Genomic DNA, 52,470 nt, shown 5'->3' on the forward strand with positions numbered 1-52,470 from the left:
GCAGCCTCCTTCTCTCCCCCCTGCCCTGTACCCCAAGCAGCATCGGGGCCTGGTGCTCTCCAGTGTGTTTAGCTTCGCTCTGTGTTTTGCCAGAGACTGTTATTAAGAAATAAGGCTCTGCCTTTTTATCATTCCTCTGAGCGTCTGTCTGATGTCATTCTGTCTGGCAACCAAGCGATCAAAAGCAGCTCCCCTGGGAGAAATTTCTCAAACAAACAGCCAGCAAGAAAAAAAATAATACCCCATTAAATATAATAAAATACAAGAAACCACGGCGTCTCCCTGATAAATGAAAAGGTGGTGTAACCCGGACTCCAAACACACCAACTCCCCTCGTCGAGGGCCGGGTCTCCCAGAGCAGGGATGCGGCATGCCCTGTGCCCATTACCTGTCTGATTATTCCTAATTAAAGCTGTGTCACAGTCTGAGATCACAAGGCTCAGGTCCAGGCTCTCCCAGCACACCCATTTTGGCCAGCAGCCCCCGGTGCCATCGCTCCCACCTGCGCAGAGCCCTCGTGTTTCACACCAGCAGTGCAGATCAAGCAGTTTTAGGTCTTCATGTTTTTCAGCAGATTGGTGGGGTTTTGCCCTTGTATGAGGCATGTGTGTGCCTGCAAAGCGAATCCTGGCTCTGCTCCTACCTATTCATTACATCCTGGAGGTTGCAGGGGTGACAAACACCCCGTTGCCAACACCTTCAAACCCCTGGGATGTGTGCAGGCTTCTAGTTTTGGCAGCTCCGCTTTCTCTTCCTCCCTTCTCCCTCTCCACATCGATTTTTGCAGTGCTGGCAGAGCCCTGGGGGACCTGCTCACAGAAATGGGCAAGGCTGAAGGAAGGCAATGCAATCTGCAAAGCTTCTTTCCCCGCTCCCAGGTGGGGGAAGGAGCGCCCTAAATGCCAAAATATTTCACGGCCACGTTTTCAAAGCGAAAAGGACAAAACAGCGACTTGAATCGGGATGTGGAAAACAAAGATAGGAGGGAATTTTTTTTTTTTATGTCAGAACAGAGTGTCTGAAGAGGAGCTGTCATGGAACAGAGCGTGTGCACCGATGAAAAGCCGCCCATTTGAGCTGGATCCCAGCTGAATTATCTTGGACCCGTCGCTCACACATCTGTAGCTGCGATCCTCCTTTCCAAGCTGCTTCTCCTCGGAGCACTTTGCAGAGGTCATTCCTCTTTGCAAGCTTCATTCCCTCTTGCCTTGCAAATTTCCCTGCCATTTTCTTCTCTCCTGCTGGGAGGTTTTTGGGGCCGGTGCTCACACTCAATACCTTCAGCAGAGCCTGTCCTCCTTTTCCCTGTGCTCTTTGCTCGGCTTTGCTGGGAAACATCCCCCAGACAGCTCTGCCCAGCAGCAGCCATACAAGCAAGGCCCATTTTTCCCAGCTATTTTCCTTGCAGGGACCGAAGCCGCAGCAGGGCTGCCACTTGCTGACAGCCCAAGCCCACGGCAAGCATCCCACAGCTCCAAAATGAGGCGTTGGTGGTTTCTCCACCACTTCGCAGGGTCACCGCTGCACAGCTCAGATGAAATCCAAAGAACCTCCATCCCAGCAGGCATTCACCAAATGCAGCCAGATTGTACCCAAACCAAGCTGTCTCCCTGCGGGATCCCAACCCCAGTCCAGGGCTCTCACTCTGGGGCTGGGGTCTCCACCTCTTGTGGGATCTTGCAGCACAAGGGGTTGCAGCAGTCGCAGGGTGTGTGCGCACACGTGCACCGTTTCCATTTCTTTCCCAGGGTGGGAAAATTTGGGGAAATTCCTGGGAGATTTCTCTTTCTTCCTGCTGCCTGGGGCCAGCTTCCTTCCTCGCAGATTGCAGGGTCCCAGGCACCAAAACCAGCAGCCTCCCAGCCAGAACAGCCTGCCCTCCTCATCCTTCTGCCATTTCACAGGGGCTGAGCTGCCCCTCGCTGCATCACACCAAGGCAGCACCGCGTGCCCCCTGCCATCAGCTCTTCCCTTTGTAGTGCGAGGACACTTCTGCTGCGCTCTGATCACTTGTATCTGCCTCAGTTTCCCCTTGAATAGGGATTTTTTTCTGTCTTATTCTGTGAGATCCTACACAAATTTCCGTGTCCAGCCCTCGTGGGTGTGATGCTCACCCCAAGTCCCACGGTCAAACCCCTGTGGGTCTGCAGACTTTGTAGGGTCACAGGTCCCTGCCTCTTCCCCTCCTCACTCTGGATGTGGGATTTTCAGCTCCTGTTGCGAAGGGCTGGTATGGTATATCTCACGGTTGGCTCAGGGAGCTGAAAGGTTTTTCAATCATCTGCTAATGATAGGAAAGCAAACTTTCATTCCCTCTCTCCCCCAGTCTTGGCAGGGAAGGTGGAATGCGGAGCGCGAGAGGAGCAGCCACCTTTCAGGCCAGCAGCTGCTTTGGGGGATGGGGCAAATAAATGTGCAGGATTTCCAATCAGCCCTACACATCCCGGCCAGAAGACTTCACCGGAGCACGGTGTGGGGGAATAGCTGACTGATAACGCCGCGTTCATCTCAGGAGATCCCCAAGAGCCTGGAGACCCCCGGCTCTGCCTGTGCCGACGGAGGGGACGGTGGCGGACCCCGAACCAAGCACAAGGACACCGCTGGGCAGGATGCGAAGGAGATGGTAGAGAGAAAACCAGGTCAGCTTGCTTTGGAAAGAGCTGGAAGGCAGAGGGATCTCCCCGTGGGAGGAACCAGCCCTGCTTCGAAGCACTTGCAGGCCAGGCAGCGCCGAGGTGTGTTTTTCCCCCTGCTTTGTGAAGGGGGCGCGGGGATGCGGCAGGGCTGCGGCCCCAGCTCGCGCAGGGAGGATGTGGCAGGCTCAGGAATTAAATTTTCTGAGCACGGGGCAGAGGCTCAGCGTTTCTGCCCTCCCACCAACCCATCGCTGCTACCTGCCTGCTCCTTCCAGAGGTGGCAATGGGATGCAGGGGCAGCCGAGGGGACACCCCACTGTCTGCGGGGCGGCGAGGCGTGGGACGAGCAGGAAAATGCGTCGGTGGAAAGGAGATGCCAGATGAGGATTCACAGCTGTCAGCTCACCGTGGGCAGGCTGGAGAGGAGCCACGTCCCTGGACAGGCTGTTGTCCCCATGGGGCCACCTCCGGAGGACTCACAGCCACCAGCTGTGCCACCGGGGGACCCGCTGAAGCGAGGTGTTATGGCTCGGGGGGCAGAAACCCCCCCACAGAGAGGAGGTTGTGTGGGACATTTGCATTTTTTTCTTCTCCTCTCCCCTCTGGCAACCACCTCCCCAATTCCCACCCTCCCACCCCAGCCTCACGTGCAATGAGAAAGGAAAAAAACCCCAAAGGGGACTCGCCGGGCCCAATTCCCATCTGGGCACCGTGCAGCACAGCCCCGGGCTGGCCAGGCACGCTCTGGTCCCCCAGGCTCCAAAATCAAAGCAAGGCGAAAGCTGTCTCCCCTTCCTCCCAGTCGCCAAGGGATAGAAATCGCATCAGGACTCAAAGTGGATCATTCCACCGGGAGATTTATACCGGGGGAAGGAGCAGAATCGGTTATTTGATGATTGTTGTGCTTTTTTTTTTTTTATTTAATAAGTCCTCAATATCTCCCTTCCCTCCTTCACTGCACAGCACAAATCCCCTTTCCAACACATGCACGAGAGCAGAGCTGAACCGTCCGCGCAGAAAACAGGTGATAAATCACGGGGCGATTGATTCAAACCATTCCAGGGAATGGGAAACACATGGACGGGCTTTCTAATTAACTGTTTGATATGGCTGCGGTGAGTTTGGGTGTAGTTTCCAATGTTTTGCGTTTGGCTTGTCTCAGACCTCTCCATGGTAACTGCAGTTTACCGGAAAGTGAGAAAATCCTGCGTTCAAGAGAGCTAAAGTGACTTGTTACAGTTCAGCTCAACCACAATAAAACACCAAAAAAAAAAAAAAAAAAGGTAAATACAGTGTTTCCTCTGCAGGAACATTTCTCTTCTCTTTCTCTTTCCAGCTGGAAAAACAAAACAAAATCAAAGGTCCTTCTGCTTTGCCCGTCCACCTCCCGTGCGTAATTTCTGGTGGGTTGCAGAGCGCTCGGACCCATCGCCCTTGGAGGTGCAGGCTGAGGTTTGCAGGTCAGTGCAAGGGCTGAAGAGTGGGAAGGAGCCTTCCTCACCAACCAGCACACTCATCCTCCCTTCACACCCCTCAGCCAGCTCTCCCACCCATATACAAGCACCCACCAAGGTACCCGAACACCCCCTTTTTTCTTGTCAGTCAACCTGCCCACCAAAAAAACCCCATATAGTATTAGGCTGGGGACATGCCGAGACCTCTTTCCACCCAAACTGCTCAACACGTTGGGCTGTGTGTGTGCCTCGAGCAGAACACACCTGCAGGTTTCCCTTTATTCATGGGGTGGCATCGTGCCCCGAGGTGTCACCATCTGCCCAGGGTTGTGGTGTCACCCCTGCAGGGCAGCAGGGCGCAGGGTGTGCATTGCACTGAGCCCAGATTCATGCTGCTGAGTTAATCAGGCCTTTTAATTCACCATTAACTCACAGCAAGCTCGGGAATCAGAAGTGATGCAAGTCCCTGTGAAGGAACCCAAATGCTCCAGATCGCTTCCAAGAGGAGCAAACACAGCCTCCCAAGCTGCACAGAGGCACCAAAGCTGCCTGCTTGTCCCACGGTGGGCAGGTGTCTGCCACCGAGGTGCCTGCGGGGCACAGGGCACCAGGGCTGGGTGCTGTGACAGCCAGCAGGAGTGGTCTGCGAGCGGCAGGAGGGCAGGGAAGGGTGGGCAGGGGAGGACGGAGATCTTAGGGTCCTGGTTAGCAAGATGCCCTGGGGACGCTCACCCCAAATCTATCCGAGTCCTGCTGACATCTCCCGTTTCCACCAGCCGTGAGTAGCCAGCGCACTAAAATCTCATTTAAAAAGGAATAAAGGTTGGATCCATCTGTGTTTGAAAGCAGCTTTTTCCCATATCCTGCTTTTGGCACGTCCTCCCAGCTGGGGCATCGCACCTCGCGCCGTAACACGGGCACAGCTGCTGCGGCCGGGGAGGGGAGCGAGGCGCAGCCCCACCACGGGGATCCTGCGCAGCCACCAGGCACCGAGCTCCAAATGAAGCTGGGACGCTAATATTTTATTTTTTATTGGCTTTCTTTTTTTTTTTTTTTTTTCCTTTTTCCCCCCTGTTTTACCCTTTCTGCACCACGGCTCCCTGGGGCCCCAGTGGAACATCTGGCCAAGCCACTTCTGGTTCCATTTATTAGCAGATAATTTATTTGTGGATCAGGAGGGAAAGGTGACCCCACCATTTACTGGAGGTATATTGTTTGACCCCTCGGTGATGCCTCTTGAACACGGGTCCGTTAGGTGTTTGGGGCCTGATCCAGACCCGAGGAAGTCAGACGCAGATCTCCCCTTTAAGATCCAGGGCTGTCAGATCTTGCTCCAAAAACACGGGGGGAAATTAGTCAAATAAATGCTCTGTGAATATTATTACATATTATTCATTCTCTGGGAATATTTTGAAGTATTATTCACTCCTAGTGCATATTATTAGAGCAGCTCCCACTCAGGGAAGGAAATTAAATTTTATAAACCACCGTTTCTCTGTTTTCAGTCCTTTCATCTTTTATGCTCTTTTTGCCCACCGTCCCTTTCTTCCAGCCTTTATTTTCGGCAGTCTGTGAGCTCGGGAAAACAGCAGAAGCACCCCAGACCCCCAAAAATGAAAGCTTTAAATCAGGGATGGTCTTCTGGAGCCGTGTTTCGCAGCACCCATCGCTGTCCAAGCCTGCCTGTCACCCTCCCCGTTGCTTATTTGTATTGCAGCAGTGAGCTCAGCTCATTGCATGTGAAAGGTGTCAACAGGCTAATGCTCCCTTGTCAGCAGGCTCTTCGAAGCTCTCTTAAGCCCGTCCAATGGCCGTGGATCCTATTCAATTCCTGTTCCCCATGTTTGGCTAAAATTATCCAGCTTTCAAAAATAAAAACGATTTTCTTTTTTTCCTTGCACAATCAAAAACGTGGGTTTATTTTTCTTCAAATCGAAATCCAGAAGCTTTTTCCAGGGAGGCATTTTGGAAAAAAAAAAAATAATAATGAAAATTTCACAAATTTTGCAGCCAAAGGCAATCGACCCCTCTCCCCGGGGAGGAGTTTCGTTCACTTCTGGCATTGCCACGCATACCGGTGGTCAGCCCCACCGTACACGTGGCTGATCGCAGTGCGTAAAATGAAACGGGATTCTTTGCATTGACTTTTGGGATCAACAGCCTGAGCCCGTGCTGTGCAGGGAGCGCTTCCCTGCCAGGCACGCCAGCGCTCGAACGCCTTCGTACGTGTACGGTGCGAGGCAGTGCAGCATTGGACGGCTGAGAGGCTTCCCAGCACTTCCTAAACAACCTGAAAAAAGCCATTTTCCCCATTTCTGGGGGACTCGTCTTTTTATTTTTATGCCTCGGCCGGTGTGCCTGCGTCCTGGGCAGATTTGTAGAGGCTTTGCCAAGTCCAGAGTCACCGAATCATTTAGGTTGGAGGAGACCTCCAAGATCACCTAGTCCAACCTCTAAATTGTTAATTGTCCAACCTGCCAAATTGTTAGCAGCCTTCCCGGTGCTCAGTCAGCGTGTCCTCTCCTTTGGGAGCAGGGAACTTTGCTGGCTCGGAGGCAGAAATTCTTTTCCCCCCTGTGCCCCATGCAGATGGGACCATGGTGTTGAGAAACCGTGCTCCTGCTGGGCGCTGACATTCAAGGCACAAAGCCAAGGGTGAAGGTTTCCCCCCTCCTTCACTAACAGCCGAGCTGTTTGAAGTCTGTTAAGGCCCTACAGGAAGGCACAGCTGGATTTTAATCCACCTGCCACCACGGACCTGCACCCAGGGGACGCTCAGGCACCCGAGGAGCTGCCCACCTTTTCGGGCTCGCCACGGAGGTTCCCTTCCCACCCGCACCGCCCGACCGTGACATCAGATCTCACGGCTCGGCCTCTCGCGGGGCCCTTTCAGCTGTAATGAGATCAGCTTTTCCTGCTTGTGACCAAATCCAAACAATTAGAGAAAGAAAGCCAAGCCAGGAACTAAGTCACCAAATGCTCTCATAGCTTGGTAGGGTTTCAGGACGGGTTTCAGTCCTGCCTTCTGCTTTTGACAGCAGAGGAATCAGAGGGACAGTGCAATAAATGGGCTGTTTACAGAAAACAATTTATTTATCAGGCTTCTCTCCTTACTGATGGATGTTTGTTTGGAAAAGGGTTAGTCCTAAATGACGGCGGATGCTGACTTCTGCAGTCCCTTTGTGCTGATGAGCTTACTGGTCCCATTAAGGACTTATTCATGGTGAAACGGTTGGGATGTCTGGGTGACCCTGTGGGCTTTGGGAGCTCCTTCCCAGTGACCTTTCTGTGCTGTCTTTTCTACAAAGAAAAGCAGACACGTGGCACGGGTTTATATGGGAAACTCACTGGCTTTCAGGTCGGGGTGTTGGGACATTTCCTACCCACGGAGCCACCCACAGCTGGGGTCAGGGCAGGCTGCTGCTGGCTTCTGCCTCCCACTGCAGCCTTGGCTTTGTGGGCGACCTCGGTCGTGTCGTTTCGGCTCCCCTCAGCCCATAAAGGACATCCTGTGATGCTCGGCAGGATGCTGAGCCTTGCAGCACGACAGCCTGCAGAAAGCCACGGTCAGTTTTGTTACAGACAGTAGCTGCAATGGTGTTTTCTTCACAGGCTCCTTCCGCCTTTTCAAGTCCTTAACCCTTTTTATTTCTTGGGAAAGCATCTGGGTTTCAGCTTTGGGTCTCTCCAGTCTGTCATTTTACACAAACACCCAAACATCCTTTCTTGGGTGATGGATTGGGGCCGTGCTATGGCTGGGATCACACAGTCCAGACTGGCAGAGAGGCTTTGAAGTCATGAAAATTTCACATTCCTGGCCTGCCAGCAGAACAGCGCATGGGAGAGAAGTACACGCTGGGAAACACAGCCCCTGGCTCATTCACCCTGGCCCAACGTCATCCCATATAACGCTACACACCCCGTTAATGCACCTAAAAGGCATCGTTACCCTCAGCTTCCTCTGCAGTAAGAGGGAGCGGTTCAGATCCCACGTGGATTTACACACCCAGGCCATGCTCCTGGGCTTTCAGGGAGAGCCACAGCCCTGATGCTTAAACCCCTGCTTTAATATAACTCCACGGCTCCCTGCAAGTCCACCCTGCACTTCCAGAGCAGCGCAACGCCAGCTTGAGGCGGGCACAAATCGCCTCCACGGCAGAAAACACTCTCGACTTTTTTTCCCAACCTCTTCATCCCTTGCACCCTGGGGATTTGTTTTGGACCCAGGGCCCAGGCTGCGAGCAGCCCGCAGGTCGACTCCCGCAAGGAGCACGAGGGCTGTGGCGCTGGGTCCCAGGACCTTTTGCCTTGCATGTGAGAAGGCTCCGCTTGGAAAAATATTAGCAAGCACTGCGATGATTTTATGCTGATTTACTAGCTGAAGCCGTAAATCAGCACTTGTCAGAGGCTTGAGTTACTTGCCTGTGCCAGAGATTGATGGAGCCAGCTGCCAGGACAAATTACCAAGCGGCAAACCTGAGCCTGAAATCATTGTTTTAGGCCTCGGAGCGAGCTGAAAGCATCCAGGTGATTTATACAGGAGGAAACGGCTTTATGTCCTGTTCAACTGGAGCCCTGAGTGCTGCCAATAAAGACCTGCGAAATCTCCTGGTTTTAATCTTGCGCTCAGGAAGGACAACACCAATTTAACGAATTTAGGCTCTGAACATCAGGAACAGGCGTCAGGCTCTGAACATCAACAGGCGTCAGGATCAGTGATGATGGGTGAAGTCCTGCCCTCGGTGGAGCGAGTGGCATTTTGCCCTTGCCTTCCGCAGAGCAGAACCCAGCATGTTCTGCCCAAAGCTTCTGTCATCCCTCCCAGCCTTTTTCCCCTGGGTTTGGGGCACCACCCTTGTATAATGCCCATGGAAAGCCTCTGTGATGCCTCAACGATGGGTGCTGCGCCCATGAGCAGTCCTGGGTGGGCAGGGGTTATCCAGCAGCTCAATAACGCAGAGCTCGCTCAGTTAGCAAACAGTCCCATGCCACATCTCTAGCCACATAAAAATAAAGAGCGAGTTAATAAATAAGGTGCCAGCAGATGGTGCTCAATAATTTGCAGCATCCCCCCTGGGTTTTAGGAGCACAACAAAAAGTGGTCAAAGCAAAAACTTTCTCCTGCGTGGTGTGCTTCCCCACTCCAGGCCAAGAGAAGGATGACGTGCATGCTCACAGACTATTTATTACGGCACACAAACGGGATTAGCACTTCTTTGGGCTGCTCCGTTGTCAAAACATGAGAAAACTGGAGAGCAGCTTCCCGGGCAGAAAGCTGGTAGTGCCGTGCTGTGGTGGCTGCTTCACGTTGTTTGGAAAGAGGTTTAAGAAGAGTTTGTTGCACCAAAAGTGGCTCTGCGGATGCAGCAAGCTGCCCCGTGCAAGCTGTATGTCAAACTCCTCCCAGTGTCAGCGTGGAAAGCACCTTGGTGCACCTCAGCCCCTGCTCCTGCTGCTTGTTTGCACCGCCAGGGTTTTGTTTGTTCAGAAAACACAGGGGAGAAAAAGCAACAGGAAAAAGAAGAACGCAGTTCAGTTTCAGAAGGGTCTCTCGCACATCAGCAGCTGGATGTCCCGCTGCCTGGGACACCTGCACGCTGCTCCCTGCCTCCCCTAATCTCTGCTGCTTGCCCACCGCCCCCCAGATCCTAAGATCTATGCCCTAAGATCCTATGGGAGCTGCCCGTGGCACTGAATTTCTTCACTGCTGTGACCTCAGGTGAGCATTTCACAACCCGCAGGCACTGCAGCAATAACAAATCCTTTTCCTTTAAACCCAGACCCCTGCACAGGGGAGCAGGGACTGGGTACAGGGCATGGGGGCACCCAGTCCTTAAAAGATGCTCCAGCCTGCGTGAGATATAAAACACTGCAAACAGCTTGCAGCAGGAATGCACTTTTTGTACATTAATGCAAAGAGAGGGCAGCGTGGGGCCCCTGGACATCCTGGGGTACCCCATCCCTGGGGTACCACATCCCTGCGGTGCCACCATCCCCGGCCGTCAGCACGGCACGGGCAGCAGGTGCAGGGATGGAGGCAGGAAACTGTTTATAGGGCTTAGGAAAAGCTGAGGTTTCTGGCAGGTTCCTGAGACATTGGGTTTGGCCCAGGGCTCCGCTGTATAAATTGTGGGATTAGAGTCAAACATGAAACCGGAGCAAGAGGCCAAAGGCAGCGCTGGCAGCTGGCTGGAGGTATTTTTTTCTCCACGCAAGCGTGTCGAAGGCAGGCTTTTGGAGGAGAGAAAGGTGAGGAAGGGGGAAACAAAAGAAAGGGGAGCCCAGCAAAACAGGGGTGAAAGTAACCCCAAAAGTAAGAGGGATGGGGCAACAAGGAGTGGAGAAGGTAATACAGAAGCTGCATAGTGGGAAGCGTCCCCAAAACAGGCTGTGGAGGGGACGGGAGAAGCCACCACCGCCTCGGGGACCCTGTCCCAGGTGGGTGCCCCCAGACCTGGTGCCCACCCTCTCTGACTCCCGTCCCTTCCCCGCTCGCTCCCGGCTCCTGGCCCCGCTGCCGTGAGGGCAGGAGGGCGTTTGGCCACCGAGGGCCGTGATTATCGTCACCGGTGTTGCTCGAGAGGCAGCGCTGCTTTTCAAGATCCCGGCCGTGCACTGGGCTGACCTCCGCCTCTCAGTGCCGTTTGGTTTGGATTAGCTGACTCATTGTTTGTGGCGGGGTTTCACAGCTCTTTGGTGGGGCCAAGATTAAAAAAAATAACATCCATCCGTGCTGGGCACGGAGGGAGATTTTGTCCACAGAGCGCCGAGAGCAGGGTTTTCCTGGGGTCTTAGCAAAACCTGTGATTTTTCGTAGGGAATTGCCCATTTTGCTGCAGGTATTGCTCGGGACCAAGGGGATACACAGCACATTTCCAGCATCAGAAATCTTATCTCCATCCTCCCAACTTTTGTTTTCTCTAACCAGCCGTACAGACGTGCTGGGGATAGAAGTCAGATGTGGTCTGAATCGACGTGAGGAATTCAGGCTGGGAAAGCCATACCACGTGCCTGGAGCAGGAATTTGAGCGCAGAGCCGCTCGGTGCCGGTATTGCCTCCCGATTCTCGTGGGCACCCACTGAAGACCCCATCCTTTCATCAAACTCCCCCGGATGGTCCCTCAGCCCACCAGGAGATGCATGACCCTCCAAGATGGGTGCCAGGGCCTGGTTTGCTCCATGGCCCCGCCATGCAGGGCTCAGCCAGCTCTTGTCACCTTGGGTTGTGTCACCGGGTTCCTGGACAGGGAGGGCTTTGCTGACTCAGCCACACAGGCAGTCCCTCTCCACGAGGATATTTTAGGTGCATTCGTCTTGCAGAAAACTCAGCCACAGTCCAGGAGGTCAGCTCCTGGCCCAGATGTCCATGGAGCCCGTGGGCGTTCAGCTGGCAGATTCCTCCCAGCCCCAATCCCGGCCCGGTTAAAACTCGCGGGAGGTTCCCATTGACCTCACCGGGTTTGCAGAATGCCAAAGGATCCAACAAGCACAGCTGCTGTCACCAGATCCCCCCAAACCTGGTGGGACGAGGCTCTAACCAAGGGCAACTTACCTTGTGCTGCTCCCTCCCTGCCCTTTGTCTTTGCTCGTGCACGAACCCTATAACATTTGGCGAGTGCAGCCCCTGGAGCCCACGGTGCTGCCCCCAACACCAGACCCGTGCTCGGGATGGGGCACAGCACGGTCTCCTGCTGTTTTCCCCAGGTCTGGTTTGGATGGGACTTCAGCAGCGATTTCTCCCGCTTCTGTCTATTAAAAGAGCATCCCTGTGTGGTCATTGTCACAGGTGAAACCCTGTTCTGTTTACGAGCTCTCTCTCTAACCTCCCAAGCCAGGAGCTGGCTCTGGCTCCTTCATCCCCGGCACTGACAGTTCTGCAAGGGGCTGGGAGGCTCGGATATGCATACAGCCCCCAGGTCTCTAACCTTCCTTCTCTTTGTGATTGTTCCAGTCCCAGGTCTGGGTTTATCTCATGTCAGAAGCAAGGAAAAAGCAGCAAAATTCAGATCAGACCCAAATGTAGGCTCTGATTTGCAACGTGGTTGTTCCCAGTAACGTTCCTTCTTGCAAACCACAGTCCTCGTCCACAGCAGACGGGCTGGTAGCACTCCCAGATTCCTCGCGCACCACGTTGTGCTGGCATTTAAGCAAAATGTACAGAGCTAACGAGCACGAGGGAAGGGCACTCGGACCAGCTTTATGTCCTTGACCTCCGTGCCGCCGCTCCAAGCTGCTGTACGCCGCACTCTGCTCTCCGGGGACAATGCCCCATTGATTGCCCAAGGAGCTAAGGGCGCTGCAGAGGGCCGTGGGGACACTGCAGCACGGCCGGGTGCTGCCGTGCCCTTGGAAATGCCTCGCACAATGCTCACCCTGTGCGTGCTGGCACATCGCAGCACCAACACGATGTCACTGGGGGCCTGATGCTCAGCAGCACAAAAAGGGGCTTATGGCGCAGGGGCCCAGCCGTGCCTCTCTCAGCGTGACCAACGTCACTGATGTCTCCCCTTTTCTCTCTGGAAACAGAACGCCCTTTAAAAATAAACCAGAAGGGCTGCCCTGGCCGTGCGTTCGGTGTGAGCACCGCCAGTCCCCCCGCACCCCCCTCACCCTGTTGCAGACCCAGAGCTTGCCGTGGTGCAGCTGGAAAATCTGCGTGCTGCAGACCAGGAGCGAGGTCAGCCCTGGTGTACGTGGACTGCTGCGATGCTCTGCACCCAGAGAGGGGGGTCCTGGCCATGGGGGGGTTGCAGCCCAGCAGTGCTGGCACATCGCAGATTTTCGGTTCCAGATTCCAACAGTTTTTGGAAGCACGGGGAAAAGAAAGCCTTTTTTTAGCAGAGCAATAGCCCAGGTGGCAGGGAGTGATGTGCTCGACCCCATCCCATGGAGACCCCAGCCCCTTGCTCTGAGAGCATCCATCACTCAGGACCGCTTCCCACAGACGTTACCAAATTCTTGTTTTCCAGTCTGGCTTGGGGGAAAAAAGGGTTGAATCAGGAAACTCCTGGCCAGCTGCAATTTTCATTGCAGGGTAGGGAGGAGGCCTTGTGAAAGGCTCTGTGAAATGCTAAGGAGGGCTCAAAAACAGCATTGCCTGTCCATGGGATGTGAAATAGCTCTGAGGGCCCAGCTCTGGCCAGGGTCCCCATCACCAGCACCATCCCTGGGCTTGCAGAGGCTTTGCTCATCCCAGCTGCCTCATTCCACGCAGGGATGCCCTTTGGTTGCTTTTTATTTAACCTTTAATACCATGTTGTTTCTATATAAGCCTCTTTCCAGAACAAAGCCTATAAACTCTTCAAGCGATAACAGATTTCTGTCCCCCTATCTCTCCCCAAGGAAGTATTTTTAGCTCTCATAAACATGAGCCATTAAGGACTCGAGGGGGAACACCAGCACTCTGCATCCTGGGGGAGGCACCGCTGTGGGGGCAGCCCATCTTCCTTTCCATCCAGCCCAGCCTACAGCCCAACCCCAAATCACACCCTTGGTTTTGGGCTCGGGCCCCATTGCACAGCACTGCTCTGCAAAGCAGGTGCTAAAGTGGGATATTTTTAAGGGAAACCCAAAGGAACACGCTGTCCGGAGCTCAACGAGTTGCAGCTGTCTTTCCCCAAATGTCACGTAGCTTTGAAAACTCTCATCCCTGTTGCTCATGCTCCTAAATACTGCTCAGGAAATGCTGCACAGGAGATGCCCAGTGAGCACCAAAACGCACCTCTCCACCATCTGCTCCCAGCCTTGGTCACAGAATCACCGCAGTCCTCACCAAATTTTCCTAAAATTCATGAAAAATTCATTCTTTTTGTGTTTATTTTTCCTTCCTAATCAAAATTTGGACACTTGGGACAGTGTGAGCAGCTGCAGTGTTTCTCTCTGCTCAGCTGGATGCCAGCACACTGGTTTTGTACAAATGACACAAGGGACCACAGAATTCGTGAAGAACTTGCCTGGGTTGCAAGTCTTCGTGTTCGCCCCAGGTTGTGCAACAAGAGGGGCCAGGGATAAACCCAGTGGGCTGAGACCCTGCATCTGTGCTGCTGAGCACAAGATGTCCCCAGGAATGGGGACAAAAAAAAATAATAGCTGGAGGAAGCCACTAGTGCTGGGAAAGGAAAGCGGGAAGGTCTTTGATGAGAGCACAAATGGTGCTTGCTTGGATGCAGCAGTCTCCCGAAGAAGGAAGGGGCCGGGGACGTGGTCTGGGGACAGAAAGTGGCTGCTCTGTGGGACTCTGGTGGCTCTGTGGGGCTGGGCTGCCCAGGGCAAGGTCTGGAGATGCAGCATGGGGAAGGGGCTCAGTGGCACTCGGATGGAGCGAGATCAGAGCTGGGCTCGTGTCCAAAGTTCAGGGCAGGGCATAACTCTGAATTTCCCAAGCTACCCAAGCTCCTGGGGCTGCAGCTCCGCAGCCCCCTGGGATCAGATTCCCATCATGGATTCCCAGCTGCAGAGATAGAAAACTTCCCAAAAGGGCCAAAGTACCATCTGCTGAGCAGCCCCGTTCTCAGGCTATTTGGGGTATTTTTATTTCTGAACAAGACAGAAAACCAGGAGGGATTTCTCCCTGCTTCAAGGCTGCTGTTTTCCTTCTCCCTTCCCCTGCAGTGATGCAAGCCCAAGGCCCCCTACAGCAGCAGCTCTTCCCACCATCATCCCCTGACCCAAAAGCCCTCCTGTTGTGAGAGCATCCCATTGCTATCGGGTGCAACAGGGCACGGGTCTTGTCTCTGCTTTCTCCCTCCACCAGGCATGCCGAGGGGTCACTGGGATGTGATTTGTACAGTTTAGGGGTAGGCATATTGCTGGCTGATTTTTTGAGCTGCCCTGCCTTGCTGGAAGCTCAGGGCCATCCCAATTTGTGGCTGCCTGGCTAGAGGGTCCATCAGAAGATTTAGGGCAGCGTGTGTTAGCATTTCTTCCCCTGCAGCTTCTCACCCCCGCCCTCACCTTTAGAGGGGAATAAAGCCATCCAGGAGGATGGATGAGGATGGACTTTGCTTTCCAAAGGGAAAGGGGTCTAAATGGTGGGGCACCAGCTGGGAATGGTGAGCCTCTACCCAGACTGGAGCTCTGGCCCTTCTTTATAAAACGTAGACCGTCACCCTCCTGAGCATTGCCTTTCCTCTCGACACCAGCCTGCCCGAGGGAGGCGCGGTGGGAAGCCCTCCTTGCACGGCAGCGGGCTCTGGATCGTGTTTTTCCATCCTTGAAAGGAGGCGAAGCCGGGCCCTGGGGAGACATCAGATCTGCCTGAGCCATAACAAAAACTGCACGCATCCATTTTGCTGTCAAACCAGCTTTAAACAAGCCCCGTGTGAGTAAACATGGGAGCACGGGCTGGGAAGGCTGCACACCCGCTGCCGGCTCTGTACAAGCTCAGCAGATGTTGGCCTCGAGCAGGCGGGGATCCGACGAGCAGCTCCAGCAAGAGGCTTCCCTCTGAGCAGGGAGAGGTGATGTGGCTGCCGGATCCATCCCTTTGGGTGGGCAGGACCCTCGTGCACCCGCACTGCAGTAGGTGCCGGGATGCAGACGGCAGCGGTGCAGCCCGGAGCATCCCCCAAATCCTCCCACCTGTGCCAGTTAAATAGGAAACCTCCTGTTTGACCCCAGATCATCCTGGCACTTCATTTAAATCACCCCTAGGATGTGCCAGGACGGGTGTCCCTCTGCAGGGCACAGTCCAGGGGTGCAGCAGTTTTCGGTCGGGGCCCCAGGAGCCTTCCGAGCGCTGCCCCCGAGCAGCGGCACGTGTAGCCGAGCAGCCACAACGCTGAACTAATGTTATCTTAGCAAATTGTTTTGTTATGGCTGTCGGATTCCTCGAGGAGCGGTTCTTAACCTGGAAAAGCAGCGGCCCCGGCGCAGCGGGAAGTTTTTCATTATCGGCTCCGAGGAGCTCGGAGATGGGAGATTAGCGGGGAAGGCGCACGAGTCCTCTTCCTACAGAGGGAAAACACGGAGGGGCCTCTTCGGTAAGGTGTGAAAACACCTGGGAAATGCTCACTGCATCCCGAGGAAGTGCCATGGGTGACCCTAACCAGGCTGCAAGCATCTCTCAGTGCTGTTTTTGCAAATAAAATACAGCACAAGCTGTGGAAAGGAGGAGAGCGCACCCACGACAGCACTGCCGCTCTTTTTTCTTCTTTTTCTGTAACTTTCCCTGCATTGTTTTTCACAATGTTTTGAGCAAACCCCAAATATTTCTACTGATGGAGGCACAACACTGGCTCTGTATACGTAATTCAAGGCAATTTAGTGCTGGCACAGCCGGGGCCAGTGGAAGGGCTGAAGGTCTGGTGCAGCAAGGCTGAGGAGACTGTCACGGACGGGCATTTGGGCTGCTCCCAAAAACTTCATTTTCTTTTCCTTTTTGGGCCATGTCATTTTTCCCTAATTTTGGTTAAAGTGGGTTCTGTTTTGTTGGTTTTTTTTTTTAGAGCCATCCACAGAAACTGAAGCTGGTCCTGGGAAAAGACAAAGGGCTGAGCCCAGAGGACGCTGAGTGCTTCACGTACCCTCTGCAGTCAGCCAGCCTCTGGCCCCACAAAGCAGTGTGATTTCTCACAAATTCCCCTTTTTTTTAGCCACTGATTTATCCCCAAAGAGCAGGCCCAGTGTTCCGAATGAGGAGGATTTAGGGCCTTTTCCTAAATAACCGTGCTTGCATCTCCCACCCCATTGACAGCCATCAGTGAAGCCCCATGGCCCTGTCCGTGTGTCCGTCCGTCCCACGGTGTTGATCAATTTATCGACATTCTCAGCTCCGCACCACGAGAGGAATGTCGTCAGGTTTTTATCTCCTTTCCGCTCCAGGTTTATCAGTTATTTATTTATTTGGGTTTTTGGCTTTCCTTGTTCATCCTGACGTTTGGTTTCCTCAATCCCCAAGGCTGCCGGAACAAGACACTGAAATTTAAAAAAAAAATAAAAAATAAAAAGACAAATAATTTAATGTTCTCTGGAACAAGCCAAGAAAGAATCCCCAGGGAAAGGGCGGGATTCGCCTCTGTTTGTTTTTTTTCAGAGGCAATATTAACAAGACAAAATGAGAAAAAAACGAGTGGAATATTTAACCCTTGCAGCTTCACACCGACAGCTTCTCTGTGAAGTCCTGGCCACGGGGAGAAAAGAGGGCACAATGATGAGGAGGCATCAGAAATGGGTTCTCTGGCGCTTTTTGGCTTTCCACCAGCACAAATAGTGCTGTGCAAAAAAATAACCCTGGAGGAAATCTTCACAGTGAGGAGAGAGAAGCAGTGCAGTGGGATGTGCAGGGCACTGCTTTGGCTGCAAAGGGCAGCGCTGCTAGCTTTTTGCCATGTAAAATCATCCCAAAAATAAGGACACCCCCCCCGCCATAGCAGTTTTAGAAATTGGTGAATAATTTCCCAGCCGTGCTGGCTGCTCAGCACCGTGCACGTTCCCCTCGGCTGGTTCAGAGCAAACCCTTTGGATCCCCTTCCCCCTGAGACAACTCGTTGGCTTTGCAACAGAGCTAATTCTGTGCTTTTTTTTTTTTTTGGTGTTTTTTTATTTTTTTCTTTCTTCCTAAAAGGAAACAAAAACATTGCCTCCCCCACACACGCACACGCACGCGACACGCTAATTAGAGCAGACATTGCTTTTTTGGGTCCAAATAGGAAACGTCAGCGGCGGCAGCCCTCCCGCCGCGGAGCAGCACGGCGGCTGCGTGCATCCAGAAGCTTTTCGGCTGCTCCCCCATCCCATGTTGTCCCCCTACAGGAGCTGTGCCCACCCCATTTTTTTCGCACAAACCAAGGGGTTTCAGCGTTTTTATCCATTTCTGCCAGCTCTGCTGTTTGCACGCACCCCCTGCCAATCAAACATTTTTGCGAGCTTATTCCTGACACCAAAAGGACAACAAAAAAAGCAAATTTCCCCTTGTTTTTCCAACCTGAGGTGCCTGACGTGGACTGATGGGGTTTGTGGTGTCCCAAAGCCAGGATTTCCCCATGTGCTGTGGGATTAAGGATTACCCAGAGCCAAGGCTGTGCTGCCGGCTTGGGAGAGCCAGAGCAAGGCTGCCAACACCCCCCCCCCCAAACCACCACTCGCTTCCAAAATGCTTTTGCCCTTTAGCTTTGAAAACCTCGGCCTTAAACCACAAAGAAAAACCCAAAGCCCCCACCGGGACCAAATGACCAGCTCTGCTTTTCCGTTTAACACATAATACATGAAAATATGGAGCCAGCGAGGGTGAAAGGAGAGAGAGGTGATGGGTTGGTGGTTTCTGCTGGGCAGCGGAGAAGGCACGTGGGGTTTTGCCCAGGAAACCCCCAAACAGGTGACTTAGCTCAGGGCTGGAGATGCTAAGAGCAGTCAGGGACAGGGGGAGGTGAAAACAAGCTCTGGAAAGAGTGGATTTTGGTGGTTTTGTAGGTCCCAGGTCTGCTGCTTTTCCAAAATGGGGAAAAAAGGAGAAAAAAAAATAATAAAACAAGGAACAAAAAATAGATCCCTTTAGCAAATAAAATCACTAAAGCCTTTATAATTGCATCTGCACGAGCAATGGGAGGAAGGAAGGAAGGATGCAGAATCATTAATCCTGGAGATTGTCCTTTTATACATATATATATATATACTGAAAAAAATGCTTTGGCAGCACAAATTTTGTGCTTCACTTTTTCGTCAAGATGTCAGATCCTTGTTCCTGGAGACAATGATAGTCCTAAGAGCTGGAAGGAGAGCGGTGTCTCTTTTTGTTTCCCTTTCTCCTCCTCAAAAGCATAAAAAAAATGTTGAAAAGGAAATGAGCCAAAAAATTTATTTGCAAAAGGACTTATACTCCCAACAATTCCCCCCCTTCCAAAAAAACACAAGAGAAAACCCTCCCTCTGAACAACAAAAGAACATTTTCCTTTCTCCCCACCACCTCTGACAGCCGTGCATTGCCCACACCCTGGGCACGGGCTCATGAAGCATCCCTGGCTGCTCTGCAGTGCTCCAGGGACATGGAAAACCCAAAACCTGGGATCCAGGTGGGATAACAGCTGCCTTGTGTTAGCAGAGCAGGGCAGCAGGGGCCAACAAGCACGTCTCCCTCTCGAGATTTCCCTTGTTTTTATTCTTCCTCCTTATTTCCTTTTCTCTCCATTCACTCCCTTTTCTCTTGCCTTTGGGATAAAAAAAAAATACCATCCAGGTTCTCCCTGTCTTTCAGCGCCTGTTCTCCTGCATGTTTGTTTTTCCACGTAACACATCCTCACCTCAGAAGTGCCGAAGCCGGGGGTTAACGGGCACCTGGGGACAACCCAGATCAAGGCCATGCCCCAGTGCGACCCCAGGCAAGACCCCGAAACCTCTCTCTCCTCCAGATGCTGAAGGTATCTAAAGACAAATGAAGACGTGGCCTTCTGTCTCCCTAATTTCACTTACCATAGAGCACGGGGATGTTGTTTTTTCCCAAATTCCCTGGGCTTTACTAAGATGCCCCGGTAGAGCCGAGCATAATGGTGGCTCTCAGTCTTCCCTCATCTCACCCCCTTGTTGCTGCTTTCCCTCCATCCCTGGCCCAGATGTCCTGCCTGTGCTCATGCAGCTTGTGGAGTTGCTTCTGGACAGCACGTGGCATTGGGAACACGGCAAGCTGTAACGATCCCTGCCACTGGGAAGTGGTCCCTGTACTGCCCGGGATTCTGCTAACACGTTTCTGCTGCTCCGAGCCTGCGCGCTGCACTTTGAAGGCATTGCAAGTGCTATAAAAGGCTTGTATAAAAGGCCAGAGCAGCATATTAGCAAGGAAAAGAGCCTGCCCAGTGATGTGGGGAGGGATATATTTAGTATATTCTCTCATCTCCGTATGCCACAAAGGCTTTGATTCAGCCTCCATGCAACCTTGGAGCACATGCGTGAAGCTGAAGGCTGCGCCGAGCGGAGAGGTGCTGGAGCGCCTGCTCAAAACAAACTCATGGGCTCAGAAAAATGGGTGGTATTTTAACATTAATAACAATTAGGCACCGAGCCGTGTCCCGAAGTGTCTGGTGGCTAAGGGACAGCATGTATTGCCACCGGTGGCCTCAGCCAGCCCCCACTGTGCCCGACGCTCCCGGCCACCTGAAAGCGTCTCAACTGCTGCCTAATCCCCGTGGTCTCGCAGCAATATCTATTATTGAATTTGGAGCAAAAAGCAGCTGTTACTGTCGCTGCAAATAATTACCCTAACGCCTGGATTACATGCGGTGTTGTTACTTACAGGACTCCCAAACATTTTTCCTTCAGGGCTTGTATTTCCAGAGCTGTCAATCCAACACCTCTCCCCAGCGCTAAATTCATTTACAAGGAGGAAAATAAAACACTTTAAAAAATAAATAATCAAGCCACATTAAATAACCATTTGGGAGACCATCAGCCTCCCAGGCTTGCTTGGCTGAACTTGATATTAATTACACTAAGCCCGAAAGCGGCACCTTCCCCAGGAGTCTGCTGGAAAGCTCCCACCGCTTGCCCTGCGGTGCAATTTCCAAGGGCTTTGCCTAGTTAAGGATTATAATTTTTAACAGCTGCCGGATCGACTCAGCTCATGCCCTCACCTCCATCCGAGATGCTGACATGGTCCTTGGCCAACAGACGCCTCCTCTGTCTTTCTGCCGTCGCTTCTTCGAGGATTATGCATTTGCAGGAGTCTCCATTGACAGCATGGAGACTTCCAAAAAGCCTTTTCTTGATAAATTCTCCCTCCTGCCACCCTTCAGCAAGGAAGTGAGGGTCTGTTTGCCATAAACGCATGAGCTCTGCCTGCCAGATTAGAGTTGGCTGGACATGTTTGGCACCGACTGGGTTATATAATTAGAAAAAATACAGAAAAAATAAATGCTTGTGGGAATGTGTCAGCTTGCTGGCTGTGGAGGATGATGTGGGGAAGTTTAGTCTGCTGCAAGTGACTGGCAGTCTATTGTGACAAAGGGGGAAATCAGTTATCCTGGAATAAAAAAAAAATATGCTTAGTTTTGTGCCCCATCCCTGCTCCACATCAGCATTTCATATCATGCCCCTGGCCTCACGTGAGCCTCTGTGCTTGCTGTGTGCCGGCGCGCTGGCTACGTGTTACCCCTTAGGTCCACTTGTTCAGCCCACGCCTGGTTTTGCTTTTGTCTCCTGGCAAGAAGAAACAACAACAATAATAATAGCAGTAATAGGCAGGCAGCATCCCAGCCCCGGGGAGCCGATCTGAGCATGTGTCCAGCTGAACAAAGCCCTCTTGTCCAGAAAAACGCCCTCGCCCTCCGTGGTTTCTCTCCCTGAGCTCACACTTCAGGTAACCCCTTTTGTTTTTTTTTTCCTTTTCCCTCAAGCTTCTCAGGTTTCAGCTTGGGACAAATTAAAGCAAGCAGATTTCCAGGTGGTCCCAGAGGCAGGCTTGGATTTTGGCTTCCAAAAGGCATTTAGTCCGTGCTGCCCAGCCATCCTCAGTGCTTGGGCTCAGCAAGGGACAGGTTTGGAGCAAAACACTTGGTGGTTTGGCTGGAGCGCCGTGGGACCCTCCTGCTCAGCAAATACCCTGGAGTATTAAATCGTTTCATTTAGCTCTTGTGATACGTGCTGCCGTAAAAGCTTGAGAGGCCGAAGCTCTTAATGTCCCATCGTGAATACCAGCCATGCCATGGGGGTAGATTCAATTTTCATGCTATTTTTATTCTTTAAAGATGTAAGGAAAAGGTAGGCTGGGTGAGCGCAGAAGGCTGTGTAATCCAACCTTTTTCTCCAAAAGTGGGATGCCCAGGGAAGCGCACAGGAACAGAGCAAAAGAAGTGCATGGGGGGAACTGCACTTGCTCCATCGAACTTTGGAAGGTCTTTATTTATTAAATGTTTTTTTTTTTCCTTTGCACAAAACCCCTCCAAGTACCAAAGGCAGGGAACAGAAAATCCAATGCCCACAGAGGGGCCGTTCCTAAATACTTGCCAGGGGCAAGCGACACCTGGGAACCTGTGGTTTTACCCTTCTGTGGACGGGACATTCCCCCAGCACTTGAAAGGGACCCCAGGCCTGGCTTTTGGAAAGCAAACAGGCAAACCAGACCTCAGGCTCAGAAGATCACCTATTACGTGAAATATTCATTTTTCAGCCTCTTTTCCTAAGGCATGAGTCCTGTGCTCACCGGTCTGCCAGCCTATACGCCACTCCCCGCTCCAGGTAACCTTTGAATCCCTGTTCTTAACCTCTCCATAGGCTGAGGTTTCAAAGAGAGGGGTTTCCTTTTTATTTAGTGGAGCTGGACGAAGCAGGTGAAGATGCACTGGTATCCCCTGTGTCGCTGCTCCTTCTCCTGCAGCCTGCTCCAGCAGCTCCAGGCCCCTGCTGCCCGTCACCTGCGTCCCCCACCCCGTGCCAGGTGTCCCCATGGTCCCAGAGCCGTTAGGTAATTGCAGGTTTTCCAGTGGCAAAGGGCCCTGAGCAAACAGACCACGACTTGGCCAAACATGAACTTTCCCTTTGAAGCAGTGGTGCTGGCAGCAGCACCCGTTTTCTTCCTTCCCTATCGGGTAAATGTTTCCCTTGTGCCAGTTTTTATCTCTCTGAGGGATTTGTAAGGGTGGCCGGTTACAAGCCTGGCTATCACCTGGCCCCGGAGGAGCGAGCCTCCGTTCCAGTAAAGCTGCGTGCAGCTGGAGCCTTTGCAGCGTGGGATTTGTTAGGACTGAGGCCATCCATCACCGGGCTGGAGAGGGGGACGGTGCTCGCTCGGGTCTGTCCTGTTTGCTTCTTTATGGAAATGCAAAACGTGCTCTGCCTTGTGCAAAACAATAAAGCACGCTGAATTTGTCAAATCGTTACAGCACAGCTGCATAGAAAACTGCATTTTTGGGGGGAAAACGAAAGAGCAAGAGCTGCGTCCCCGCGGAGCACCAGAGGCGGTGGCATCAGGCATCCCCCAGCAGACGTGTCCCATTAGCAGGAAGGGCCTTATCTCACCTTATCTCACCCTTGGCCATGGCCAAGGGGTAAAAAGGAGGGCCGTGACTCACGGAGGCCATGCTGGGAACTGCTCAAAGCATTTTACAAGCATCCTTGAGCTTCTGCTCCTGAACCAGGCGGAGGTGGTGCAAGGGGGCTGCTGGCTCGTCCCACGTATGAAGGAGCAAATGAGGAATGGGGAGTGCGATAATGGGGACGGTTGTTCCAGGATGTGAGAGCACAGCTCCAGTTTGCATTAATCCATTTAACTCCATGTGGCTGTTGTTCTCACAAAAGAGCATCCCAATTCCAGGCTAAAGCAAAGCAGCCTTGTGCTGCAGCTTTGCTGCAATTGCTTCCAGGTGTGGGCGAGCCCGGACACTTGCATGGACTCACCCAACAAGCTGTTTTGTTTTGTTTTGTTTTGTTTTGTTTTCCAATAAAATTCCTGCAGCAGAAACAAGACAAATTGCCATAATATTCAGAATAAACCCGCTGGGCCTTCAAAATTCTTCCTTCAATTAATGAGCTGGGACTGCCATAAGACAAGAAATGCCCTGCAAACACCGCCCGAATGGTGTGTGCACAAACACGTCCCCCGAGGAACCAGGTGGATCTTTAAATACGTTTTTATTTCAGGTTTGCTATTGATGCACAAACAGCAGAGATCGATGTTTAGTATACATGGTATACACAAAGCAGCCAGTACAATAGGCATCTCCGTCCTTTTGCTGCACACTTGGCAAAAGAACCGCACACAAGAAACCCCTCCCGCCCCGTCCTTCCCCCTTTGGACAAGGACGACGATTTCTCGGTGGCTTGGAAACCATCTGTTTGATGGCAAGACACAAAAGGGCAGCTCCTCGGAGCTCTGTCCCCAGACAAAAGCGCTGCAGGCTCGGCTATGCAGGAAAACTGTCCGAAAATGGATGATACGTTCATGGGAATGTAGACCTGGAAGGGATTTCCTAGAACATTAAATCCCGTCCCTGCTGTGCAAAGCAACCACAACATCTGCTCCTGGCTCTATCAAGCGCTGTGGAGACCAGAAATACTATTGTGTTCAAAAAGACATTACATAAATCCAGGGAGGGTGGGTCCACAAACATTATCACGAGAAATGTGCTCAGCTGGTGGGAAAGGTCTCAGCAAGAAAATGTTTGCGCTGTCACGGTCCTGTCTCTTGTGACCTTCCTCACCCTACCCACAGCTGCTGGACGCCTTTTGGAGCACGAGGAGCTTCCACTTTATATCTACAAGGGACAGAGCACAAGGTAGGCTTGAAGAAGATGCAAGGTAAGCATCTTCTGCCTTCCCAAAACCTGTGGCTCCTCCCTGGGCTCCCCTCCTGCTGATCCCAATAACAGCAGAGCTCGGCCCTGAGGCTCCGGGTTGCTGTCAGCCAGAGCTAACTCCCCGCGAGTCTTTTCCTTCGTCAGCGGAAAAGCAAGACGTAAAAATGATCCCTGATGGTTTGCTCTGAGCAGAAGGCTGGGGGGGAGATGTGCCACAGGGTTGTTGTGAGGAGGGCGGTGTGTGAGGTAAGGCAGCCTCCGAGCACTACGTAACCCTCAGAGGTACAGAACAAACCCTTGCACAAAACCCTGGGGGGTGAAGCTGGTCACGGATGCTCTGCAAGAGGTTCTGGAAAGCCCAGGGCCCAAATTCATCTTCCTCTCCTGCAGCTCAGAATATCTCTGGGGGTTAATGCAGAGCAAAATTACCCAGCCGAGGCTCGGAGGGAAGGGGGCAGGTTGCCTGGGCACGGCGTGCCGGTCCTGCCCGGCAGCGAGCACCATCTCCAGAGCGGAGTTGAGCACCAGCGACGTGCAGGGATGCTTCCAGCCCCGTGGCACCGCGCCCTGACACTACAGTACAGTTGCTTTCTGGAGTTACAGCTCAAATCTCACTTCCACAGTGATCCCTTTTAGCCCTGAAGAGCTTCAGATGGGTACTTTACTCCTTGCCCTGTACCGGGGTGTAAATAAGCACCCGGCCGTGCTCTGGGCACCCAGTTAGCCGAGAGCTGGTCTCAGCCTCCCCAAAGCACCATAGGAAAACCTCAGCCTCAGGAGAGGGACTGCTGGAAGCAACGTCGTCCCCTCTGCGCAAGGTTTACAACAAGAGGGAGGAGGTTAAAAAACAGCACGGAGTTAAGCACCATAAAATCTACACTGGTCAGGTCATAAACACGAGGAGAAAATGAAAATGAAGCCACCGCCTCCCAGCCTGGCACGGGGATGCTCCTGGGGCTCCCCAGACCATGGCAGCAGCGTGCCCAGATTGCAAAGTCATTGCCAGCGTGCCCCAAAAGTGACAGTCCCTAGGAGACCAGCACCCCACCACGCCGGTGGTTGGACAGAACAATTTGCCATCACTGTGTCAGTAAATCCGTTTGGTCCCACATAGCACGAGTGCTGGGGGAGACAGGGAAGGGGGGAGGTAGGCTTGGCCCTGGGAAGACGGGGCAGGCATCGGATGTGCAATGAGGGGACATCCCCCGCGTGTCCTCAGGTCCTTCCTGGGCAGTGGCATCCGTCCGTCCTCCGGCTCCCAGCCTCCGCCGCGGGTCCCTGTGTGGTGCGGAGGCGTCGAGGTAGATGTTGGTTCCTGCTCCGGCTCCGAGCGACCTGCTCGGTGAAAGCCCTCTGGCCTGGGCGCACGCTCTTCCCCGCACCCAGGTCCTGTTGTTTGTTCATTTGGTTTTTTTTCCCCTTTTTTCTTTTTCCCCCATTTGATATGTGCTATGGACATCTCCCCCTCTCCCAACCCATGGCTGCTGCTTGCCCACCAGCCCGAGAGACACCATGCCCGTCCTTGCCGGCACCGCTCAGCATGGCCTCAAGGTGCAGAAGTCCAGCTCCTGCGGCTTCCTCCGAAAACTACAGCTCTCCCGGGGCAGGAGGCGCCCGGCCGGGGCCGTGCACTTCAGCATCCTCCTCTTGAAGCCTCGACCACAGCTCTTGGAGCAGGGGGCCCAGGGTCCCGCTTCCCACACCGGGCAGGGCTCCCCGCAGGGCCGGACCTCAGCCGGCCTCTGTGCGGCCTCACACTCGGAGGCCGGGTGGCCGTAGGAGTCGCGGCAAGCCACCGCTCGCTTCTGCAGCCCGCTGCCGCAGGTGACGGAGCAAGCCTCCCAGCCGCCCGCCGCCCACTTGTAGGAGGGCCGCTTGTAGGTCGGCCTGCCCCCGTCCAAGCGGTTGGACAGGCTGAGGACGCTGTTGTTGAGGTCCGGCGGGGTCTTGCCCTCCTTCTTGTAGGAGGACTTGTCCTCCTTGCTCTCCTTGGGGAGGTAGAAGGAGTAGCGCACCCGGGGAGGGGTCATCTTCCCCACGGAGAGCACCTCCAAAGTCAGGGGCTCCTGGATGGGTTTGAAGGCTTGGAGGCTCTCGACGGCGGTGCCGGTGCCGCTGTAGCGCAGCACGCTGCCCTTCACCATCAGGTCCCTCTCCACGGCCGAGACGATGAAGTGGCCGTTCAGCAGGTACTTGCCCTGCCCGTTCTTCAGCGCCAGGTAGTTGTCGTCGCTGATCAGCCCCTTGTAGCCCCGCTGCCTGATGTCGATGTTGGAGGCGCCCGCGGGGATCACCACCACGAAGTTGTAGCCGTGCCTGGAAGGGAGGAGCAGGCAGGGGGGCGTCAGGCTGGGAGCTGGCGGGGTGTCCCCTGCTGGGTGTCCCCTGCTCCCACCCGCTGCCACTTGGCCTCAGCCCCGAGATCTTCCCACCCCTGGGATTATCTCCTCCATCCCATGAAGATCACTTTCCTCACGCCAAGTTTCGTTTAGGCTGAGGTCACCCAGATATGGGAAGAGGTTTCAGCTCCTCCAGCTCAACACCATGGAGGATCCAGAGGTGGCTCCACCAGCAGAAGCCATTACCACATTAAATGTGTCCTCACAGCTCAGCTCTCCACACAGGGGCATTCATTGGCACCTGGAGGTTGCTCCTCACCAGCCCCACGGCCTTCCCCTGTACACCCCAAAAAGCAGAGCTGGGAGAGAGGGAGGCGCGTGTAGCCACCCAGTGCTTACATGGGTTTGGTGAACAAGCCTGAGACCTTCTTGCAGCTCTTGTTGTCTCCCCCACACACGCTGCATTTGTCGAATTTCTTCTTAGAGCCCAGCTTCCCGTCGCAGCCCGCTTTGATGCATTTGCCCTGGACGCAGACCGAGGTGGAGTCTGGAGAGCAAGGGGTGCCATCCACAACCTGCGGAGGAGAGACAAGCTGCTGTGGCCCCGCATCGCCCCGCTGATGCCCCACTCCAGCCAGGCCTGAGGAGGTGCTGGCAGGCACAGTGTTTCACTTTGTTCATGTTCTGCTTTGCAACTGAGCTCTTCTGGCTCTGACAGAAGCCATACAGCATCACTTCCCCTTTCTGCCATATCTACATCATTTTTTTTGCATCGGTGTGAATGTAAGGGGTTGCATTAGGAAGACGGCCAGCACCAGCCTGCACAGCCCAGCCCGGCAGGTGAGTCACTTCCCTAGCACAATAATTATCATTGAATGTCTCAGGTTGGAAGGGACCTTAAAGACCATCTAATTCCAAACCCCCTGCCATAGGCAGAAATGACACCCACTAGATCAGGCTGCTTAAGGTCTCATCCAGCCTGGCCTTGAGCGCCTCCAGAGATGGGGCATCCCCAGTTTCTCTGGGCAACCTGTGCCAGTGCCTCACCACCCTTATAGGGAAGAATTTCCTCTTAATGTGTAGTCTAAATCTATCCTCTTTTAGTTCAAGACCATTCTCCCTTGTCCTATCATTATCTACCCGAGTAAAGAGCCCTTCTCCATCTCTTTTATAAGACCCCTTTAAGTACTGAAAGTGTGCAATGAGGTCTCCCCAAAGCCTTCTCTTCTCCAGGCTGAGCATCCCCAGCTCTCTCAGCCTTTCTTCAGAGGAGAGGTGCTCCAGTCCTCTGAGCATCTTTGTGGTCCTTTGTAGCTCTCCTCTGGACTCATCTGCTACTCCAGCCTCTCATCAGGACTACAAGCATACCCTATAGGTTGCCTCACAAACCCGGAGGAAGACCCTTTGTGGACCAAATGCAGTAAATAAGCGGATGCATCCACACAGATTCATCCCGTCCTGGTGGATTCCCCTCCTTTATAATTTCACACAAACCCAGCAGCCCACCAGACACGGACAATTCGTTCATGACCCCCAGCCCTCACCAACCTTGGGTGCCAGCACGTAGAAGTAGCCCGTGCCATTTGCCCGACAGATGAGCTTGCACTTGTCCCGAGGCGAGACGCCGGAGTACTTGGGGACCCAGGAGACGGAGGCGGTCAGGCGGTTGGTGCTGTGGCTGTAGCCATTGAAAGCCTCACACTGCTCCTCTCGGAAACTCTTCCCTGGCACTGGAAGAAATGGGGAGTGCATTGGGTGGGGGCACAGACCAGTCCCTCAGTGTGTGTTTTACTGGGTTGCTGTGGGTGGTGCACGCCGCGGTGGCCACACACACCCCGTGGTGCCCAAGGTTGGCACCAGCAGCCTCAGCATGTTGAGCCCAGGACATTCTGCTCCTCACACAGCTCAGTGACCCAGGGACACCGGGGCACTGCAAATGTCAAGGTCACCTCTGACATTTACAGGGGGCGTATCTGGGGGCATGTTCCCCCCATGTTTCTAAGCGCTTTGAAACAGATGAATAATTTGACATTTGGAGACTGGCTCTCCTCCCTCCCCACCCAGAGAGCTGCGGCGAGTTTGGGTTTTTGGCACACTCAAGGCTCAGCTCTGCTGAAATTCGGCTGCTCCAGAGATGTGAGCAGCACCTCTGCACCTGGGAGGGGTTGAGCAGAGGATTCACAGCTCTGATGAACTTGCCTGGCTCAACAACCAACACATGCAAAAAGCTGGGTTTTCTTCTCGGCTCAGTGCAGGAGCATGCATTAATGACGACAGCCATGAGCAAGCTGAGCTCAGGCCGTCTATTTCAGCAGGATTTGCCTCTCATTCCCTTACCTGCCGTGGAGCAGGGGTCCAGGTTGCAGGAGCGGTACTTGACGCGGACGCCCTCGCAGTAGGAGCCGCCGTTGGCAGGCACCGGGTTGGTGCATTCGCGCTTGGCCAGCTGCACGCCGCCGCCGCACGTCCGCGAGCACTGCCCGTAGGGCGCCCACTTGGCCCAGCCACCGTCCACCTGGTGGGACATGGCACGGTGAGACCCGCCGTCCCCTTCCCTGGTGGCTCCATCCCAAACAGGGGCTCTCCGGGCTCAAAGCCATCCCTTTGCTAGCTGCTTCTACAAGGGAGACCTGCAGCTTTGCAGGTCCCCAGTCTTCCATAGGGCTGGGGAGAGGAGCACAGCCACATCCAGCCTTGAAAAAGAGTCGGTGACTGCTTGCACCATGCATCCCTGCTCTCCCTTGTCTTCCTTTCACATCAGTGTCCCCATGCAGGGTCCCCAGTGGGGACCGCCCAGCCAGTACCCATGCAAAAGCATCCAGGGGTGATCCTGCAGGGCGCTTTCAGGCACTCACCCTGTACTTGCTGACGTTGTGCCTCTCAACGCAGGCGCCCTTGAGGCAGAAGTGTCCCTCGCCGCAGCCGGTGCCGTCGGCCCAGGGGAAGTGGCGGGTCTGGCAGACGATCTGCCCGCGTGCCTTGCCCGTGCACCAGAGCTTGGCGCAGTACTGCATGTACGGGCAGGGCTTGGAGCCCACGCCGAAGGCCAGTTCGCACTGCTGGTTCAGGCTGTAGCTCGTCCCCGGCAGGTCCTCGGGCAGCGGGATGGGTTTGGAGGGCTGGTCCAGCAAGCAGTCTCCTGCGGGAGCAGGGAGGGGAAGATCGATCGGGTCCTCGTGGGGAGCCTTGTGGGCTCAGCCACGTCTCAGCCCGCTCATTGCGGATACGAAATCCAGCAACAACAAAGGCAGAGGGAAAAAATGTGACTCCATCTCTTGGTGATGCCGGGTAGAGCCGCACTGGCAGAGCAGATGTCACTGAAGGGGACACCCGGCTGATGCAGAAATGCTGCCAAACTCCCCGCTTCCTTCTCATTTTGTTTGCAGAACAGCCGCTGCCCAGCCCAGGAGCCTGTCCCCATCACAGCCACCCTGCACCGCCAGCCCTGGGACAGATCCTGCTCCCCACGGCAGGGACCAGGACAGGATGGGGACGAGGGCAGGAGGGCGAAGGCGCAGCAGGAGGGCTCACCGTGGCCGCTGTCGAGGAAGTCGGTGATGATGGCAGCGCTGCAGGCTGACCAGGGGTTGGCGCGGTCGATCTGGATGAGGGTGGGGGACATCATGTGGTTGGTCTTCAGCCGGCCGAAGACCTCCTCACAGGCCTTGACATTGTCATGGGGCATGTTGAAGACGTGGCCTGGGAGATGGAAAGGGGGCGACATGAGGAACCCCGCTCAGCACACAGTGGAGGGCCCCCTCTCTTGTTTGCAGTGGGGGAAACTGAGGCACGGAGTGGGGAAAACTCTTGCAAGGATGGCAAAAGGACAGCCCAAGAGGAGAAGGCGATGTCTGGGGATGGATGGGGATTGCATGCAGCCTGGCTCAGGCTGCATGGGGATGTGGGGACAGGCACACGTCATCCTGACAGCAGCATCCCCAAGCCAGCGCCCTTTCCATCACGCTTCCCCTCTCCTTCCCGTATGGCCATCAGTTGCAAGAAGGACAAAGGCAATTTCAGAGAAAAGGAGGCAGCAGAGCTCGTGTCTCCGGATGTAGGTGTGCCCTCAGCAACCCCCAGCATCCGCCTGTTATTTCAGGATTCCCAGATCCTGGAAACCAAGCAACCACAACAGCAAAGCCTTTCACTTTCTCAGCCACTCTTTCCTACCCAGCCTGAGGTGGAGTTTCCCTGCTCCGGATGCCTGTCATTGTCTGGCCTTCCGGAGGCTGGACCAGGGCTATTCTGAACCTTGCCAGTGTCGCTCCACCCCTCCCGATTCCAGAGCCGGGCGGGAGGATGGGATTTGGTGATGCAGAAGCCACGAGGCTGGGAAGAACCACTAATGTGAGCACAGCAGCAAGACCACACGTGGTTTTTTTCCTCCAGAAATGCAGGGCTTGCCATGCGCTGCACCGTGGTGGTGTGGTGCCCGTGCCTCGGTTTCCCCCTCCACGCTCCAGGACTGGGGGACCCCAGCCTACACAGAGCCCCCGAAACCATGCCTTACCCAGCTCGTGGGCGGTGGTGAAAGCCGAGGGCAGCCCGTCGTCCTCGATGACGGAGCAGCTGCGCTTGGGGTCGCACATGGTGCCCACGTCGGCCATGCCCAGCGTGTCGCAGGTGGTGGCACCGCACAGGTCCTGCAGGGCACGGAGAGAAGGGGTTAGCCAGGGGCTGGCACATGGCCCTGTCCCCACCAATTCCCCCGCATCCCAACAGGAGCTGACCCCAGGCTGCTGGGGAGGCATCGGCCCCAGGGGATGGGACCATGCAGCCCTGGTACTGGGGATGCTTTTTTTATACCTAGCATCCTCCCATGCCTTCAGCGACAGCAATTCCCACACCGGCGGCCCCTCCAGCCAAGGTGGAGCCAGTTTTGGCACAGAGCAGCCAGCCTGGCTCCATCCTTCAGCAAGCTCAAGGTCCCGATCCAGGCGGGTCGGTGGAAAGACCTGGTCTTGACTCACAGCTGACACATTCTCTGCTCCTTCCTAGGAACAAGAAGCTCCTGGAGCGGGCCCAGAGGTCACCACGGCTAGGGGAAATGCTCCGGTGTCCCCAAGACCTTTTGCAGCTGTCTCTCCAGGAGGAACCAAGCCCAGCTGAAGCCAGCCCAAACTCGGGGACCCCAGGTAGATGCCACCAGGACAGGGGACAGAAAGGTGCTTGGACAGGGCAGCAGGGTGGCTGCAGAGCTGCTGGGGTCAGGTATCTGCTCCAGAACCTGGCATCTGCTCGTGGAGGAACTTGTCACAGCAGGGGGATCCCGACCTTCGATACACACGTACCGGCACACCTGCCCTTCTCCAGCACCCAAAGGTGCCAGCACGAATCCAAAGCTGCTGTTTGAAGAAGCCCAGCAGCTTGTCCTCAGATGCCCCCACCCCTCCCCTCCTCTCCAAGGGCCATCACGCCAGCACCGCTGGCAGCACTGCCCATCCTGGGCTCGGCCAAATCCTGCTCTCAGCCACCACCGTGCTTCTCCTGGCTGGGCAATGCCGCATTTTCTTCCCAATTTGCAATCACCACCTTTGGGCATCACAACCTGCGGGAGTGTGGCTGGGTGATGGGCTCCCTGCAGCTTCCCCAATGTTTTTTTTTTTTTACAGGGCTGGAGCATCGTCCCCATCCCACAGAGCCCAGAGCTGCAGGGGCAGCCATGCACGGGGCAGGGAGCTGCAGCAGCTTTCCACAAGAAAAGGAAACGTAAGGGACTTGCTGGGCGCTCCCATGCTATAAATAAGAGTGATTCATGCTCAGCTCCTGGCCAGCCAAAGTGCCTGGTTTGCTACAAATCTCGCACGAGTGGCCCTGCCAACATTTCCAGCGAGGTTTCCAAACCGAAGGCATTCCCGCGCAGGCAGGTTGAGCTACCGGTAAATAACAGACCCGACAGCTTCAGAGAGCTCCGGCCAGGGCCGAGGTGGCTTTAGCGGGAGGTGCAGGGCTACCAGGCACGGACAAGACCATGCTCTCCAGAGAGGTGTGGGGTGGATGCGGTGCGGTGCCCTTGCTCCTGCAGCACCGCAGGTTGGTTTGGGGGCCAGTGCCTCACCAGGCTGAGCTCCAGGAGGATGCAGAGCAGGAAAACCCTATCTTATAACCAGCTTTGACTCCGCTTTGCAGCAGGCTTAATCATCATCTGGGATCGCATTGCATCCCAGGCCCTGTCCCGCACACAACATCCCATGGCAGGAGCCAGCATGGGGCATCCCCACACCCCCAGCAAGCACAAGGTGACCGAGTGGGGCCATGAAGCCCGGCTGCCCCAAAACACCACAAAAACGAGCCATCGCCATGCTGAGCTACACCTGGGGGTTAGAGGGGTGCAGCAGTGCCGGCGCTGTGGGTTTGGGGGCAGTGGTGGGTTTGGGGGTGTCCTGGGGATGCAGGGAGCAGGCAGCCACCCTCCCTGCTCGTTGCTCTTTTAAGAGTTCCCATTTCCTCGCTGGCGCGGAGAGCTTTTGGCTCCTGGCCCAACACCTGCACTGACACACTGACCCACTTCTTGCTCCCAACCTCGCCTGCTGGCTGCAGGGCCGCATTAACGAGCAGCTCTTAATGGGGTTTTCCATCACCCCCGTGGCCTGGGCTCAGACCCCAACCACAGCCCCATGGGCAGCAGCTCAGGGCTCTAATGAGGGGGTCCTGAGCCCCCGAAACCACCTCCTGCAGCCTTGCCGGGGGTGCAGCCTGCTGAGGAAGGGCAGCGCAAGAGGTAACGTGAGTGGTGGTGCCAAGAGGAGCTGGAGGAACGGGAGGAGAGGCTGGGAAGGAGTTCATGGGGTGATGCCCAGGACAGGGAGAGGGACTGGAGCTACGGAGGGAAGGAGAGGGGAATGCAAGGGGTTTAAGGTGGGAAAGCAGCATGCAAAGGACCAGCGCTCTCCTTACACGGTGCACTCACCAGCTCCACTCTCCCCTGCCGCTGCCAGCACAAGCACGGGGAGGAGGCAAGGTGCTCCCGCAGGGACACTCAAGCCCAGGACCTGGATGCAAAGCTCAGCATGAAGCCTGTGGGGGTGTTGTGTTGTCATTTTGTCATGCATGGACATCGGACATTTGGGCTCCGTCCATTTCGGAGCCAGCCTGGAGAGGCAAAGCGAGCGGAGAGCCCCATGCTGCGGCCAAGCAAGGACCCCGGGTACCCAGGCACCGACACCTCACCCATCCTCGGAGCTCAGATGGCCAGAGATTAAACCAGAAGCAGGCACGGACACAACTCACAGAGCAACAGCCACAACCATCCTGTCCCCGCCGGCCGGGTGCTCCCTGTGCCGCCCTTGCCCCAGCACCATGCCAAGGGGCTGCAGGCAGCACACGAGCTGCACCACCAGGGCTCCCCCGCCAGCCTTAGCTCCATCTGTGGACACTTCCCAAAGGCTTTTCTTCATCCTCCTGCAAACTTCTGCAGGTCAGCTGAGTGGGATCCTTGTGGCTTTTATGTTAATTCATGTACTCAGAGGCTAGGTCAGACCGCAAGCATTCTCCCGGCTGTTGAGGTTTACCCCGCACGTGTCCAAAGCAATCCCAAAAATCTGAGATCCTCAGCCTTGAGGTTCAGAGCGTGGGTTTCCAAACTCCCTCGTGATGCTGTGCTACAGCGAGATGTCCTCTGGAGCAACATCCCTTCGGTTTGATGGGAGGCCAAAGGAGTTCAGCAAACCTTTGCTGTCACAGCCAGTGGATGTCAAGGTTCAGGATGGGTGAAAATTTTAGTTGAGCCTTTCCTCGCAATGCGTGATGTTGTTTCCAAGAGGCAGGAGGTCAGATGGAGGATGGATGATGCTCTGTGGGCCCCTCCGGCAAGCACCGGCCCGGGAAGGAAGGTGAAGACCCCGTGGCCATGCTTGCTGGCACATCCGCGCCATCCAGCTGGGCAGGAGCGAGCTCCCCAAAGGCGAATCCTCCATCCAGCACGACCGGCATCAGGGAGCAAAGCCGGGCAGGAGAGGCCAGCCCCATCCATCAGCAACTTGTTGACACAACTGGAAACTGCCGATCAACCGGGCTCAAAGTGAAATTTAAGTTGGGGGCTTATGTAACAGCTTTTTGGCAGGGAGATAAGCTCTGGGGTGTCAGGGGACCACAGATGGATGCATTCAAGGAAGGCAGATGTCTCCTTGATCGTGTGCCTTTGCACTGAGCTTGCCTTGGGATTTCAGGAATGGACGGTTTAGCAATGTGTAAAAAATGCAGCCCAGCCATGCTGCGCGCTGCAGGACGGCGTGGCTTGCAGATCCCCGGGCACAACTTTGTCCCACGTGCAGCTCTGGCGACCTCACCGGGTTTCCACCAGAGATGGAGCTGGCTCCTGCCCACAGAGGTGTCAGCAGGCTTCCTCCTCCCCTTTGCAGCCACCCGGCACAGACAGGAGCTGCTCCAGCAGGATTTACCCCTGCCCAGAGGACACGGACCCTGCCTGGGGTGGGGGGGACAGGGAGATGGGGCATTGAGGTCTCTCACATCCCGCACAGCATCGCTCCTGCCTGCACTGAGCGCTTGCGAGGGCCAGCCAAGCCGAACTGGCAGCAGCATCCTTCCCACCCTCGAGTGCTTGACCTGGAAAGCAGCTTGGGGATGGCCTCGCTGCTGCTGAGGGGAGTTCCCAAAACGTCCCTCATCCAGACAGCTGGGCAGGGAGAAGGCAAAGAGAAAACGCAAGTTGTCTTTGCTGCCGCAACCTGCATCAGGGGAAAACGGGACTGTCCCCTTCGACCTGGGCGCATCCTTCTTCCCTCCCACTAGCAGCCTGGGGGCCGATCCAGCACGGTGACACCTCTAGCAAGAAGCAGGGATACAGCCAGACCCTCGGCTCCCCGGGGCTGCAAGCACTGCCTGTTTCTCCGGTGCTTTCCTTAGCCCTGAGCTGGGTCCACGCGGAGCAGCCGGGGCGCAGAGGAGAGCTGCGGGTCCTCGGGAGGACCTCGCGCATGACTCAGAGGAAGCGGGGAGAGGTTTTTTCTTGGCAGGTGCCACCGCAAGCTGCAACGCACGAGCGCTTCCCAGCCGGGGGGAACTGGGTCTGGCCACCCTCCTCCTCCTCTTCTGGGCTCAGACCCTGCTTTTTGGGGTGGTGGCTGCTTTCTAACGGAGCTAGCTGCCAATGCTGGGGGGGGGGGGTTCCCCTCCTCGGGGAGGGACCGGCAGGTTTCTGTGCATGGGGACAACCTGCCGTTGCACACCTCCTGGCCTCACTCACCCCTCAGCAGCGCTTTCTGCAGGCTGCCGGCCAAAACCAGGCTGGCTCAAGCAGGTTCCACACCTCTGCTTCCCTCCCCGCCGCCCCCCCTTTGCCATCCAAGCCAGGCAGTGAGGGTGGAGGGCTCCTTGGGAAAGGGCTCTGGGGCTGGGGGGGGGGGGGACGGGGGACACGCACGGTGCAGCGGATGCAGAGGAGGTGGGAGGCGAGGGGCGGCAGGGTGCAGGGCTCCTGGGGGAGAGGGGGGGCAGCCCTGCCGGGTCGTCCCCCCCTCCCCGGGGACCCGCACCCACCTGCTTGGTGAAGAGGATGGCGGTGTCCCAGTACTCGGGGTGCTTGTCGCTGACTTTGTTCCACTTCTTCTGCCAGGCGCAGAAGTTGCGGAGGGTGAGGGCGGCGTTGCCGGTGACTTTGGGCCCCTTGTCGTCCTGCCCAATGAGGAGGAACTTGACGACGGAGATCTGGATGGGGTTGCGGATGCTGGGGTGCTTGTAGAGGCGGGCGGCCGTGGCCATGAGGGTCAGCAGGTAGTGCTGGAGGTCATCCCCGTGGAACTTCACCATGGACTCGTCAGCCACCACCAAGGTCTCCACGTAACGGGGCACGGAGGCGAACCGCTTGGCTCTCCCCCCCGGCGCCCCCCCAGCCCTCCCCCGGTACTTGGCCAGCGCCTGCAGGACTCCGGGGGTGAGGCCGGAGCCCACGGCACAACGCGAGGCGGAGGCCCCGAGTGGGAGGCCGGCACCGCGGCGCTGCAGGCGGTGGGCTCCGCCGGCCGCCCCCCCGGGCAGGGGGCTGATGGTGTACTCGGCTCCTCGGTAGCCGAAAGCCCCCCGGAGCCCCCCGCAGAGGCTGAGGGCGGCGAAGGACTCGTGGTCGCCGTTGACATCCCCCGAGTAGAAGCAGTGGCGGAGGCCGGGACGGGGGCGTGCGGCACCGGGCGCGGTGCCCAGGTATTGCGCGGCGAAGGCGGGGGCGATGAAACGGGCGTCGGGGGCGAGGTGCAGGTAGAAATCCTCCCCGAAAGCCGACAGCTGGAAGACCACGGCCTCGGCGGGGCCGCCTCGCCCGAAGTGGGGCCTCCCGTTGATGTCGGGGTCGAGGCGCAGCGGGGTGACCACCGCCGTGTCCCCCTGGGGCGCGCCCAACGCCCGGGCACCCAGCAGCAGCGGCAGCAGCAGTGGCAGCATCGTCCCGGCTCACATGGGGGGGGGAGAAAGCAGGAGCCCCCCTCTTCTTCTATCTTCTCCTCCCTCCCTCCCTCCTCCTCCTCCTCTTCCCAAAACTCGGCGGAGGCCGGAGGGAGCGGAGTGCGAGCCGCCTGCCCCGCCGCTACCTGCCTTGTGGGGCGCAGGGCTTTTATATAGGGCTTTTCTCCCGGGGGGAGCGGGGCGCGGCTTGGCCCCGCCGCAGCCACTCCGGGGCCGGGAGGAGCGGAGCGGGGCCGGGAGAAGCGGAGAAGGGGAGGGGAGAAAAAAATAAAAAAATAAAAAAATAAATAAAAAGCGAAGCCGGAGCTGCCAGCCCCGCTCCTGGCCCTGCAGCCCGCAGGTTCGGCTCCGAGGAGGAGGGGGAGGGTGAGACCCCCCCCCCCCCCAAATCCCCCCGGGGGAAGGGGGAGCAAAGCTGGGGTGCGGAGAGGGGGAGGGCTGGGAGGAGAATTGGGGGATGCTCTGCTCGGGACAGGCTGTGTTTGGCAGGACGGGGGGTGTGCTGCTCACTGTAGTGGGGTTGGCTCCGTTAACCTGATTTTCAGACCGAGCCCCGCACCGAGCCCGGGGCTGCGCCCCTCCATGCGCCCTCCAGCCCGGCACAACTCCACGTCTGGTGCCTGCAGACCAGGGGGCTCCATGGGAACAGCTTTGGGCACGGCGCATCCCTCACTGCCCTGCCCCAGCCCCTGCCCGGGGCTCCAACCAGGGGGCAAAGGGGCAATTCCCACTTGTCAGGGGCAGCTCAGCCTCCCCGCATCCCCAGGACACCCAGAGGGAGAGCTCACCCACTCGGTGAGCGCTGGGACCCAAGTTGTCCACTCCCCTGAGACCCCAAGGCGCACTATAAGGACTGTAAGGGAAGAGAGGGGTTTCCTCGTGCCCACCAAACACACCCTGATTTGGGGGTGGGAAGGACGCCGGGGCTGCTGATGCTAGAAAGATCTCATCACGGGCGGGATTTTTTGGAGCGGGAGAGCTAAAAGGAGAGAGATGAGGAGGCCTCGGTGATTGCAGCCAAGGACCAGATTTCCTGATGGCAATGGGCACACCAACACTGGGACACACTGCACAGGGAGCTGCCCAAGAGGGTCTCCCCCCCCTCATTCCCACTGAGGCTGGTTTTGTGCCCAGAGAAGCACAGACATCTCCACAGTGCTCCCGAGCTGCCATCGGGCACCCAAGTCACACACATCCTCGCAGCCCACGCGCGGGGTTGGTTTAATGCTGAATTAAGGCCCTTTTTTAAGGCCCTTTTGCAAATGCACTGGTTTTGATGTGATTTCAAGCCTCAGCAAAGGCTGTAAGCACAGCCTGAAAATGTGTGTATGTCTGGAGCATAAACCAAGGCTGCTGCTTAAGATGCAGAGCCTATAGCCTGCAGCCCGGCTCGTTTTGGTGCTAGCGCTTCCCCACGCGGTGGTTTGTCACCGGGCTGTGCTTCGTTGTGTGCCTTGCAGCTGAACTTGTGACCCAAAAATCCGCAGGCTGTGCTTGGTGAATCAGGGATTTTGTCTGCTGGCCAACATGCAACGTGTCCGGGGATGCTGAGAGGGCCAAGGAGATAAAACTGGCAGCACAGCGGGTGGAGGTGGAAAGGGAAAAGGCCTGGACATGATCTGGGGCATCTCCAGGTGCCAGGAGGGAGCCTTCCTTCCCTCAGCACTGCTCCATCCGAGGGGATGAGTTTGTCCCTGAAGGCCAGGAGACAGGAGCAGCATCCCCGGTGGCACATGGTCCTGGCGGTGCCCCTCGCAGCACCATCCTGCTCTGGGCTGAGCCCACTGCTCCCGGGGACATCTCAGGAACAAAGCTGATTCCTGAAGCCGTGCCGGGCTCCTGCGTGGGACGGGGATGCTGGCGTGTTTTCCCTCGTCTCCGCCTCTGCTCTGTTTGCTCTTCGTGGCCTCGTGTTTAAGGACAGTAAATTCTCCTTCCCTTCACACGCGACGGGAGGGCAGCAGGGGTTTCGCCATCTCTAGCAGGGGCTGGTGCTCAGCGCTGGGGGAAAAAAAACAGCACAGACCTGGCACGTGGAGCCAGGAGCTCAGGGGTCTCTGCCCTGCAGGGATACGGGTGAGGAGCAAATGGAAAAGGGAGCAGAAATGTCCCTGTCTGCACCGTGAGAGCACCTTGGCTCCAGGTGCTGCAGCCCCATGGCCATCTAGCCAGGGTTAATTGCTGCCGCATCGGGCAGATCTTCTCCAGCAAGAGAGGATGAGTCAAACCGAACTGGCAGGGCTTTATCTCCAGCCTGGAGAACATCTGACTGCCTCCTGATGGGGAAAGCAGGCAGAAAATGTGAGTGTTTTGGATCTGCTGAGCCGGGACCCACTCCATCCCCTGAGACTCTGGCTTTTAGCTCTGCCCCATGACGTTAACACCGTACCAGCGTTTTTGGGGTCGAAGTTAAGTGATGCAGCTCAGGCTGCTACTCTCTCACAGCCTCCCCTGCCCTTGCTCGCTCTCTGATCACCGGGAAATCACCTACCCCTAGGCAGAGCTTTGTTTGCAAGCCAAGGTGAAGCCACAATGGAGCTGCCTTCATTTTTCTGCCTGCGATGAGTTAGAAAGCTGTCGACTGTATGCAGTACATGCTGCCTATGGCTCCTAGGGCTCATCCTTTACAGGCAGCTGGCACGTCTCAGAGCACTCCAGACAAGAGGGGAGGCATTACTTTTTTTTTATTTTCCCTTATCTCAAGGACATGGCATGATTTCCCCAGTCCCCGTGACTAGAGAAGACGCGGACAAAACCCCTGAGCGGTCCCACCGGGTTGTGGTGTCTGCTCGGGGCGCTGCTATCTCTGAGGCACATCCCTTTAACCAGGGTGGTCAGGGGGAACATCTCTGTTGTGTCTCCTGCCAACGCGGAGGGGCAGATTACAGAAACCAGCCAGGACAGAGAGCGTTGGGCTGGGAGGAGCGGGCAGGGAGCTTCTTGATGCTCAGAGGAGCAGGACAGCGTGGGCATCCCAGCAGCAGTGCGGATGCTGGGGCTCTTTGGGGTTCTGTGGAGCTGCCTGCCCAAGACAACAACTCGGGCTCACTCTGTGAATCTTTCCAGGCATTTCAGGCTGCATCTGGCTGCTTTTCACCCTTCGATGTTTGCCTGGGTTTAATGGAAAATGGCTGGATAGAGATGTCCTAAAGAGAGCGCCTGGTAGTGAAGGAATGGAGATGGAAGATGCCTTTTGACCTCACAGAACAGCTACTGGCCGTGAGATGCAAATGCCTGAAATTCGGCTCCTACCTTGATTTTTGCCTAGAGCCCACTTTAAGGTAAATCCCACCTCCCCCAGACCTAACCCACAGCCCACCCTGATCTGGTGTGAGCTGCTCAGCAGCCTGAGCGCTCCTTTCCACCTTCCTCTCTTCTTCTCGAGCACCAGCAAGCACCGACAAGTTATTTTCTTCCATTACTTTTTCATCATCGTCGCAACGCCAAGTGTGAGAAGCTAGAAAGAAAAGGCGAGCAAAAAACCTCACGTATCCCCTGGATGTTCCAGTTCATAAAAGAAATAGTTTAAAATAGACGGGCCGAGAGCTCCACGCCAAAGATAGAGTGGAAAGGCTGTAGCCAGGGAAAGCTGGCGTTGCGAGCAGTTCACTTGTCTTCGGCTGAAAGGTTGGCAGATCGGCGGCCTGGGCTCTCACCCAAAAGTTCAGGCTGTGCTCTCCCAGTTCCCCACCACATGGGCAGGAAGGAGGATCCTCTCCGGGGACTGAAGATGAGTCAAAGTGTGTTGTTAGGCGGCTTTCCAGGAAAGAAAGGCTTGGACAAAATCTGGCTGTGTCTAGATAGGGTCATTGAGGGAGAGAGACGCAAGAAACCTGAGCACGTGGAGGTCTTTGACACCTAGAACCAGCCCCATCCTTGGTCCAGGAAGACAATGAATTTAACTGGATTCGTCCTGGCGTGGGTAGCAGTGACTGGGATAGGTAGGATGCTCTGCTTGGGTTTCCCATGCTACAAAATGGGGATGAGAACAGCTCTTTTCCTGCCCCACGAGCAGGGAGGATCGGTGCTTGGGACATCCTCAAGCAGAGCAGCACCCCGAGACACCCCAGGTGCTGCACCTCTTCTTGCAGTGCCAGCTGGGGTTTTCCCAGCTCTCTTCTCCTCCTGCATCCTCATTCTCCTTTTCCTTCCCCACGTCTGTAGTGCTTTGGATGTCCCTTGCAACGTGTAGGAGCAGGGTGACAAAAGGCAAACCGACCTGCTCCCACCTCCGTCCACCTGCTGCCCCCTGCTCCTGGAGCAGGGACACTCCTCTCTGCTGTCCTCCTGCATGGTCCAGACACACAACGTCACCTCTGGCATCCAGCAGGGCTTCCTGGAATCATAGGGGAATTAGGGGGAATACCGACGTATGTAGAAAAAATCATAAAGCTTGATTTTTGCCTGATTTTGCAGGTCTCTGCTTGGTGGTAGCTCCTATCTCTAGAAAGCCTCCAACCCCCCCCTCCGTGCTCATCCCCTCCTCTTTAAGGCTCTCTCCTGTTTAAAGGAAGACAGCCATGAGAAAAGGCTTTTTTTCCAGGATGCTCTGAAACAGTCAATGGAAATTTAGAGGAGACAGAGGATGGTCCCAAACCAGTGTGACACACTTATTATCACTCTTGCACACACCTGATGGGCCCTACAGCCCAGCCTGAAGGTTTATGAGCCAGGACTGCACAGCTCTGTATTGTACACGGCCTGCCCGAAGTGGGGCCAAACCTTAATTAATTAACTTTATGCAACATTTGTGGCATAAATATGTAAAGAAAATATGCCTAAATACACCAGGCTTGCAAAACTGTGGCGATCTGGGCAAGCCCCAAAGTTTGCCAGAATTATGCACATCTGGAATAAACGTGGGGCGACGGCGATGCACAATCCAGCTGCCGAGGATGCTCATCACTCAGGCAAGCCATTATGAGGCTCATTCATTTTCGTCAGCCCATAAACCATGCGAGGGTGGGATAGGGAGGAGGGGGGGTTCCTATGTGCTTTGAGGAGAGCTTTTTTGGTACAACTTGCCATATTTTTTTAGCGCTAAGGCTGGGGACGGAGAGATCCTTGGAGGCTCCTCTCACCGATGCGCTGCTCTCAGGACACCTTGCAAGCCTCAAACCTCGGGTGAGAAGCCTGGCAAGAGGCTGCAGTGCTGGAGAGAGGGTTTACCCTTTTGGAAAGCCCTAATCCTGCTTCCCTGACAGCACATCCCACCACACCTGCCGGCAAGTGGGGCTCCAAAACCACCCCCGTGGCAAGGCTGCCCTCTGGTGCCACTTTCTTGCTCTGGCAATCGAGGCATTAAATGTAATTTAACGCAATGCATTGCATTAAAAATCGAAATGCAATTAAAAATTGAGAATAAAAGGGTAAGTGCCTTATAAATCTGAGCCTGCAGCCTTTGAAATGAAATCCCCGGGCCACGAGCACGGCCCTTTGCTCTCGGGGTCCCCAGGCGATGCTGGGTCTGCGGCACCAAGAGATTTTGGAGGAGGCAGCCCGGCTGTCCCTGCCCTTTCCATCTGGAGCTTGAAATCGGATTTTCCTACGTTTAAGGGACCCAGTAGGAACTATGGCTTTCCCCGGAGCAAATGCTGCACTGAGGGGAAGGTAAAAACATCTTTTTTTTACGTGGGAGTGAGGAGGCTGAGGCCCTAAACGCAGACTAACCGGCACTTGTAAGCCACGGGAGCCCTCTCGCGGCTGTGTTCAGTGCAGGGATTTATGCATTTCTCCCGGGATGATCGATTTTGCTCCTAATTCACATGCTTCTCACTCCAGGCATCCCCTTCTCATGCACAGCCAAGCCCAGCACCAGGCTGCAGCCCTTTCCCTCACCCTCAGCGTCCAACCCTTGCGGCTAGGACATCTCCACCGAAGGCAGCTGGGCAGGACCCGGGGCCCTGGTTTAAAGCCCAGATGAGCTTTCATGAGCGAGATTTCTTCCAACCTGCTCGTTTTGAGAGCAAAACTAAAGAAATTGCTTATTTTGACCAGAAAGTGAAATGCTCAGAGATGCTGGGAGAACTTTTGCTCCTGGCCTCTGGGATTTGTTTCACTGTCAGAGAAGGATTGAACACCTCTGCCCTGGGTTTGCGGCGGTGGGGATGAGCGCACCGGGCACTGCTGGCACCCGGGATGATGCCCAGCTCATCCCCCCAGCAGCCAAAAATCCTCCTGGTTCGGGATATTGCCAAGGGATGGGGTGTAGGAAAACCCACGGCTGGTTTGGGGCTGGCTGTGGCCCCCTCACCCCCCCCTTGCTGCCGCAATCTGTCCCGGGGGGGGGGGGCTGCGAAGCCGCAGCGCAGGGCGGCACTGACATCTAGTGGCAAGGTTTTGGAGAGGAGCTGCTTTGTTCCTACCGGGGTTTTTCTCCCAAACAGTTCGCCCAAAAGGCAACGTGGGCCCGGTCCTGGCGGGCGAAAGTCCCCCGGGGATGGGTGCCCGGTGGCAGGAGCCCTGGGGAGGGGACAGCCTGGCAGAGCTGGGGACACGGGGAGGGGGAGACGTCTGCAAGCTGCCTGATCAAAAGGGGCTTTAAATCACGGTGACTACGTGCTTAATGGCTTTCGCATGCTCAGGCAGCCCCACAGAGAGGAGAGCCGTGGCAGGCGAGGTTTGTCGGCAGCGTGGAGGGGTCCTGCGAGGGGTTAAGCTGCAGGAACCCCAAGAAGCCTTGGGGGGTGCTCATCCCCTGCCTGGAGGAGCCGTGGCGGGGCAGCCAGGTGTGGGTTCGCTGTCTCGCAGTGTGCCTTCGAGCTCGCTCGTAACGAGCCCGGCGAGGCTTGTATCGGCCACGAGAAATTCCAGCTACTGTTTGCAGCGAGAGCCGCTAATGAAAACCAGCGGTGCCTTAAAGCTAAGAGGCAGGCATGTCCTCCGAGATCAAAGATGCGGCAAGGAGAGCGGAAAGCCGGGAATAAATTGCATCCTGTTGGAGAGACGTGCCCTGCATCGCCTGCAGCCTTACCTGTCCTAGTTCAGCGCAGGGGCACCCCTCTGCCTCGGAGCCGCGTGCCTGCGCAGGCTCCTTCAGCGGGCTTTGGGGCTAGAGGAGACAGAGTTGAGGCTCACTTTTGGCTCCTAGCCCTGATTTGTGCTTTCCTGCCGATTTTCAAATGCAAATTTGAACTATGAAAAAGCCCCTCCAGCTGCAGCCGGGCGGCCGGGGGAGAGCAGCCAAGGCCGGGTGTCGAGGGAGCACATTTGATACGCAGCCCTGGAGAGATGTCCCAGACCGAACCACACCGTGCCTGGGGTTGCTTTTTTTTTTCTTCTTTATTTCTTATTTCCTCCCCTCTCCTCCTACAGTCAAAGAAAACCGCGCTTTAAAAAGACAAGAAGTAATCAGAGCCTTGGCCCCGGGGTAGCACTGCTATTTAGAGCCACTGCTGTGTTTACTATATAGGTAGGGATGTGGCTTTTAAGTGGAGATAAGAATAGAAAGGCAGATGTAAATACATCCTCAGCAAAGGGTGCGCCTTTGCCCTGCACCCAGCTGCCCAGCTGTGGCCGGGACTCTGACTTCCCAGCTACAGGGAAGCAGGAATCCCGAGGTGCCAAATGCTGCTCCACCATTTCGGGTCTTTTTAGGATTAGGCTAAGGGGAGAAAAGCCCACAGTTTAGAAGAGCTGCTCCTTGGGCTCGTATCCACTGCATGGTTAAGGCACAAGCCCAGCTCTGAGTGTGTGCTACCCCCCGTTAAAGGTTTAGGAAATCAGGACAGGGAGCAGGATGGGACCCGCCACCATCCCAGGATATCTCCGTGCTGCACCAAGCGTGCTCCAAAAGCCAGGAATCTCATGAACTAATGGGGAAGGAGGGCTAAAGAGGAAAGAAGGAGTAATCTATAAGGAGCAATTTCCCTTGCTCCATTACAGCCGGGTTGTTCCTGGTGCTAAGCAGGTTCCCAGCCAGCGACAGCGTGCTTCTGCCCGTCTCCCAACATTTGCCACCTCCGTACTCGTGGCAGTGGCCACCGGCTTTTGTGGGCTGAGACCTGTAAGATTCCCACTGACCGCAGGGAAATATGGACGGGGAGACAAAATAGATCTGAAAGGGGGAAATCCAGGTGTTTAATGAAGTCATGCTCCCCCCTGCCCCCAAAATGGACAGCGGGAGCTGGCTGCATTATTTTATTCTCGTAGGGATTTCCCACAAGTCTGATTTAGCCCCCGGAGCCCGTTGCTTTATTGCAGCCTGAGCAAACCCCATGTGGCCCCAGCTGTTCAGGGCACGGAAACCTCCTGGGTTTGTCACTGCCGGAGCTTTCCCTGGGGCCCAAAATCCCCTGTCCCTGGCAAAGTAAAGGATGTGGGACCCACAGAGCCAAACGTCCCGGGGCACCTCCTGCCTTGCAGGCGCAAAGCCCTGGTGCTTTCCAGCCCTGTCCAGAGGAGCGATCGAAGGGACCCCCAGGAAACCAGGGGGAGGATGTGGCCGCCCCTCTGGCACCCCTCCGGGGCAATTCGCCCCGCGGCGGGGGGAAAAGCGGCTGCAAGACCCCAGCGGGGACAGGACCCTGCACCCCCCCTGCTGCCGGGGCTGGCAGGATCAGGCCCCGGCCGCGGGCGGGCAGCGGCTGGGCCGAAGGGGTTAACGCCGGGAGAGTAACAGGCTGGAGTTGACACTTGGAGGCAGGCGGGGCTCCCGGCGCCTGATTGGCCTCAAACCCCATCCAAAAGTGCTTTTTTTTTTTTTTTTTTTTTCTCTGCTTCTTCTTCTTCTTTTTTTTTTTTTTTTTTTTTCTCTTTCACTTCTCCTCCTCCCCCAGCCTCTGGCTGGCAGGGGAGGGGAGCGGGGAACAGCGAGAGATCAAAAATAAACCTCTTATGTCAAAGCCGGGGGGAGAAAAGTATAAATACAGCGGGCTCCGCAGCCGGCGCGGAGCAGCCGTCGCGGGGCCGGGCAGCGGGAGCCCGGCGGGGCCGGGCCATGGGGCGGCGGGCGCTGCTGGCCGGCCGGGCCCCGCTCCACCTGCTGCTGCTGTGCCACGCCTGGGCGCTGCCTCCGCCGCCCCGCGAGGCTCAGCCTCCGCCGGCCCGGGAGGCTCAGCCGGTGCTGCCCGCCCGCCTGCCCGCCCCGTCGGGGCAGCTGGCGCTGCGGCTGGCCGCCTTCGGGCGCGCCGTCGTGCTTCGCCTCCGGCCCGACGCCTCCTTCCTCGCCCCTCGCCTCCGCCTGCAGCGTTTGGGAGGAGGCCGGAGGCCGCCGGGCCGGGCCTCGCCCCGCCGGGGCTGCTTCTACGCGGGCACCGTCGAGGGGCGCCCCGATGCCCCCGCCGCGCTCAGCCGCTGCGGGCCGCCCGCCGGGCTCCGCGCCGCCTTCCTGCTCGACGGGGCGGCCTACGAGCTGCTGCCGCTCGGGACGCCCGCTCCCGGCCCTCCCTGGCGCCGCTTGCACCGCCTCCAGCGCCGCGCCGCCCCGACGGCCGCCCCGACGGCGGCCCGGCCCCGGCCCCCGGCAGCCGCCGGCCCCGCGGAGCCGCTCCGGAGGCCCCGGCGCTTCGTCTCCGAGGCGCGCTACGTGGAGACGCTGCTGGTGGCCGACGCCTCCATGGTGCGCTTCTACGGGGAGGACGTGGAGGTAAGGGCCGGAGCTGGCCCCCATCCCCGTCCCCATCCCCGTCCCCATCCCCGTCCCCCCCCTGCTGCCTCTGTCCCTTCCTTTCCCCCTCCCCGCCACTTCTCCGTCCCTCCTGCCCCCATCCCTCTGTGTCCCCCCCCCTCGCTCCCCGGTGTCCCCACCCGTGCCGTGTCCCGCTCCCACCCGGCCCCCCGTAGCCCCTAAGGCACGGAGGAGCGCCCAGCAAGGGGGGGAGCCCGTGTTCCCCCCACCCAGTGCTGCACCCCGGGGTCCTCGGGGGGCCCGGAGCCAGCAAGGGGTGGCCCCTTCCCACCCCGGAGCCTGGTGGGGCAGGGACAGGCAGGGACAGCCGGCGGTGGGCTGGGGACCTGCGCTCTGTCCCCACTCTTGCTTACCATGTAGGAGCCAAAAGTCCCTGGGCAAAGGCTGCAGGGGGCTCAGTTGGTGTTGGGGACCCTTTCCAGAGCCGGCACCCACCCCATATACCTGCCTAGGCTGCGTACTGCAGTGTCCCTTGTGTCCGGTGTCCCCATCCCTCTCTGCAGGGACAGAGCCGTGCTGCAAAAGGTCCAGGCAGCAAACGGCACAGTAACAGCCCCGCTCCCGAGCCACCTGTTAGCAGCCCAGCAGATGCACTGCGCTGCCCTTTCCCCACGCCGCCGCTGCCAGAAGCATTCCCTGCGTGGACGCGCTGCCCCCGGCCAGGCACCGCGGAGACCCCCCGCAGCGGGACGGGGTGGGGACGTGACCCCCTGGTGCCGGGGAGCTCGAGCCCGGGAAACGCCAGAGCAACTGCAAATGTGATAAGGACAGGGCTGATCCCTCGGGTCTGCTGCGCACTTCTCATCGCAGAGGGGCTCTCGGCAGCACCAGTCGCTGATTTCGGGGACCTCCTCCCAGTGCCTCAGTTTCCCCAGCTCTTGCATGGGGGAATCTCCCCAGCATTGTCCTGTGCCGTGCCCCGCTTCCCTGCACGTGCTGCCCTGCTCCCGGCAGGGAAGGCTTGTTTGGGTCCCCGCGTCCAAATCCAGGCTGGCACGGTCTGAAATCCCCGGGGCTTTGCAAGTGACAGGCGTGCACCGAAAGTGCTCGTCCTCTGCTGTGGCTGGCGGGGTACAGGGCTGGTGGAGGAGCCCTTGGAGCTTGGTAGGGGTGCCTGAAACCTGTGTGGCTTTGCCACTTCTGCCCACTTTGTCCTTTTTTCTGTCAGCTTTGTCCAGCTTCTCCACTCCTAATAAAGCAGTGTTTTAATTCCAGCCCTGCTCGGGCAGTGCCTGACCTTGAGAAATGCTGAGCCCCGGTGCTCCAGCTGATTTCAGCTGTTGTTCCGGGTGTTCAGCATCACTCAGGCTTTGCCCTTTGCTTGCTTTTGCTCGCGTAGCCCCGAGCAGGGCTGGCAGGAGCTCCAGAGGGCTCAGTCTCCAGATAGCAGGGGATCGAGGAGCAATGGATGCAGCACTTGGAGACAGCCCCCCAGAGCTTTCAGCAGGCAGAACCGTTTTGCAGTGGAGCAACCCAAACCTTTAAGCAACAGGCAAATAAATGGTAGTGCAAATGACTCTTCCAGTAGTGTGAAAGCGGTCCCAGATTCCCCCAAAGGACAGGAAAAATAGCATTTTGCATCTTCCTTCTGCAGCCACGTGGGCACAGGAAGATTTTAAAGCAGCACCCAGTGGCCTGCAACCTGCTGCAGCTGCTCTGATAGATTTTGGGGTGGGAATCCTGATAATGCCCAGCTTGAGATGATAGAGAAAAAAATAACACCCCTGTGGGTCACATCAGTGCCGTGGCAGCTCTTGAAGGTCTTGAAGCCACAAGGCTGCTGAGCTGCAAGGGGCTGAAATGCTGGAACTGTGCCCTGGCTTTGCTGGGAGAGCCCTGGAGCATGAGCGATGCTGCAGGGCAGATGCATGGCAGCTCCCCCCTTAATTACCTTAATAATTAGTTTCCAGTCTGCTCGGCTCCTATTTTACTGTCTCCTCTTTGTCCCGAAGAGGAGTGTCTTTGCAGCATCTCTCAGGGTGTTTCCTGGTGGAAAGGAAGCTTTTAGAGATCTCGCTTAGGATGAACAGGGCAGTAACGTTTAAGTACTTGGGAGAAAACTTCAGCCAGCTCTTGTGGCAGCTTCTGCACTTAGAACATTTTCCCCTCCAAGCGTAGCAGTAAAAAGCAGCCAACAAACACCTGCTCTATTTCTGTCTTTTGATCTCAGCAACACAAATACAGGGAGAAACTCCCAACTCGGGGACCAAATAGCCTGCTTGCTTCTCCCTAAGGACCTAGGTTTTGGGAGCCAAAAAAGTGATGGCTCCCTTGTGCCAGTGAGCTCTCACAAGGAGATGCCCAGGCAGCTGCAACATTGAGTCAGAAGAAGCCATATTTACATAGTGACTTTTATTCCCGTAACCACACTTTAATTACTAAATATTTATTGAAGGCCACAAGCATTGTTTGTATTTCCAGTTACTTTCTTGCATAAGCTGCAAGAGATCAAGCAGAAGATAGTCACCATGAGATGCATTCAAGCATTGCAAATTATAATCAATGTCATGCTGTTATTAGGGAAATGCTATTAGTGATTTATTTTTAATCAATCTGTGCCATGGATTGAGCCATTATAATTCAGCTGTTAACCCAATTTAGATAACAAGAGCTTAATTCTGCTTCCATCAATGCTCATGTAAACCGGGAGGAAATTATGAAGTGAGAGCAAAACCAGGCCTGGGATTTAGGGATTTAATCCTTCTTCTGGGTTGATGACTGCAGGAGATGGAGGGTTTGGGGGGGCATCAGCAGCAGGGCAGTGCTGGGCTCTACACCTGTGAGCACCCAGCAGGTCGTGGAGGACTTTATGGGATGTGAGCGGTGGTGAACAGAAAGTGCTCCCCTATATAGAGAAGGGCGCGAGGCCCCAGGATGGATGCAGAAATTATTCTTCGTGTTTTTCCTGCAGAGAACCCAAGATGATTTTTGAAGGGGGGGAAGACTATGTATCCCTAGCAGAACTAAGTGGGGTTCTTGATTACGGAAAAATGAGGCAGGAGATGGTGCAGGGCTTAATTCCTCTGATGTGCTGGAGGCTGCGCCCCATGCAGGCTGCGCTTGGAGCAGTGCTCAGCCATGCCCAGGGTCTGTCTGCGACCCTGAAAGCAGCAGGCAGCCACAGAAACTGGCCGCAACGTCCCCAGCCAGTTGGCAGCAGAAGGAGATCTCTGCCGTGGGATTTCTGTCCCCAAGAGACCAGGGGTGAGGCGCATTTCTAAGCCTTCCTCGGCAAATGGGATGGCTGCTGCCCGCTTTTCTTTCCCTCTTCGTTGATGCAAGGAGCCTGTATCCCGTGCCTCCAAGAGCTGGCACGTGAAGGCAGTGACCAAGGGCCACAGCAAAATGAGGTTGGGCCGATTAAGCCGGGATTCCTCTCCTGACTTTTGTGGTTTTTCCCAGGCAGATTTATGAGGTTTTAGGAGTGCTGTTGCAATTCCTCCCCTCTAAGACCAGCCGGGTGCTGGAGTGTGTGGCCCTGTGCATGGCATGGGGCACTGCTGACCTGCACCCAGGCACTGCCAGGGTCCTGCTGCCACCTCTGATGCTCAGGCCAGCTGTCAGAGTGACCTGGAGGTAAAGCCAAAGCCACCCCAAGCCTCAGTTTCCCTTGTGTCCGGCTCTTAGGCTTGGTTAAGATACTTTGCAGCTTGAGCCTTGGAGCTCACTTAATCCCTTGACAAAAGGAGCCAACCCCTCCTGAGCCGATCCCAAGGGATGGGATTAACAGGGATTTTTGCAAAGCAAAAGGGAACCTGCACCGATCCTGCCCTCCACCAGCACCGCCTGCGTTTCCCCAGACCTAGGTGCAAGGGGACGGAGGAGCCCCGGCGCGCGGCTGCGCGGGGCAGGAGGGGCGTGCACCCCCCGAGCATCCCCTTGGCAGATGTGCTGCTCTTCTCCTCTTGCCTTCCTCCTCGTAATGTTAAACAGCTGCCGAGCCTCAGCCCTGCCGCTGAGTGCTGATTAAAAAGGGCTTCGGTATGAAAGGCATAGCACGAGGGGAGTCCTGTTCGGGCCGCCCCCTGCAGCCCCTCGGGGACGCAGTTCGCTCTCCGCTGGCCCATGCAGCAGTGCTGCCGTGCCTCCGTATCCCTGGCCTGGCAAGGGGCAGCTGCTTCTCTCGTGGGACAGCCCCAAATATCCGGCAAGGAGGGAAAAGAGGGGTGGGAGAGGAGGAAAATCAAGGGAAAGGGATGGGGCAGCCAGGCACGGGTGAGGTGTGGCTGTCCCCCTTGCCCCCAGCTTGTCCCCCTGTTTCCCTTGGCTGCCACCACTGATTTTACAGGGCACCCAGGCAGATGTTGTGGGAGGCAGGCTGAAATGTGTTTTCACCAGTTGTTTTCAAAAGCTGGGCAGCCCTCACATCTGACCCTGTGTTTTCTTCCTTCCATCTGTCCGCTCTCCAGAAATCTCAGCGCTTTTCTTCTCTCCCCCTACAGAAATGCTGGCTTCTAGGGCGAAGGGAGGGGAGGGGAAAAAAAAAAAAAAAAGCAACCTTATGAACAAACAAACAAACCTACAGCCCTAGAGCAGGCCAAGCACAGCAGTTAGGCTCCGCGGGTGTTTTTCCCCAGTGCAAGCTGGGGAGCGTGTCGGGGGGAGGCGAGCCGTGCCGGGGGCTGCACCCTGCCATCCTCCTGCACTGGGTGGGACCACGGCATTAGATCATCATGTGCATACCACAGCAATAGTGTCGGTCTAAGCATGGTTTATCCTCCCCCCAGGTCCCCCCTCCCCCCCAAAAAAAAAAATTATAGTAATTTTACAAAACAGTTTGGGGATCTCTGCAGCCTTCAGCTTCCAAGTGCTTCCTTTGAAGATGAACGTAAGTAGAGATTTTGCAAGAGCCTGTATCAGAAAGCGCAATCCTTCGGCATTGGCAAGTTGCAAGCAATCACTCCAGTTCTCTGTGCTCCAACTTATTTATTTTTTTCATTGCTGAGCCTCTTCGCCGCACGTACAGCTTGCCGCTGGCAGTCCCGTGACCTGTAACCACGTCAGGCAGCTGCCTGGGTAAGGGCTGCGTTGTCTCCCCCAGGATCGAGTCCCCCGCGGGTCTAGATAAATAGTTTTCTCCTTGCGAAGTGGCTGCCGTGCAGTTTGCCCGAGCAGGGTTCTTCCTCCTCCCCAGGCACAGCAGCAATGCCGGTGGCGCACATGCATGGCTCGCTCGGGGCTTGGGTAGGAAAGGGCAATGTCAGGGCTGGGGTAGGAAATGGCAGTGCTGCGGCAGGAGGAGTAACAGAGCTGTGGCACGGGCACTTCGGGGGGAAAAAGGGTTGAATTTGGTCTTCTTGGGAGCAAAACGAGCCAGGCTGTAGAGACCCTTGTGCCACCTCTGCAGGGCAGGTGGAGCAGAGAAGGGATGCTCCCGCGATCCGTGGGGGCTGGCACCTCGAGGGGCTGGTTTTCCGGCCGTATTTACCAGCTGGACAGAAATCCTGCCAAGATCTCCGAGGGCGCAGGTTGGAAATCACAGCGGCACCTTGCAAGGAGACAGAAATCAGCCCACGAGCCCGAACGTTACCTCCTAGGTGGCTCATCCAGCCTCTTTGCAAAGGCACGGGGAGGATGCGAGGAGCGGGATTCGGCTCATCTGTAGTCGGTCGTTGGCCAAAAGAGCAAAGTCGGCCTCTCCTGAGCCCTGGGGACCCCGTAGCTCATTTTTAGCGCCAACTCCGAGCCCTTGGCCAAAGCAAGGAGGGATGCAGGTGGGCTGCTGCTCTCCCCGGAGCAGTTGGGGTCCTGCATTGGGCCACCCGAAACCCAGTGAGC

The 52,470-nt window shown here is 56.1% G+C and overlaps 2 protein-coding genes across 2 annotated transcripts in view; one reads left to right on the plus strand and one right to left on the minus strand.

Annotated features, from left to right (window-relative positions):
- Nucleotides 1-23,625: 23,625 nt before the first annotated feature.
- On the minus strand, nucleotides 23,626-37,194 carry ADAMTS15 (ADAM metallopeptidase with thrombospondin type 1 motif 15). The gene is made up of 8 exons (XM_013188511.3): nucleotides 36,147-37,194; nucleotides 31,159-31,291; nucleotides 30,180-30,347; nucleotides 29,504-29,787; nucleotides 28,986-29,163; nucleotides 28,197-28,378; nucleotides 27,048-27,223; nucleotides 23,626-26,625 (listed from the first exon to the last, which is right to left on the minus strand). The coding sequence occupies exons 1-8, from the start codon at nucleotides 37,041-37,043 to the stop codon at nucleotides 25,845-25,847; spliced, it is 2,799 nt and encodes a 932-aa protein (XP_013043965.3). The 5' UTR covers nucleotides 37,044-37,194; the 3' UTR covers nucleotides 23,626-25,844.
- An 8,675-nt stretch (nucleotides 37,195-45,869) lies between these two features.
- Nucleotides 45,870-52,470, plus strand: part of ADAMTS8 (ADAM metallopeptidase with thrombospondin type 1 motif 8) — a 17,369-nt gene continuing 10,768 nt past the window's right edge. Inside the window, exon 1 of the mRNA XM_066981159.1 lies at nucleotides 45,870-46,650. Within this exon, the coding sequence (XP_066837260.1) occupies nucleotides 46,003-46,650 (648 nt within the window). The 5' untranslated portion in view covers nucleotides 45,870-46,002. The remainder of the gene's footprint in view (nucleotides 46,651-52,470) is intronic.

The sequence above is a fragment of the Anser cygnoides genome, chromosome 21 (genome assembly GCF_040182565.1).
Source record: "Anser cygnoides isolate HZ-2024a breed goose chromosome 21, Taihu_goose_T2T_genome, whole genome shotgun sequence".
Taxonomy (NCBI): domain Eukaryota; kingdom Metazoa; phylum Chordata; class Aves; order Anseriformes; family Anatidae; genus Anser; species Anser cygnoides.

Bases quoted from the DNA above. Each gene is read 5' to 3' on its own strand.
- ADAMTS15 (XM_013188511.3), bottom strand. From the start codon at position 37,043: ATGCTGCCACTGCTGCTGCCGCTGCTGCTGGGTGCCCGGGCGTTGGGC. The intron at 31,292-36,146 runs GTGGGTGCGGGT...CGTGCCCTGCAG, and splicing joins CCATCCTCTTCACCAAGCAG to GACCTGTGCGGTGCCACCAC. The intron at 28,379-28,985 runs GTAAGGGAATGA...CATTTCTTCCAG, and splicing joins GGACCCCTGCTCCACGGCAG to TGCCAGGGAAGAGTTTCCGA.